Here is a 61,750-nt window from a genome sequence, read left to right as displayed (position 1 = left end):
AGGCCTAGGACGGCTCGAAGATGGGAGGAACCCACATCCCAATAGGTGGGAGCATGGGAAACTCTAGCGAGCCGAAGCGAGTCATATCGCTTGAGCCCGCCATGTCGAAGATGGTAGAAAGGTGGGCCATTCGATGACCAAAAGCCTGAACGTACGACGTCTTCCCCACAGACGGCGCCAACTGTCGGTGCGAAAAGTGACCAACATGTAAAAATTTGTAGTTTTGTTGTACGTTGTGATCGGATGTGGCCTAGCACTCAATGACACAGGGTTTATACTGGTTCAGGCAACATACCCTACGTCTAGTTTGAGTCAGTTGGTGAATTTATTCCTGAGCCCAGGTGCTCGAAGTTTGCTGTGGGGTTACAAATGAGAAGGAGTAAGAGGGGGTATCAGAGGTCCGGTCGGACTTCGGACCGAAGGGCCAAGAGTGATGGGAGTTCCGACGTGTGCTAAGTGTTGCTTTGTTTGGCTTTAGAGTTCTAGAGCCGAGCAGAGAGAATCGGAATGATCCGTATGTTGTTCGTTGGAATCGTTGGTTGTTTGACTCGATCCGAATCGATCGTCCAACTCATCGTCTATGTGAATCGATCATTCTATTTGGAGAGAGCGCATCCCCTTTTATAGATGAAGGGGACGACTTTACAAGAGAGTGTGAGAGAAAGAGAGTGTGTGTGCTACCTAGTCTTGTTGCCTACGCTGTTGGGTACAAGGTGGTTTGTCGGTGCCCACAACACTGTTGATGTCTGGATGCATGTGGTCGGTTCTACTACGTTCTTCTAGTATGGCCAATGTCGGCGCCTACCATACTGTAGGATAAATGTCGACGCCTACAACACTGTTTATGTTCTGACATGTCTGGAACGTTATAAAGTATCCTTCCGACATGACCTAACAGTACTGTCCTGCAGGTGTGTAGGGTATGGTTCTTGGTATTGCGGTTGACTGGAACTTCCCGCCTTACTTGCTCTATCTATTTCCTTGGTCTTCACCGAGCGGGTGTCCCCGGTCGGTCTTACCCCAGTCGGCTCTAGCCTCCTGGTCGAAGAAGAGCTGTAAGCAGAGGTTCAGTGTGTTCCCGATCGGAGAGGCGGGTCGGAGTCAAAAGCAAGCATCGTTCCTCCTCGGCCAGGCCTTCTAGTTGGAGAGGCGGGCCGGAGTCGGAGGTGAGCGTTGGTCCTCCTTGGCCCTTCCGGTCGGAGAGGCGGGCCAGAGTCGAAAGCGACGGAAGTGAGCACCATTCCTCCTTGGCCAGGCCTTCCAGTCACAGAGGCAGGCCAGAGTTAGAAGTGATGGAAGCGAGCACCGTTCCTTCTTGGCCAGGCCTTCCGGTCGGAGAGGTAGGCCGGAGTCAGAAGCGAGCGCCGCTGTCGATGTTTCACCACCGATAGCCCACCATGGGGGTACCCGGGGCAGTATGTTCGGGCTTCAGCATATGCAGAACTCGATGGTAAACGCAAGAGATAGTGGATTTATCCTGGTTCGGACCCTCGACCGTGATCGAGTAATAGCCCTACGTCCAATCGGCGTTTAACCTTTGCATTGGATTGATTGTAAAGTATTGTGTTTCATTTAACTCCCTTCTGCTCTCCGTCTATCTGTCTCTAGGAACTCCGCCCTCCTTTCTATAGTCAGGAGGCCAGAGTCCTAGTCGGTTTACAATGTAGAGTCCTAGTAGAATTACAGGGTAATATTACTACTAGGATTACATGGGAGGAATCCTAATCAAACTAGATCTTCTCTCTTCCTTGCGGTGTATCCCGTGGGTCCCGCATCAACAGTCGTTCCTCCTTGTCTAGGCCTTCTGGTCGGAGAGGCGGTGGGCTAGAGTCAGAAGCGACGGAAGCAAGCGTCGTTCCTCCTTGGCCAGGCCTTCCGGTCGAAGAGGCAGGCCAGAGTCAGAAGCGATAGAAGCGAGCGTCGTTCCTCCTTGGCCTGGCCTTCCGGTTGGAGAGGCGGGCCGGAGTCGGAAGCGATGGAAGCGAGCGTCGTTCCTCCTTGGCTAGGCCTTCTGGTCGGAGACTGGATCGCCCTTCTGGCCTATCGTTAGGTTTTTGGACCGGCCCAGGAGTTGCGCGTCGTTCGCAACATTGTCTGCTGGGCCGAGCTTTTGCTGGAAAGTAGATCCATGAGGGACTCCGGGTTTATGAACCCGACACTATCCAAAAATTCAAAAATATATTTTCAAGAAGTTACCCAAATACTTTTACATGGAAAACAATGCAACTAAAAATCCTAAAATCTAATTTAATCTTAGAAAATCAGTAGAAAATTTCCTTTGCCATAGAAAATTATGAAACTAGTTAAAGATATTTTCTAAAATCATGCTCTATCTTATGGTATCAACTAATTGTAATAGATAGTGAGAGTTTGAAACAATGAAATTAGTTGATACTCGCTCCCTATAAGAAAAAGGTCCAATTTATCTCTCTCAAGCTTGAAATTGTTTGAATATTTATGAAACTTATTTTGATGCTTATTTGCTAGTAGAAGCTCTCGTTATCTATTATATCTAATCAATGTTGACCATTCGGGCCACATAGAAGCGCCGATAGAGCGTCATCAAGACTGTATTGGACGCTGCTGATCGGTTCCTATAACACCCTTGGTGTTACACCGTAAATCATTTACTAAAATATGTCATGAGCATCATGTATATGTGTTAATGCGCGTGATAAAGTGTGTAGATCAATTTCTGTAACTCGAAACGATCAACTAGAATGCGAAACGAAAGTTGATTCGATAGACATGTTATATCACTTAGGGTTTAAGACCAATTTTTATTAAGCAAAAATGCTATAGAACATGTATGTGGTACTTAAATAAAGTTTGAAGTACAAACTTTATAGATGACAATGAAATACTTGCTGTCGAAAAATGCTATTACTAGCTAATATTTCCACTAGCTTAGAAATCGCAAATAGAAATCAAATTCAGCTCAAAACGTTAGGAATTTTCAAGTCTGCCAACAGTTAGACACCGCTATGTTTAGCAATTTATTGTGATAGATGGGGTTAAGGAGTGGGGTAGTGTTATAGTTCGATTTGGTAGTCTCATGTGCCATCTTGAGCATGGCGAAGATGGTTTAGGTCCTAAAGCAATCATTTGGTCGTGTTGAACGCTTTAAAATTCGTGAGTGTCATTATCTCGGGTTGGTTGGCGCCGGGTGCGCGGTCACCGCGTGGCCTTCTCACGCCACATACATGGCCTTGTCCTGCGCAGTCAACCGTGCCGCCGTGCTTGGCCGGTTGAGCCGCCTAGGCTTGGCCGAGGCCGGCCGCAGCGAGCCGCTGGCCCCGCGCCCTGCTGCTCTGCCTCACACTACCATCTTGGGTGCTGCCGTGGCCGCGCTGCGCTGCCATCGTGTCCACACTGCTGACACTACTCACGTCACGACGCTACCACTGCCGTCACATTGTCGTCGCGTCCACGCTGATCCACTAAACCTTTGTGTTGTTGTCGTCCCTGTGCGTGTCGCCTCTACCACGCGCACGTGGACGGGCCACCATCATCATGCCATTTATGGCACTACATCGTGCGGGCCATGCCGGTCGAACACGCACGCACATTGTCTGTAGCGCCAGTGCGTGGGTCTCCTGTTCTCGTCGCTCGCATCCCGCCAAGGCGTGGATGAGCTAAGCCCACCTGCCTCACCGTCTCCTGTTCTCGTCTGCTTTCGGCCACCGTCGTGTCGCGTCACGGTGAAGCTAGAGAGTGAGCACCTCTCATCAATTCCTCATGCTCGTGTCTCTGCCTTCACGCCCCCTCTCTAGCCGTCCCCACCCTGCCTTGACTCGTGTCACGCCAAGCTCCAATTTTCGAGCTTTGCCCGCCGCCGTGCCGTTAAGGCCCGTCACCGCCCGCGCCGTGGCCAGCCTCCATCACTTCATCCCGCGCCAATTCCTCTGCACCACTAGCTCGCCTTGGCTCCCTCTTCATCATACGCATGCTAGTCGCAGCTCTAGGGCCGCCTCCTCGCCGCTGATGTGGTCGTGCCTTTGCGGTCCGTCATTCGCCTCATAGCGCGCATGTGGATAGCCTCGCTCAGGTCGTCTCCGGCCAAGTTGGCTTCTCGGTAAGGTCACTGGTGATTTGTCATTGCTCACCCGCTACCCTACTGCCTTGTTGTTGCGGCGGCTCACCAAAACGCCGTCGTCATTGCCACAGGGTGCCCGCCATCGTGGAATCATTAGAATAGACTTAACATAAGGGTAGTTAAATGCTCTTTGTTTCAAATTTACATTAAATCATTAGTAGAAATAAAGATATATCCTTCATTTGTAAAGCTAGGTGTTTGTTAGTTGAACCCAACACTTTACTTGATGAAGATGATAGTTAGCTTAGTATCTTAGTCATTAGAGCTAGCTTAGTAGTTTACCATGTGTATTCTTATTTTAAGAGTTGTTGTTGCCGAAATGCTAAGTGTTGCATCATCATCGCATGCATGTAGAGAACGAGTTGGCGAAGATCGTGACCATCGGAGATCACGAGTTTGAGGAGGTGATCGAGGAGTACGAGGAGGAGATCCTCGTGTAGGAGGAGGTCTCGGAGCCGCCACTGACTGAGTGAGCTGACACCGCGCCTGCCCAAGACAAGCCCCGGTGCATAACCCTTATTTTGAATAATCTATAAATATATATATATATGTGATGTGCATTTATGTTACAAGCATTTTATGGAAACCACCTGCATAAAATATATATGTCCTATGAGTCCTACTAGTACAGGCGCGAGTAGCTGCTATGCTTAGGTTTTTCGGTAGCATGAGTAACTTGCCGTTACTCACAATAGGTGATCATTATTATTACTCTCATGATAAAATGGTGAAAGGAAATAGAGACCGGGTAGGGATATGGTACGGGTATTGGTGGGTGTAATAGGTTGTGTCCCATGGCAAACGGGGCATAGCTTGGTTACACTGTTTTTCCTGTCCGTGTCGGATAAGGACCGACCGTTGCATTGGATTCTAGTCAGACACATACTTCTTATCCTGAGCACATACTTGCTTATGGGAGCGGGAAGGCTCGTTGCTCTCTTGTTGTGGGTTCCGGCTCTTTCCGGACCGACTGATTGGAGGCGGAGATGGTGGAGGTCTAAGCACCACACTGAGTCCGGACTCAGGAGTGGGGGCTTAGAGTCCAAGTTTGAACGGGGACCTAGACCTCTTGATAGGAGAGTGGTGAGTTGGTCTTGCTTGTGTCTAGGGTATAAGCGGGGCGTGTGTTTTGGGGTATCCAGCTGAGCTACATTGATTCGTGAATCGCCGTAATACGGTACAACTTGTGTACGATCTAGCACCGTAGTAAGAACTGGAAGATAAAAGATGGTAGAATGAATCTGATTGCTCAACTCTTGCTTGAAAGTAGAATGGATGCGTACATAGACTGGTTAGCTAATGATCTAATCATGACTGCTAATAAAACACATACATAAGGATTCACTATTAGTAATGTTTTTTCGCAAAAAGGAAACACAGCAAACCATAAAGCTATTATATCCTTTGGAGTCGAGAAATTATTCTCACTAGTCAGGTAAGTCTTGCGAGTACACTGTGTACTCAGGGTTTATTTACCCCTGTTGCAGGTGCATTTTAAGGAGTAGCTGTTGTGTGGAGGATTTTTCTAGTAGGCATAGACGGATCCTCGTATCTTATTGATAGTTGTTTATTTTAAATTCCGCTGTATAAATTCTGCACTCTGAACTTGGTATTGTAATAATGTATTTCTGAGAACTCTTGATATATGAAATGGATTAAGTATCGTAAACTTGTTCTCATTATTGGATCCTGGAGGAAAAATGTGGATTGTTTGAGTTCTCCCTTAGAGTGTGCTCGACGGAACCGTCTGATGTAGCCAGCTTTCGGAGTGCTTAGTGTCTGGTGGAAGACAAGCACATCCAGAAGCGTGCTATTTTGGACGATTCTACCATAGTTCAATATCCTAGATAAAATTTTAAAGTAGATGTGCTAACCTACGTGGTTGCATGAACCCTGCCGCACAACTACTAAATAGTATTGAGTATGACGTGGTTACATCACTTGTTTGTCATCAAAGTTACTTGGTCATTAACGTAGACCAATTATAATAGACAAATGAGAGCATGCATATGTGCGACAAAGAGCTAGGGCAGGGGACCAACACCCACTATGGTCGTGACAATGCTCCACTAACTCTTCTATGTAGTTCGGATGATCAGTATCAATTTATTATAATAGATAACAAGAGCTTTCGCATGCAAATAAGCACCAAAATGAGTATATAAATATTCAAACAATTTTAAGGTAGGCACCATAAGATAGAACATGATTTAACTTTTGAGGTAAACAATTTTTCTTAGAATAAACCAAATTTTAGCATTTTTAATTGCATTATTTGTCCATCCAAAAATATTTAGGTAATTTTTTTAATGATTTTAAAAAATATTTCTAGTTTGGTTTACCTCCTTAAACTCTCAACTTAGTTTGATTTGTCTCCTCTGACGTGATAGCACATTAGCAAAACCACTCAAGGTGCAAAAACAAACGGTTTTAAAAGTTGAGGAGAGTAAAAAAACTGGTTTTGTAGTGCAGAAGCAAAATCGGACAACTACGATAGTTGATGGATGTAAATTAGATTTTTTCCTTGTTAAATTAGTCTGTTGGTATGGAACTATAGGTTATGACCAAAGGTGCACCGTAATGCTGGTATAGTGATATGGATCATGCATGATTCTTTGTGTTTTGTTATCTATTAGGGCGATTTAGTTTGTTAAATCGTTATTTCCGTACCGTTTCAAATGACCAAAATTATGAAAAATTCTACGGCTATCATAGGCATCCAGAAATTTAAGATGGAACATTGAGGACTTTTTATGCGCTGTTTTTTCCTTCTAATTTTTTTAATGCATACTGTGGATAAATCCAAAATCAGGAAAAAAATAGGTAACACTCCAGGTTAGTACTTGCCTTTTATGGAAATATATTAAGCTCGCATCTTGTTGTTGTGAAATGAAGAAAAAATAAACACAAAACAAAAACAAAAAAGCTTTAAGAGTTCTGAAATGCATTCAGCCCTCTCTCATAAGACAACCAAAAGGAAACTTTGCTCTGCTCTGCCTAGCCAGAGAGTACAACTAAACAATTTTTTCAGTTCCACCTTCCACGACTGTTTCCAATTAGATTAGATCGTGTGTATGATGCACCCACAAAAAGAAGAATGTGAATGCAACCAATCAGCCATGAGCCCGTGACGCCCTGCCCTCGCTGAACTAGCTCACATCTGCGGTGCGGACTGCGGAGAGATGGTCTCCTCTCGGGTAGCTTCTCCAACAGAACAACACTGGGTCAGAAGAGGTGGACAAATCGCCGTCAGACTTGAAGCCAACCGGCATGCACCGCCGCTGGATCGACTGAACCCAAACAATGTTCGGATCACGCATGCACGTGAGTACTCGCCTACTCCGCTCCTTCAAAAAAGTGTAAGGCGTTTTAACTTAAATTTTGTTTAACTTTAACTAAAAAATCCATCAACTTGGAGTCTTGGACACCACCAAATTAGTTTCATTAAATCACTACGAAATATACCTCAATAGTGCATTTATTTGACATAGTGCACGCCAGTATTTTTTTCATAGACTCCGTCAAAGTTAGAACAAATCTGTTATAAATACGATATATGATAAAACTAAAATACACTTAATATTTTTGCGATGGAGTGGGCGTACACTTCTCATTCATGCAGTCGCAAACTAGCAACAAAACTTTGGATCGATGTAGATTGATGCTGGATTGCTGGCTGGCGTTCAAGAGTGAAGTTGGAATTAAATGAGATGGTTTGGATTGCTTATGAGGTTCAACTGTTCAAGGAATTCCATAAATTAGAGATTTTATTATCGATGTATATCCGAATATATATATATATATATATAACAAACTAGAAGCATAGCCCGCTCGCTGCTGCATAAATTGTGGATAATTTAGAATAAAATTAGACTATATATAATTACTTATACGAAGGAATAAACTATTATAAATTAATGCTAGTGGATTGCGTGGCATGTTGACATGGACAACAAAATACTTTGTATGTCTTGCTGATGTGGATATCACAATTGCACGTGCTAGTGGATTTTAATTGCATGTGATAGTGCATTGCTAAAGTGGACAGTTTGCATGTTGAGACACATCGCTAGTGGATGTTGTTGCTTATGCTACTTCAGCAGGACTTTTCAGCGAACGAACAGTGTTTTTCTCTCACAATAAATCAGCATAAACAACAGCATAAGCCAAATTCAGCAAAACAAAGGGCTTCTAGAGATTTTGGCTATATGCACGTCTTAGAAGGAATGCGATACTGGCTGGTTGATCGCCTCGCCTCCTTAATCTTCTCCAATAAGCAAACATGCAAATGCATAATACAAAAGTTGAAGATTACATCACCGATCCCATTAACATATCTTGCAATCCGGTTCCATCCAATCGAAGATGTTTGATTTCTGAAAGCAAAAAGGCTTAAATTACTATTATATATGCTTTCATCATTTGGCCACCTTTTGTTTTTGCACAAAGTCAGCTCCTATATATATATAATCACAATTTTATGCAACTACGACAATGATGGTACTTCACTTATACAAAATGTAGCAGAAGCCGGGGTCAAAACAATTACGCTACGTCAAATTCCAGAAGAAGCAAAACAACATCATCCGCTTCTCAGTTATCCAGTTATATCTTCTATATAAACATTCTTTAAGTTTGACGTAGATCCCTGTCTTTTCTCTATTGCAACTAAAATTAAGAGTAAATTACACCGGTGGTCCCTAAAGTATTACACGATTCTCATCCAGGTCCTCAAACCATGAAATTGCATATTAGGTTCCTAAACTACTTAAGTATGTCATCTGGGTGCAAAATAGCCACGTCACAGTTCATTAGCCGACGTGGCGTTCCAGCGTGAAACCAACATGTGGGTCCATAGTTCATAATTATAGGAACCGTCTAAACTATCATGTGATTCTTATATAGGTGCCAAACTATAAAATTACTCATCTGGGCCATTTATTTAAAAAATGCATTTTTCGAATCTCATTCAAAACAACCAAAGAACTTTGCCCCCACCCCCACACTTCATTTGTACGCTCACACACACACACAACAGGGTGTCTTGGGTGACGTATGCGGGATGAAGCTAGACCACGGCATCACAGTATGGGCTATACTATAGCGAGAACAGCAAGGACTACTGGATCGTGAAGAACTCGTGGAGCGCTAGCTGGGGTGAGGCCGGCTACATCTGCATGAGGCGCAACGTGCCCATGGCCACGGGCAAGTGCGGCATCTCCATGGATACGTACTACCCGAGCAAGAATCGCCCCTGGGCGAATAGGACCGCACAGTCGATCTGTGCTGGAACTACATATGTGGTCCTAGCGTAGATATGCAGGCCATCCACGTCATATATGGATTCCCTCTTGCTATTGATAGCCTGATACACTAGTTGACGCTGGTGTTGACTGTGGAATATCAAGTTTAGACTTTGCACCTTTTATCCCACGTGTGATGTGTACGTAAATAAGATGTCCGTAAGGCTTTGTGTAAAACAGCCATGTCACAATCCGTTAGCTGACATGGCGCTCCAACATGGAATCTACGTACGTGTGGGTCCATAACTCATAATTATAGGGATGGTGTAAACAATCATGTGATTCTCACCTAGCTGCCAAACTATAAAATTACTCATTTTGGTCCCTCATAATCTATTAAACTAATGTAGTCCTTGTCTAAAGAAACCTCTTCACGCTTCATTCGTCGTCGTGTGAATTGCCAGACAGGTTTCGAGCCTTTGCTTGCCATTGAACTTCTTATTGTCTTCTTTTCATCTTATCTTGGAGAGAAATGTATTGATGCCATCTGCCAATATGGTTGGACCGGGCGACATACTGACACGCACTGTCGTCAAGTGTGTGGTAAGACACATACATCACTCGCTACGGTGACATGGAACAACTGGCCAACATACCCGCGAAGTTGTTGCTGACCGGTTGTTCCATGTCACCAATTCACAATGAGTGAGTGAGGTGTTTTAGCACACACTTGACAACAATGCCTGCCCTGGCGCGTCCCTTGATCCAACTATATTGGCAGATTAGGGACCGAGATGGGTAATTTTATAGTTTAGGACCTATGTGAGGATCCCATGATAGTTTAAGCACCGTCCCTGTAATTATAAGCTATAGCCCCACATGTCAATTTCATGTGAGCGTCACGTTAACTAATGGACCGTGTCGTGGCTGTTTTGGACCTGGATGACATATTTAAATAGTTCAGGACCTAGATATGCAATTTCATAGTTTGGGGATCTAGATAAGAATTATTTAATATTTAAAAAAATGATAGTGTAATTTATTTTTACTTAAAAAAACTAACCAGAAACCGTGCCAAAACAAGCATCGGCGTAGACTCGTAGCTCTAGTGGTGCTTATCTCTACAAATCTCGTCAACGGTTGTTGGTTGGCGCCGTGGGTGGGGCCGGATAGTCCACTTGGCGTCCCCCGGCCCCGTGGCTATAAATTGACCCTTTCGCTTCACAGGCTGAGGCACCGAGCCTACCCACGCGACCGTACGACAGCACTTGTCTTGAGACTTGAGAGTTGAGACCAGTCCGGCTCTCGAGCGCCCATGCATCCCTTGCACCCAGCACGCTCCCCTGCGCCCACGGCGATGGCGGCCACAATGCTCGCGGTGGCATTGGCCGTGGCACTGGCCGCCGTCGACGTCTCCGGCTGCGCCCCGCAGCATCCACTCGGCGGCGCCGTGGGAGCGGGTGGACGAGGAGGTGCGGCAGCTGTACGAGGCGTGGAAGTCAAAGAACCAGCCGTGGCCGCCGCGCGGCAACGACGACGACCTCCTGCGGCTGGAGGTGTTCCGCGACAACCTCCGCTACATCGACGCCCACAACGCCGAGGCCGACCTGGGTCTCCACGGCTTCCGCCTCGGCCTCACCCCCTTCGCCGACCTCACCCTGGAGGAGTTCCGCGGCCGCGTCCTCGGCTTCCAGCAGAGCCGCCGCAACGACACGACGGCAGACGCCGCCGCCGACGGGCGGAGCACCCGCTTCGACCTGCACAGCGCTGGCGAGCCGCAGGCCGTCCCAGCCGCCGTCGACTGGCGCAAGAGCGGCGCCGTCACCAGCGTCAGGAACCAAGGCGCATGCGGTCCGTAAACACGATCGTCGGCTCGTCGTTGCTCCATAGCTCGATCGAGCTATGACGAAGTTCTCATCTCCAGTAAGAATATGGGAGCTAGGTATGTATTTGACTGATGGATGATCTTTGCGCCCCTGAGAGATGCGCGCAGGTGGGTGCTGGGCATTCTCGGCAGTGGCGGCAATGGAGGGCATCAACAAGATCGTGACAGGTAAGCTCGTGGAGTTGTCGGAGCAGGAGCTGATCGACTGCGATCACAAGAGCCATGGCTGCAGCGGCGGACGCATGGATTACGCTTTCCAGTGGGTTATCAGCAATGGCGGGATCGACACCGAGGCCGACTACCCCTTCACCGGCCGTGACGGCACTTGTGATGCCAACAAGGTCGGTACGGTACTGTCATGATAAGTAATTAAGTTTCTGTTTCTGCAGTAAATTTGCATGAACACCTAACCTGCTCGCTGCGTCGATGGTGACGGATATTTGTACATGTTTTGTTATGTAGATAAAGAAGAAGGTTGTGTCCATAAGTTCGTACAAGAGGGTGTTGCCAGCCAACAATGAGAAGGCATTACAGGCGGCGGTGGCCAATCAGCCTGTTAGCGTCGCCATCGAGGCTGGCGGCCGTTCGTTCCAGCTCTATAAATCGGTAAAAATAAAAAACGTCGCTTATAATGCATGCCACGACTAGGGAAACAGCATGCATGCATATAGGCCATTTGTTTGTTTATTTAAAAAATGTATTTTGGGAAACTCATTCGAAACAGCCTAGCAACTTTGCCCCTTCCCCGGCCCTCAACTTTATTTCTACCCTCGCACTTTTACACAACAGGGTGTCTTCGATGGCGTTTCACTACAGGAAACTGACTCTTTGCCGACTGCAATTTTCTTTACCAACTGTTTTTTTTCGACACTCGGCAAAGAGGTCCCTTTGCCAACTGGAATTTCCTGCAGTCGGCAAAGCAGGATTTGCCGACTGCCTGGCTTTGCCGACTGCCAGGCAGTTGGCAAAGAATTGCAGTCGGCAAAGGCAGGCCATGGTTGACGCCATCCACCCCGTCACCTTTGCCGACTGCCACTCCGTCAGCAGTCGGCAAAGGCGCAGGCTTTGCCAACTGCCATCCTCCCTGGCAGTCGGCAAAGAATTTTTATTTTTTTTGATTTTCGATCTCAGTTTTTTGTGTTGCCTTGATACAGTAAGTACATGATATATTCCAAGTTTGGGATCATTTTGATTTATTTTGCTATATTCCGTAGATTTTTTCTATTTCTTTGATTTTTTCCGGCAGCTCCAGATTTGAACTGCAGGTACATGAAATAATGGAATCCGGCCATTAAGAAAATGATATTCATGATGTTTGGAGCATGTTGAGGCCGTGTGCGGGGCCTCGCGTGAAATTTCGACCGTGTTGGTGTCGGAACACGCCGAGCCACGCGCGTGAAAAGTGTTTTTAAATTTTATAAAATCGAAACGGAGTCCGAAAATGACGAAACTTGACGACGTGTCTTGTCATCGCATGCGGAGGCTGTGATAAAAATTTGAGAAAGTTTCGAGCAAGTGGCGACGTCGGGTGGCTAAAACCTGGACATCTCCACATGTGATGTCCAGGTTTTAGCCACCCGAGGTCGCCACTTGCTCGAAACTTTCTCAAATTTTTACCACAGCCTCCGCATGCGATGACAAGACACGTCGTCAAGTTTCGTCATTTTCGGAATCCGTTTCGATTTTATAAAATTTAAAAACACTTTTCACGCGCGTGGCTCGGCGTGTTCCGACACCAACACGGTCGAAATTTCACGCGAGGCCCCGCACACGGCCTCAACATGCTCCAAACATCATGAATATCATTTTCTGAATCGCCGGATTCCATTATTTCATGTACCTGCAGTTCAAATCTGGAGCTGCCGGAAAAAATCAAAGAAACAGAAAAAATCAATGGAATATAGCAAAATAAATCAAAATGACCCCAAACTTGGAATATATCATGTGCTTACTGTAGCAAGGCAACACAAAAAAACAGGGATCGAAAATCGAAAAAAAAAATTAATTCTTTGCCGACTGCCATCAGTGGCAGTTGGCAAAGAGCCTTTGCCGACTGCCAGGGAGGATGGCAGTCGGCAAAGAATTTCTGAGAAAAAAATAAAAAATAACCTTTGCCGACTGCCAGGGAGCAGAGCAGTCGGCAAAGTATTTTTAAAAAAAATTAAAAAAAATAATTTTTTGAAAAAAAAAAATAATAGACCTTTGCCGACTGCGTCACATGCTGGCAGTCGGCAAAGGGGAAAAAATAAAAAAAAAGAAAAACGTCGCCTTATCCGCTCGGCCCGCCCTCCCCTCCCCAAAATCCCGCCCGCCTGCCCCAAATAACCCGCTCGCCCGCCGCCGCCACCCAGGCCGCCCCCGCCGTCGACGCCGTCGCCCGGCCGGCCGCCGGCGCATCCCCCCCCCGCGCCCTCCCCCTCCCCCGCGCCCCTCCCCTCCCTCTCTCCCGCGCCGGCGGATCCCCTCCTCCTCCTCCCCCGGCCGCGCGCGCCCTCCCCGGCGGCCGCGCGCCCCCCTCCCAGGCGGCGCGGCGCCCTCCCCCGCGCGGCGCGGCCCTCCCCGGCGGTGCCCCCCCCCCCCCCCGCGCTGGTCCCTCCCCGGCGAGCGGCCATCCCCGGCGGCGCCCCCCCTCCCCCCGCGCTCCCCCCCCCCCGCGCTGGGCCACCCCCGCGGCGCGTCCCCCCCCCCCCCCCCGCGCTGGCCCCCCCGCGCTGGGCCCCTCCCGGCGCCGGCCGCCCCGCCCAGGCCCCTCACCGGCGTTGCCCCGCCCCGATCCGGCCCCGGCCAGGCGCGCCGCCGCGTGCAACTCCGGCGTCGGCCCCGCAGCGGCCGCGGCCTCGCCTCGACCCGCCCCAGCGCCGTCGCTGCCCCGCCCTGATCCGGCGTGCCCCACTCCGTCCGCCGTCCGCCGTCCGCGCGCCGTCCGCCGTCCGCGCGCCGTTCGCCGTCCGCTGGCCCTGCGTCGCCGTCCTCGCCTCGCCGCGCCATCCTCGCCTCGCCGCGCCATCCCTACCTCGCCGTCCTCGCGCGCGCCTCTGCTCCACGCGCCGGTGACGCCGTCCGTGACGACGAGGTAGTAGTACTACTAGTAGTAGTAGTTTACTTTGTTAATACCTGCTTATATTCTTCTGCATGGATTGGAAATACATTTGTGGTTGTCGGCCATCGTGCCTGACATGTATATGTGTTTGTCGGCCATCGTGCCGTCTTTTCTTGCAGGTTTGGTAACCTTCCTGTACAGGGGAGGTGCTGCCGAAATTTTTCGTTCTCACTAATTGTTTTTCTTTTTCAGGAGGGCTCCCATTGGAGGCTAGCCGGAGGAGCACGACTCGGCACTGCCCCGCTAGCCTTTCTTCACCGGCACCTGCGGTATGACCCCTCTTTCCACCACATGTAGTCATAGGTCGCGTTACCCAGTTAGGCGTCTCCCGTCCAAAACGGATACGGTTGGAAGTATGCGTTCTTCGCATATGTATAACCGTATCCGTTTCGGATTGTCCACGTTATTTGGACAGCCCGAGGATGCGCAGACGAGGTTAGCTCCCATGTTCCGCTCCCGTCCGAGTCGGAGTTTCGGCAGGACCTCCCCGTTGTTCTCTGGATACACACTCTCCTCGCCGGGACGTGTATCGGGAGAACAGCGGGGAGGTGCTGCCGAAATTCCGTCTCGGACGGGAGCGGAGCATGGAAGCTAACCTCGTCTGCGCATGCTCGGGTGGGATTAGGACCTATCCTTCACCTATTAGATGGTAGGAGCGCGTTGTAGATGCACTTGCTGGTTTTATCACATGTTAACATTGCCGCATGACAGAGCATGGGTGACCGTGAGTGGATGTACTCGGGCTTCGCAAGTAAGAGCCACGAATGGATCAGGGGGACGACTGAGTTCCTGGAGCATGCATTTGGCCCAGCTGCTAAAGGGTCGATTCGGATGCCGTGTCCCTGCAGCGAGTGCAGGAACAAGAAGAAGAAAGTAAAGGCTCAGGTGTTGAGAGATCTGTTCAAGCATGGGTTCGTTCCAAACTATACCCGTTGGCGCCACCATGGTGAATACCATCCTATTAGGGACGAGGTGGTGCGACCCGTCCTCGAGGAGTATGATGGCGATGCCGGGATGGCAGACATGATGGCAGACTTCCACGAAGCACGGTTTGGCGAAGGAATGGATGTGGAGGAAGATCCGGAGGAAACCGCGAAGGCCTTCTACGACATGATGGAGTCGGCACAGAAGCCCCTTCACGAGAAGACAAAGCTTACGCAACTGGATGCCATCTCACGCCTGATAGGGTTGAAGTCGCAGCTGGGCATTAGTCGAGACGGCTTCGATCTCGTGTTGAGCATTGTTGGGGGACTGATTCACGGGAAGTTCCCTTGCCCGACATGCAAGGCAGATGTGATGTTCACCTGGCTGGCCAAGGGCGGCAAGTTTTCTTCTTTCGACAAGCATCACCAATTCCTGCCTGAGAACCATGAATTCAGGCTAGATGTAAAGCACTTCACGAAAGGCGTTCAAGTCACCGGCCCCATTCCGTAGGTTAAGAGCCCTGCCGCCGTCCTTGCCGACATACAGGCTCTCGAACCTGAGGAAACAGGTGGGTTTAAGGGATATGCTCGGGACCACATGTGGACTCATATATCGGGCTTGACTAGGCTCCCCTACTTCAAGGACCTTCTTCTTCCACACAACATCGATGTAATGCACACAGAAAAGAATGTGGCCGAGGCACTCTGGGCAACACTCATGGACGTTGGCAAAAAGTCAAAGGACAACGTCAAGGCTAGACTGGACCTGGAGATGATCTGTGATAGACCAAACCTGGTGATGAAGACCCCTGCGCCCGGCAGGAAATGGAAAAAGGGGCCGACCGATTACATCCTGAAAAGGGCAGATAGGAAGGAAGTTCTGCAGTGGATCAAGACGTTAAAGTTCCCTGATGGGTATGCGGCGAATCTGAGCAGGGGTGTGAACTTGCAGACTATGAAAGTCTTAGGGATGAAGAGCCATGACTTCCACATATGGATTGAGCGGATCCTTCCTGCGATGACCCGGGGATACCTCCCAGAGCATGTGTGGCGCGTCCTGGCAGAGTTGAGCTTCTTCTTCCGCCAGCTTTGTGCCAAGGAGTTGTCTCGGGATGTTTGTGTTGAACTGGAGAAGGCTGCACCTCTGTTGCTCTGCAAGTTGGAGATGATATTTCCACCCGGCTTCTTTCTGTCCATGCAGCATCTGATCTTGCACCTACCGCGCGAGGCACGGTTGGGGGGTCCCGTGCAGGCCCGTTGGTGCTATCCAATCGAGAGGTGTCTAAAGCTTCTTCGGAAAAATTGTAGAAATAAAGCCAAGATTGAGGCTTCCGTGGGAGAGGCCTCCGTTCTAGAGGAGGTGTCGACCTTCACACAGGCGTACTATACTGAGAAGCTTCCCAGCATGCACAATCCAACCCCTCGTTACAACGCTGATGAGAACTCATCGATACTCAGCCTTTTCCAAGGGGATCTCGAGAGTGGAAGCGCAGGTACCAACAAGCAGTTGAACCATCAGGAGTGGCAGACTATCATGTTCACATTGTTGATCAACCTTGATGAAGTGATTCCTTATCAGAAGTAAGTTCTCAATGAGCTTGTTACCTACGCCGTCACTATCCTCCATCTATCATGGTCTGACCCTCTAGTTTCTTCCTTCTTTCAGGGAATTTATTAGTCAATACTGGAGAGGCAATAGGGCTCCTACCGAGCAAGAAGAAGACAATCTTCTTAGACACGGTGTGCCCGATTTCATCTCCTGGTTCTGTACAAAGGTACCAACCAACTAACCTCTTTCCGACTTTGTGATTCCACTTTGCTCCCCGGAGCGAGTTATGTAACGATCTCCTACCCTTGCAGGCCCGAACGGATGCAGAAATGAGCGATGAATTGAAACAGGTGGGCCGTGGCTTCTCCCGTAGGGTGAAGTCATTCACCGTTTATGATGTGAATGGCTATCGCTTTCGCACGAGAAGCTACGAGGAGAGTTGACCCAACCTAAAAACCATGTGCTGCGGAGTTCGTACGCCCGGCACGGATGGGAAGGACTACTACGGCATAGTCGAAGAGATATACGAGCTCAACTTTAAGGGTGCTGGGACTTTAGCGCCGGTGGTATTCAAATGACATTGGTTCGATCCTGATATCACGAGGAAAGACCTTACGATAGGTCAAGTCGAGATTCGACAGGACTCCAGCTATAAAGGAGACGATGTCTACATTGTGGCCAACCGAGACGCCACGCAAGTTTATTACCTCCCATGGGCGTGCCAAAAAGACGAGAAGCTTGCGGGGTGGAGCCTTGTGCATTTGGTGTCGCCGCGCGGCAAAGCGCCTCTCCTAAACGACAACGATTACAACTTTGACCCAAGCATCGATGAGTTCTATCAACCTAAGGGGCTAGAAGGTACCTTGGAGATCGACATTGGTTCGCTCATGGGCATGGAAGTAGACAACGAAATCGATGAGGACGAGGGTGAGGAGGTGCAGGATGCCAGGGACTTAAGAATGCTTGAGCGGTGGCAGATGCAGCGCGATGGAGTTGTCCAGGAGGAGGTACATGATGATGACTATGGAGACGATGAGGATGATGATGACAGTGATGACTTAAGGGAGCTCGACAATATTGATAGCGATGACGACGATAGTGATAGAGATGACGACTCCACGCCCGAGATATTGCCGTTCGCGGAGATAATTACGAGGCCATGTAATACTATATTGTTATTATTATGTTCCTTTACAAGTACTTGTCATTTATTTATGCTAACAGTTTTGTTCTTTGTCATTGTAGGCACTCGGCAAAATGCCAGGCGGACGGCGGCAGCGGCCGCATCGAGCAGTACGCTCGGCGTACCAGGTCCCCCCGCAGGAGACCGCCGACGACGACGAGGAGGAGGAGGAGGTGTTGGTGCGTCGGTCGTCCAGTAGGGGGTCCCAGCCCCCCAGCGGACATCGCCAGGCGACCAGGAGGCTGCTGTTCTCGTCCTCGCAAGGGGGGACGACGTCGCGTGACGACGAGCGCGGCGGCGACGACGACGACGACGATGACGACGACGACGGCGACGACGCGCCTACACCAGGTGAGACAGCTTCGACTTCGTCAGGCGTGGCCAAGGTGTACTCGCGCGGGCCCACGCAGCTTCCTAGGGTGCGGCCGCAATTCCACCAGCGCCCGGTGATCACACTCGTGGGCCAGACGTAAGTAACCATTATTGATTTCACTACTTGTTCATATGACATGTCAAAAATCGAACTGAAGACTAACAATTGTTCTTAATGACTCGTGCAGTTCCTGGAAGATTGTGAGTGGAGCAGGTCAAGCATGCCATATCAATGGCATCCAGGGCCTCCTGATTAAGGAGTACTACCCTGGCCTTGTCAACGTCAACGGCGAGATGAAGGTGCCCACCAAGTGGTCCCACTTCTACCTCGTCGAGGAGGGTGGCGAGACCATCGCGGCAAAGATAAAGAGAGAGTTTTGGGTGAGTCTTTCATCGCACCGCATTGCTAAATAGTACGCATTCGTCGGACTTCTTGCAAAAAGGAAATGCTACATGATGTGTCTGTGTGCAGGACTTCTTCACGTGCGAGGAGGGTAAAGCGGCCCAGGCGGCGCGAGTGCAGGAGGCGGTCTGCAAAGATCGTCTCAAGGACCTGTACCATGAGGCGCGCATACAGGCCATCCGCGACTTCCACGCCAACGTGCTTGGAGAGAACATCAAGAAGCCCCAAATCTGCCAGAGAATGAACTCGAGGGAGGCCGACCTCACCCAAGCGCAATACGAGCAGGTAATTAAGTATGACAACATTCGTTCAGATTCCTTCAGTGAAACATTACACTAATCTTCTCGCATGTCAAATACTTGATGTCATGCAGGTGTGTCCGTCGTGGTGCGACAACCACAGGGAATGCTGGACGGAGATTGTGCGCATGTGGCGCACGGATGAGGCGTACGCGAGGCGCGCCGACCGTCAGGGCCGCCGCGCGTAGATGCGAGGGGTGTCACACCACCAAGGGAATCAGCCCCTCCCTCAGTTCACGACAAGATGGGTATGCGTCCGTTCATGTCTTAATCCTTGCGCTCAATTGTCAATACTTGTAACCATGTTTGTGTTTTCAATGCAGACGCAGACGCACGGTGGGTAGGAAATCAACGAGTACACCGCGTACCTCCTCTCTCACAAGGGCAAGGCGACGGATCCGAACAACGTCTACAACCCGGAGGATGGGCCCGATGCGTACACCAACCCCACCGCCTACGAGAAGGCCACCGAGTACACCGTCGCGGCTCGCCAGCGCTACGGGGAGACGTTCGACCCCACCGCCGAGCCCCTGGACACAAACCTCCTGCAGAGGTTGGGACCAGGGAAGCAGCACGGCCGCTACTACATGGCCCACAGCGCCCTCGACCCGTCCCAGGTTCCTACGCTGACCCAGGTTCGATCCACGCCCACGAGCTCCAGCGACATCCCCGTAGCGCCCCGGCGGCAGTCAGCGTCACAGGTAAGTGCCGTTTCGTTCGTCGTTCACTCGTTTCGCACCTATACATACAATCAACACTGCGGATGTAATATTGCAGGCCCAGATGGAGGCCAAGATGGAGGAGAGGATCGCCACGTTGCACGCGCAGATGATGGCGCAACAGATGGCTTACCAGCAAAGCCTGCAGCAGCACTACAACACTCAGATGCAGAACATGGCCAGCTTCTTCCAGTCCATGCAGACGCCTGGGGCGTCTACACCGCCTCCTCTTCCAATGTTCGCTCCACCGCCTCCTCCTCCAGAGTTTTTTCCTGTGCCTGCTCTTGTCGCTCCTGGAGGGACCCCGGTGAGTATATTGACTCTTGCTTTAACTTGTGCGTCCATGCTGCAGATACTAATGACATCACTTGGCGTTTAACTTGTGCAGGTACAGTCGGCGGGTTCGAACCCATCTCCTGGAGGTCCCGGCCATCAGATGATGTCGTATCCACCACCTGCACCCTATCCACCGTATCCACCTCCGCGTGGCCCTCCTCCGACGTACTCGTGGCCGCCGGTGCGCGGAGGGTGGCAGTACGCGCAGGCACCTCAGTTTGGTCCAAGGGGGTTTCCGTGGGCAAACCCTGGGGGCTCTGGGGGCGGAGCGGACGACGAGACCGAGGACGGCGCGACGAGCTAGGTACTTGTCGATTCTGTTATCATGTATCCACCGTATCGTCGAAGTTGTTGTCATGTATTTCTTTTCTTCGTTATGGACCTAGACTTGTTATGTTGAACTTCGTGTGATGGACGTCGACTTGTGGTGTTCGACGTGTTGGACTTCATGTGATGGTTGTAATGCACTTGTGTGGTTGTTATTGTGACATATATGAGATATATGTGATGTTGTGCGTTATTGTGATATATGTGGTGATGTTGGCGACAAATGTGATGAAATTGTGATATAAATGGTGCTACCGGTGCTTCTGGTGAAATTGGATTATAATTTGTGATTTTGCAGGGTTTTGATGCGAGAAAACAGAAAACAAAAGCAAAAAAAAAAAATTCCAGCTTTGCCGAAAAAACCCCAGGACAGAGTCTTTGCCGACTGCAATTGGAGGCAGTCGGCAAAGAGGTCAAATCTTTGCCGACTGCAACTCCGAAAGCAGTCGGCAAAGAACATTTCAAAAAAAAAATTTTCTTTCTTTGCCGACTGCCGAGAAAATTGTTTGCCGACTGCCGAGGAACCAGCAGTCGGCAAAGCCTGCCGTCAGGGCTGACGGCGCCACGTGGCTATGCCGACTGCTGGCATGGCAGTTGGCAAAGGATTTGCCGACTGTGTGCCACGTGGCAGTCGGCAAATCCGCCTTTGCCGACCCAGGCTTTGCCGACTGCTTTTTGCCGACTGCCACATGGCTTTGCGGTCGGCAAAGCCTTTGCCGACTGGGTTTATGCCTTTGCCGACCGGGGCAAGCAGTTGGCAAAGAGGCGTTTTCCTGTAGTGTTTGCGGGACGAAGCTAGACCACGGCGTCACAGCGGTGGGCTATGGCAGTGAGAATGACAAGGATTACTGGATCGTGAAGAACTCGTGGGGCACCAGATGGGGCGAGGCCGGCTACATCCGCATGAGGCGCAACGTGGCCGCGCCCACGGGCAAGTGCGGCATTGCCATGGATACCTACTACCCGGTCAAGAATCGCCCCAGGGCGTACAGGACTGCACAGTCTGTGCTGGAGCTAGAGATGGTTCTGGCGTAAACATGCAGGTCATCCACGTCATATGTGAAATGCCCCCTTACTATTAATTGCCTGATACACTAGTTGACGCTGGTGTTGAATGGTTGATCGTGGAATATCAAATCTACGCTTGGCATCTTTTGCCCCGCGTGTACATGGTGTGTACGTATACGAAACATAAAAAAGATATCAATAAGGCTTTGTGTAGTAAATACACTTATATATACTCTATTTTGTGAGTGAGATAATACCATATGTAACATAAATTAAATAAATAAACTTAGCTCATTTGCGAGGGGTAATGCAAGGAACGGTTATGTACTAAGTAGTTGTTTGAGCTTTGACTATACATCAATCGTCTGTGGGTTCTCTCTCTTTTTTTAACGTGAGTACGTGTTAGTCCATCTTCATCATTTTCCCACTCATTTTTTATTTATACTTTGATTCATCACCATCGTATTCCTAACAAGCTAATAATTAATATTAGTATAAGGAATGGAGTACGTAAGTTCACCAAATTCAAGGCTCATCACAAGCTAGCATACATATTCCCTCCATCCAAAAAATACAAATCTTGTTTTTCGAGTAGTAAATCAATCTCAAGTTATACTAAGTTTATTGAAACCAATTTCAACATATGTATCCCCAAAATAGGTTTATTAAAGAAATATACATTTCATGATTAATCTAATAATACTTATTACACATCGTAAATATTAGTGTTCTGTATATATTTGATGGAACATAAGATTGATTAAATCCTCGACTGTATTTATGTTTTGTCCATCCATGACTACAAATCATCATCAATTACATATGTTCTTTTGTTGGGAGCGCTACATCTACGTCTTTATGTCTTGTCCTTGTTTTTTTAGGGAAATTATGTCTTGTCCTTGTTATTGTGATGCTTTAGCTTCTAATCTATTTTATGTGCGATGCAGTTGTAAGCTCTCAATGAATATTCTTTTTATACCTTTAATCTTTATTTTTTTAAAAATAAAGAAAATTTTATGTGCGATGCACTTGTAAGCTCTCAATGAATATCCTTTTGTACCTCTAATCTTTATTTTTTTAAAAATAAAGCAAACGAGCTAGACGTTGAATCAGAAGTAGGGAGGTAAGTGGGATAGCCTACAAATCCGTATATAGGTTTAATTTTGTGGGTTGCTGTGCAAAATTATATATCCATTCTTGATCGTGATTGAGTTGAGTGAGGATGATGGTGACTCTTGTAATAATTTTTGTCTGATTCTGTGATGAAAAACAATATTTTTTCCATTTTCTTAAAAAGTACAAGCCTCTACGTGGTGTGGGTCTACTTGGCATTGGCATGCTAGGATATTTATCACCTCCAGCGAGGCGGCGAACCAACCCAACCCGCTCGAGTCAAACAAGTTAAGACTTCAGAGATCGTCGACAACCTCACCAGTCCACAACCGCCAATTGCATAAGTGTGGCTAATTCGGGAGACGAATCGATAAGCCTAATTAACCCATGATTAACTCATGTGATGCTACAGTAATTATGTGTTAATCGATGCTTGATTAGGCTTAATAGATTCGTCTTGTGAATTAGCCACAACTTATGTAATTGGTTTTATAATTAGCTCATTTTTAATTCTCCTAATTAATATCTAAACATGTGATGTGACAGAGGCTAAAGTTTAGTCCTGAGATCAAGCACCCCCGGGAACAATCTTAAAGCTTCTTTCTGATCGAGGAACCCTGATAAGTAGTTGTTCATGGGCCTGAACATCATGTGGCGTTCCATAATTATCAGTTCATCACACTGCACGGAGTTCCAAAGAAAAACCGTTAAGCTCACATCGCCTTTCCGACCAAATAGACTGTCTCGTTCCATTACGTGATGGGCCGGTTTGGTCCGGACCGCTGTTCGCCCGGCCCATAATTAAGCAAATCGGGTCAGGGATCACGGGCAATTATCCGTAACCCGTCCAGGATCCGCGAGGCGGAACCGCCCCCGAGCCCCGACGCGGCGTTTCACTGGCCGCGGATAAACTTTGCGTCCCCTTCCACACGCGCTCCCCCTCTCACTCGCTCCGACAAAAAACCCTAGACCTCCCGCCACGCCGCCGCCAGCCGCCGCCTCCCTCCTCACAGACAGACGGTGGGTGTCCCCGATCGCCTCCTCTCGAATTTCTTCCACTCCTTCCCCGGATTCGTCTTGATTCGGTCTGTGTTTTCTGTAGGTTCCATCGCTGAGATTCTTCCTGTGAGGAGGTGTTGGGGGTAGCTGGCGATGGGGGCGGAACAGGGCTACGACGATATGGAGGTGACCAGCGACTCTGAGGCGTTCAACTATGTCGGGGGGGTGCTGCAGTCCGTGCGGAAGGTGCGGACCTTCCATCCTTAGCTCGTCGCCGTGCAATATGACTTATTTGCTTTTGGACGATTAGTATTCTCGTTGGGCTTGGAAGTTGGGAGTACTTAAGACTCTGTAGCTTCAATCTTTCAATACTTTACTTCATTGCTTCAATTATTGAGCATTCATTTTGGAGCTTGGCAAGTAAATTGGTGCACCTGCACCCCCTGAACTTGGACTATAAATTCAAATGCAATATGCTAGCTCTGCTTGTGCTCCCACCAAGGTTTCTTAGGATTTAGGACGTTAGAATGTGATATAGAAAAGTGCAGTATCCAAACCTTGTATTGAGAAAGCACCCCCAAAAAAACTACTGATGCAGTTTCTGACTCCATTGTATCTCCTGCAAATTTGAAAGGAGGGCATGATCTTCAGAATTTCTAAGCATCCCCTGGATAACCACACTAAAGCAGAACCAAGTGAGGATTTGGTATGTTTGTTATCAAGTCCAGAAATTCACCAATTGTTGCCCTCTGGCTCTGCTTTTGTTTCGTATCAGCAGTGGCGGAGGGTGACCAAAAGCAAGGAGGGGCAATTACAAAAGCTACTACTGTATTACCTATCAAATTTCTCAAATCTTGACTATAGGTGCAGTCCTACAAAGCATCCATGAGGATTATAGGATGTCATAGTTAATGTCAGAGTTACTGCCCTCCCAGAGGAGGGAGGGGAGGCCCAGTTTCCCCTTCATGAGCCTCCGCCCCTGTGTATCAGTTCTGTAGATCTCTGGTCTAAATTGCTCCTATCTGCTAGAAGTTAACAACTAATTAAATGACATACATCTTTTGCCAGTTTCTGTTAGATTTGTTAAACATTAAAGTTTTGCGGTCTGAATAACAAGAGCAATAATGCATTCACTTATCGTGTTATGGAAAACATATTCTCCAGAACAAAGCCGAGACTTGCAGTGAACTTTATATTCCTGCTTTCAAGTTCGAAACTAAAGCTTGCTGGTGAAGGCATGGCCAAATTCGCCAGATGCATGTGAGGTGTGGAGTTAGGGAAATTGAAAGGTGATCATTTTCAAATTGCGAGTGTTTAATTAGCTAATGCAGGATTCTTCTGCTTTTTACACCTCAAAACCACTATATTAAGGAAGCTTGTACACAATACACGTTTTAACAGGTGGACAAATGAAAGTATCTGCAGTGTTTATTTGCCTTTCTTAGAGAGTAGGTAATAGTCGTGTTCTTTTTGCTTCTTGTAGCTATGTACTTCTTGGAGACTGGAGTAATGCCTTGTCATTTAAAAAAATAGAACCCAAAATACATAAATTATTTAGCAACAGTGTATGTCGTGTAAAATTTTCCTTTCTTGTCTGAGCTCAGTCTGCTGATTTGAGTACACTGCCTTTACTCAGTCCCCTACATTAAGGAATTCATTCCATTTCTCATTTTGCTATTGATGTCATCCAAACAAGGATTTATGAGAACTTCAGAGCAAACTTCTATTGTCTACTTTAATGAATTCCCGAGTTACTTATAGAATAGTACAATGTAAATGTATTAACATGTCGATCTATCATTTAGGATCCATTTTTAATTGACCTAAGGGACAAAGATCGATATGATTTCCTGCTAGGCCTTGTAGACCCTACCAAGAAACGGAGTAGTGATGAGGAGGCTATGTTTGTTGTAAGTTCTTAACTCTTAACCCTATTTTAGCTTGTCCACCTTTCCGCACTTGATTCGTTAGTTCTGTTTCATGCTTATGCCCTACTTTTTTCCAGACTACTTTGAAGGCACTATCTGAAGGAGTATCCAAGATAGACACCATGTATCATCACGCACTTCTACACAATGTAATGTAATCCATAGTGCTCATTCCTTTATTTTTGTCGAGTGAATGAAATGTTACTAAAATTATTCTTTTTCAGATATTTACCATGTGCGTCTGGTACTTAAACAGCTACACAAGGGCTGCACTTTTGGATTTAATAACCAGATTGGTATACTTCCTCAGTTGTATATCCAGAGTTTTCTGCATTTGTGTGTGTGTGTGTGTGTTTCTAATTGATCTGTGTTTGTGTAGGCTGCTGTGGCAGACCAGTACCTCAGAGAATGTTTGCAGATGCTTGTGAATAATTTCACTCCACCTGGACCACTTATTCGTTACATTGAGGAGCCAAGGTGGCTTGCAAAGAAGGAAGAAATCTACTCTCAGTTGCAAGCGAGTTTGAAAAGGATTTCTGACACTGTGCCCTTAGCACCAAGGATGTTAAAGGATATAATAGATAGGAGTATGCCAAAGTTGTTTGATAACAAAGCTGTAAGTGTTATTTCTGTAGGCTATTCTATTTTTTCATTTGCTGCTATGTCTGTTTACAGATAGTCCCAACTTACTTGAATTCTTGATAGACAATTGACATGCGTATGGTTCACAAAAACTATAACCTCTCTCCATGTCTCTGTTTTTGTCCTTGGCTCCATTCTTTCCTCTGATTCTTTATTGGGTTGGGAGGGGGGTAACTAAAAAATTGGATGCAAACTAGAGTCGCCCGGTTTGAACATAGTGTAAAGTTATGTGCTGTTATAGCTATTTGATTTGATGCCTTTATGCAGTTTTTAGTACTTAACATGTTTTCTTCAGTCTGCTATCTTACAAACTTGTTTTCTTGCTGAGGGCCTGTTTGTTTAATAATACCATGTCCATACACTCCTGATGTGCAGTTTTTACACATACACCACTTACACTGCTCATGAGCAATCAATCTTACCTTCTGGGATTGTCTTTGCAGAAGATGGTATCATTTGTCGAGTGCATGTTGGGTCTTGATGCTGACGTTTGGGACATCATTGGACCATCATTGTTGGAGAAAGTTGTTTATCTACTTACGGAATTGGATGTATGCTCCTTTCCTTTTGTATGGTGAGGTAATCTATCTTGGAACTGGTTTTTTCTCTTATTGATTGATTGGAATTATGCAGGTTAATATAACATGGGAAGATATTCTTCAAGATGAACACAACAAAGGTATATTTGACATGGAGCTTGAGGATTTGGATGAGGATGAAGATAACCTTGGTCAAGAAGGAACAAAGGTTTGTCATATTTAGAATGTTCTTTGCGTTACTAATTGAGTACTTCTAATAGGAAATGTATGCACTTTATTACATAATTAACTGTGAGTAAATTAAGGCCTACTTTGATTGGTTAGGTCTTTTTTGGAGGAAATGTGTGTGCCGAGAAACTTGATGGTTTAATGGTGGTTGTGTGCGAGCACCTCAAGTCATGCGCAGAAGAACCTGATCACCTAATTAAGGTGAGCACATGGCTGGAATCTTAACTCAAAAACTGAACCTTCATTTGTCATCTTTTTTTGTATAACTTACGCTATTTGGGAATATGAAAACATAATTATAGTACTGATAGATACATCGCCACAAAAAGTTAATAAGGACTACAGTCATTTATTAATGGCAATTTTAGTTAAATATATGAATATGCCCATGTAGGTATGCATGGTTTCTTTGTTTCCCCCCTTGTAAATTTGCCACAAAATATTTTGTATGACTGTTCATGGTTGATGGTTCAGGACCTCAGGGTTAACCTGGCTACCCTCACCAAACCCAAACCAAAATTAACATGCGTATGCAGTTACGACACAGGGCTGATCCAATTTGAGAAAGATGCTATAATTTATTTAGATGTGGTTATAAACCGCCGAACCCATCTGAGGAGTCCAGTGGAACTCAGAGACCCTCAATCCCATATAAAGTGTTATTGGAGAAAGAAAGTGGGACATCAGCTACTTTGTGGCATGGACTGCATTGGCAGCAGCTTCTTCAGTTTTGTTTGGTGTCGCCCTCAACCCCCTTCAATCCCCTCCAATCCCCACCAAACCAAACAAGGCCTCAAGGGTATGGCTGGTAGCTTCTCCTTCAGGGGTATTAGATGTTGGCTTCCTGGATGGTTGTCTTCTTCGACAATGGCCAGTAGCTTCATGACATCTCAGGATGTGCTTCTCTGACAGCTTGAAGCTTAACACAGTGGCTATCATGTGACCGGCAACAGCCATCACCTTGTTGACGAGATGTATTTCATAACCGTTCAAAGTTTTGTTTAGCTTTCTCTCCTTTTCTAGCTTATTGATGCATCGTGTTTTGTGCTCAAGCTTCTCTTCCCTTTGCTGCCTTTGTTTGTTGACCCAAAGCTTCTTTCACTAAGGATTATTAGTCTTAATATGGTGTGATCCAAGGTCTTTAAGCTTTGGATTCTTAAAAGTTGGCTGTAGATGTGGGTTGTTAAAAGTTGTAAGCTGGTGGGATGCACTTGTGGATTGTGGTGTAAATGTGGTTGGATTCTAACATCTGCATTTAGAAAGCACCCATTTATTTAGCTTCAGCTTTTTGAACCAGAATCCTCAATATAAAGCAGAAACAAACAGGCCCTGAGGAATTTGATCTTTGTCTTGGTCCTGTATTTGACTTAACCTGGCTAGTAGAAACTGTCAGGACCACCAGACCAACCCAACCCCACAAGATAATCCAAGAGGCACCATCCTGAGTGGAACCAAGGCCCTAACCAGGTAAAGGTATGCAGATTGGGATGCAAAACAAAGGCACGCTGTAGAGCTGAGCTGTGTACAGCCATTTAACTTTGTGCTCTATCCTTAGGGTTGATTCTTTCGAGATTGTGTTTTTATAATTGTCAATTGCAACTCATCTAATGCTGTCTGAGAAATGTTCTATTTTGTGGTAGTTCATGACTTACGAGTGAATGATAAGTAAACACATATAAGCACTTCTGTCTTGATATTGCTCATGTTTTATCTTGACTTGGACAGGAATTTAACACTTTGAAGGCTATATTTAAATCACATGTGCTAAGGGTGCACAAATCCAAATTTGCACAGGTTAAGGATTAACCTTCTGTAAAGTAGATTCACAATGTTTAGTACCCAACTTGTATTTTCAGCTGCTTTCTGCCTTGCCCTCTTGGATTGACACATTTATTTTGACTTTTGCAGTTTATCATGTTTTATGCTTGTTCCCTGTATCCAGAGATCTGCGGTGATGGGTTTGCTGTTTTTCTTGCCGATATTTTTATTGACAAGGACAAAAAGGAGGATGCAATAACTAGGTAAGCCTCTTGTTTGCTATGCAAGGAGTACGTCCAGTAAGGAAACTTTCTGTCGTGTATCTAGGTGATTGGAGGCACCAGTGTTTGAACCTTACCTCTATAATGACCATTGCATGTTGTAAACTTGTAATCATGCCTTGACTATTTGCTCTGTTTTGACACTTTGCCTTACAGAGTTAGGAGATTTTGGCATCGTAGCTGTGTGAATAATTTATTATAGACATACTCATAGTTTTTACGGCGGCGTGGCGAGGCGCGGCGACCCACCACCTTCACACCTTTACAGCGTCTATGGCGCGCGGCGTGGCGACGCCATACACACATCGGCGTGGCGAATACATACATTATAGTCTAGGATATTAGGAAATTATATTGACAAATGGTAATGCAAATGTAGCTTAAAAGGTATAGTCTACAATATTAGCAAATCAAAATAGCAATGTAAATGTAGCACAAAAGACATAGAACTCTCTCATCTCTCAAACTTCCAAATCTCTCATCTCTCAAAAGTCGTCCAATGCAAACTCATCGAGATCGTTAGAAGCATCCATGTTCTCTCCACCATCTTCAGTAGCATCCATTGGTTGTTCACCAAAATCATCTATATCATCATCATCCAAAATGATCTCTTCTTCCTCTCCCTCTTCCTCATCTTCTTCAACCACTCTTGATATATGCCTTGCACGACGAGCGTAGGTCCTAGGAAGATTACGACCTCGAAGCTCACGTGATGCACCAATGGCTTCATCAACTTGATCCCATGTGAGGTCCGAACCACGTGCACCTTCAGGTTGGGCCATTGGGTCTACCCATTCATTGTTCCAATCAAAATCTTCTATAACCAAAGGGTCATAGCTTTTACCCGCTTCCTCGCGGCGCTTTCGGAACCTACTAGTCATTTTCCGATTATAGGAAACATAAACCAAATCATTCAATCTTTTATGCTCCAGCCGGTTTCTCTTCTTAGTATGAATCTACAATTGATCATAAAGCAAGCAAAGTTAATAAAATATGCTTTAACCGGTTTCATTCAATTGAATCAGAATTATGGAACTTGAGTACTTTACTTACAAATTCAAAAGTGCTCCAATTACGCTCACAACCGGATGATGAAGCACAAAGACTAACAATACGCTTTGCAAATCTTTGTAGGTCAATGGATCGGCCACCATACGTACGCCACCAATCAACTAAATTAACAATACACATTCATATATTAGGATTTAAGCCTTAAATAACATGCAGCAATTAAATTTTTAAATCACTTACGAGGGTTCTTTGACTTCATGGTTTGGAGGGCCATACAATTCTTGAAGATATCTCCACGTTGATCTTCATAGAGCATGGATTGTTGATCAATTTTGTTTCGAATGCTCTCATCTTCCACCATTCGTGCAAGCACATCATTGAAACAACCCCTTAGATGACCAACATATTCATCATTCTCCTTTTGGATGGTATAGAATTTTCCTGGGTTCAAAAAGAGGGCAGCGCCATAGAGTGGGGTATCCATTTGCCTATCCCAACGACTCTCAATAATTTGTATGATCTTGTTGAGCAAGCTTCTCTTGTTTTCAGTAGAGAAGCTAGCCTTGATCTTCTCTTTTGCATGATTCATGAGAGCAGCAACCTCTGGCATGGCAGGCCTCTCATCACCATCAACCACCCTCAACACAATGATAAGTGGTAGAGAAGCTCTAAGGCAATCCTCAACGGAGTTCCAAAACTCCCTAGAAAGCACAATATCATACACTTTTTTCCCGGCCTCTGTCTTTGCTAGTTTGCAACCAGTCCAATCCTCGGTGGTAAACAGAAATCTTAATGCATCTTTGTGCTTGTACAAACTCTGCAAGGTGAGGAATGTGGTAGCAAACCGAGTGGCTGCGGGTCTCACAAGATCCCTCCCATTTGTCTTCTCCCTCATTGCACTAAGAAGTCTTCCATGTCTATAGATGAAAGTAGTGACATGCCGGGCACGTGAGATAGGCTTCTTAAATTCCTTCAACTTCCCTACGTCTTCCAACATAAGGTCTAAGCAATGTGCAGCACAAGGAGTCCAATAAAGTGTAGGAAACCTCTCCATGAGAAGCTTGCCCGCTGCTTTATAGTTAGCTCCATTATCAGTGACAACTTGCACAACTTTATCTACTCCAATGTCCATGATTTTCTTCTCTAACAAATCAGCTAACATCACCTGATCATGAACTTCACTTGATGCATCAATTGACTCCAAGAAGAAAGTCCCCTCCGGACTATTGACTAGAAAGTTGATCAAATGATGCCCCCTCCTATCTGTCCATCCATCTGACATCAATGTGCAGCCATATTGTTTCCATGCTTCCTCATGTTTCTTCCTCAAATCATCTGTCTCCTTAACAACCTTTTGGAGCAATGGCTCCCTAAGCTCATGGTAGGTAGGAGGCTTATACCCAGAACCGTACTGTGCAGTGGCCTCTATAGCAATCTCAAACTGCCTAGAATTTACGGCATTGAATGGTATGCCACACTCATAAAAGAACCTGGCCCACTCTAAGTTGACAGCTTCTCTTTCTTCCTTTGTCCTCATGCTAGCTTGAATACTGATTTGAGAAGGACCCTTCGAGTGTCTTTCTTCCACAACCTCTGTTGGAGTTCTCCGAAGCATTGAACCAACTGACTTGCTGGGCTCTTTTGGAGCACAGAACTTCAATGTGGATTGTTTCCTTTTGGCAGCTGTCCCTGAACTAGGATGCACAATGCTTCTAGCAACATCTTGGGACTCCTCTATCAAAACAATCACATCATCTTCCCCTTGTTGCTCTCCTTCTTCATCATCAAGGACAAGTGGTCTCTTCTTCTTCTTCATAGCATCTTGCATCTCTCGTGCAATAGTTGTTGTGGTATTGACACATTTCTGAACATCTCCATAACCACCCACAAGATGCTCCTTGAGCCTTGTAATTCCTCCAGTTATTCTTCTATCACATAAGCAACACTGCACAACATCTCTATTGCCAATGGTTGGCCAAAATCCATATTTCCACCCAGGATCATTTGACTTTGCCGGCTTCCGCTTTGGATCAGTCTTTGGATCAATATTTGATGCCGCGTCCGAGGCCTCCGCGCTTCCAGTCCCTTGAGTAGCCATGTTCTGTACTTCTGTCAAAAAAAAGAAAGGCGTTGAAGAACAGAGGCACAGAGAGAACAGAGAAGCAGAGGCAGTGAGGCACTTCAACTCACCACTTCGTGTCTTCACTCGGGCTCGGATCACAGAGGCACAGAGAGAACAGAGGAACGGAGGAACAGGCGGCGGCGGCTCGGGCTCAGATAGGAGGCGCCTCCAGGCAGGGGAACAGAGGAACAGAGGCCTCTCTTCTTGGTGCGCAGCCGCCCGGCCTCTCTCTTCCCCGGCGCCCTCCCCCTCCCCACCACCCTCCCTTCCCCTATGCGCCTCCCCCTCCCTTCCTCCTCGCCCGCACGGGAGTCGCGTGCAGGGGAGCTCAGATCGGAGGCGGCTCCAGGCGGGGGACAGAGGAACAGAGGCCGGCGGATCGGGAGGGCGGGGGAGGCCGACGGACGGCGGCCGACGGAGGGCGGGCGAGGCCGACTCCAGGCGGCGGCGGCTTGGGCTCGGATCGGAGGCGGCTCCAGGCGGGAACAGAGGAACAGAGGATGGGCGGATCGGGAGGGCGGGGGAGGCCTACGGACGGCGGCCGACGGAGGACGGGCGAGGCCGACTCCAGGCGGCAGCGGCTCGGGCCGGCGGAGGGCGGGCGAGGAGATTGCGGCGGCGGGGCGGGGAGATTGCGGCGGCAGGGCGTTTCCAGGCGCGGGGGGGTTCCTCTATTTGTGCCTGGGCCCGGCTGTACCCTACACTCGGCGTGTAGGGCGCCCGCCACAGCGCACTACGGCGCCACAGGACGCCATATCGGCGCCACGGGGACGCCACGGCGCTATGGCGGACGCCATACACGCCGGAGCCGTGGCGTCGCCGTGGCGAGAGCCATAAAACCGCCACGGCGATATGGCGACGATATGGCGACGCCACAATAACTATGGACATACTATCTTCACTAAAGTTTACTGCACTGTGGTAAAAAGGTCTGGGCTTACAAATATAATCATTGGAGGAGATTCAGTGATCGAAATAACTAGCATATTTTGTTCTGAGATCGATTTGTTGCTAACCTAATACACAACCTGTGTGAATTGACGATTAAAGAAATGCCAATGACCACATTTGTTTCTCTATGTGCAGAATGTCTGCAGTTTCATATGTTGGAAGCTATCTGTCCCGGGCAAGGTTCATTTCCGTAAATAAAGTTGTTGCTGTACTCAAAAGGTGGCTACACTCTGAACTTGCAAAATTTTTGTTTTGAACACCTCACACAGTATCTACATTTTATGCATTTGTACATCTGAGATTTATGTTACGTTATGTGCTTAGGTTAGTGGAGTGGTGTGGGGACTATTGTGGCTGTCAGCTGGACAAAGGGGTGACAGCCAATCCTATAAAACATCAACTATTTTATGCTAGCTGCCAGGTTTGTTATGCCATATTCTTTATGTATATTTAACTAAGCAAGAGAAGAAGTTGGTCAAATGCATGTTATTACTCAATCACCCATGTTCCTGTTCTAGCATCATATGCTTTCTGAATGTTTTATCTGCCATGTTTCTTAACCTGCAGGCTGTGATGTATGTCCTATGCTTTCGGTTAAGATCTATTATGGACTACCCAAATCTTAAACTACAACTTTTTCAAATGCGAATCCAGAATATCTTGGCCCACCCATTGGAGCCATTAAAGGTCTGGATCACACTCCCTACCACTTTCACTGTATCTTTTAGCAGCCACGCACTTGTGTTTTGCCTTTATATAAATACATAGTGGTAACTGGTATGCCTTTTGATGCTATAGGTGTGCTTGCCTTCAATAGTGATTGAGTTCTTGAGACAGGCTAGGGCTGCAAGTCTGTTCCATGCATCTGTGAATTCAACACATGAAGATGCAGTTGAATCTGATCTATCGAAGGCATTTGGAGGACTTAATAGGCTTGACATGTTCTTCCCATTTGACCCATATCTGCTTAAAGAGTCTGACAGGTTTGAATATCAATAAGAGTGCCTTTTTAGCCAGTTGTAGTGTCATTATGTTCTACTTCTAGTGCGTGCTCTTGGAGGATGGTTATTTGCATATCATTCAATCCTGAACTTTATAAAACTGTTGTCATACCATTGCTATAACATCTATACCAGAAATTGCTAGAAATTTTAATTCCTATTGCTGGGTCCTCTTTTTTCTCCTTATTATGAGCTCAACCAGCATCGGCAGAATGGTGTTTTAATTCAGAAGCTAATTGTCCTTGTAATTAGTGTACTACCTCTGTCCTGAAAAGAATGCAACTATGGGTTGCGTGCCACAAAAAATGGTTCACGTTTGACCAAGTTTTTAGTAAATAATATTCATAGTTATGTCTTTAAATTCATTTATTATAAAAAATACATTTCATAATTAATCTGATGGTATTTATTTGGTATCATAAACATGGATATTTTTTTATCTATAATTGATCAAACTTAAGGTACTAAAACGTGACACTGTGCTAGAATTGCATTCTTTTGGGGGACGGAGGTAGTATATTAGTGTTTCCTGCCTGATGATCCATTGTATCCTTGCAGATATATACGCCCAAATTTTGAGTTCTGGTCCTTGGTCAAGACGACATACAGTAACAACAACAGCGACGTGGACGACGACGAGCTTGCCGACATTGACGCACCCGGAATGAATGTGGGCAGCTTGGATGATCACTTTGAAATAGATTTTAACGATGACGATGACATTGAGTATTCGATGAATAAGATGTCCATAACACCGCACCGCACTTTCTACCATCCACTGGCTACAAACAGTGAGTTCAGCAGCATGCCTGCGAGGATCAGACCTTCAGTGAGCCCTCCATCATAGCTGGCCATCACAAGATCATTCTGTTCTACTCAGCTCTTTACTTGACTGATGATGACAAAGCCAGATGCTATGAAGTTGCACGTGCCAAGAAGGATCCAGGGGATGACGATCAAACAGATACCGGAGCTTTCGATTGTAGTTGTTAGTAGGGTCAAAACCCATTATTCTGCAGTTTGTAGGGTACCATTTGGGGTGAAATGCAGAATGTATGTGTGTTTCAGGGCACATTGTGGAAAATGGTTTTGTGATTGTATACTTGGTAGGCACCCCTCAGGGATGTGTATTAAAGACAATGTGTTACGACGTGAAATGGTTCGCCGAAAGTATTCGACATCAATGGTCTAATGTTAGAATGTGGAAACAGTTGCCTGTTTGATGGGCAGCCGGTAACGTAGTCGGTTTACAACTGCGCGGAATCTGTGTCAACCACGCTCTGCCTATAAGCCTCTCGTTGACTCGTCAGGAGCAAATCCCTGTTGAGCTCTTGTTGAGGGATTTGATCCAGACGAGTCGGGTGGGGAGGTTCATCTCGCACTGTGTTGCTTGAGACTTTCAACCTGGACTCTATCGACCGCCTCCTTGGTGATGTCAAGTTTGGCTTGAACATACAAAAATTGCTCAAAAACCGATAGATGTCGGCCGGTGATTTGGTGAAATCGGGTCTAAATTAAATGGCACCAACCTCATATAGCAGATTCTCTAGGTGTTTTGTGGATCTCACAAATGAAGGAATACCATAAAATTAGACTGTCGTATGAAGATTCTTAAAAGAATAATCTTGAAACTCTTTATCAGGATGGACTCTTTGAAGCAGGACAGTTTCTCTGTCGACAACCCAGGGTTGTTTTTTTGCCCCGACATGGCATTCTACGCAGGTTCTTAAACTGGGCAAGAAAAAGATTAGGCGGATCTCAAAAAAAAAAAAAAAAAGGTTAGGCTGCACCTGGCTTATCTTGTGGTGGCTCCAAGCCGGCGCATATCGGGCTGCACGGCCGTGTGGGGAATGTTCCTGACTATGTCCTCAGGGCCAGCCACCTTCAAGGATAAAGAACTCCATGTGGTGGGGAAGCTATCCGCGGAGAAACCAGGCCATGCAAACGGCATTGCTCAGACTTTGGGGAAGATTTGGTGCCCGATCAAAGGTATTAGATGCACAGACCTTGGCTGCAATTTATTTGTGATAACTTTCCTACAGCCCGGAGGGGAAGAGAAGGGCTATTGAATAGGGTCCATGGGCTTCTTTTTGATAACTTTTTGTTGACATATAGAGAGTTCTACTACTACTTATTATCACACAAGTTATAAAACCTGTGTCACGTAGAGTTGGAATTTTGATTAGACTGCGCCAAGGTTGAGTCGTAGAGTCGGTCGCCAGCCAAGGCTCCGGAATGACAACAAGGAGAACGAAACTAAGGAAACACCTCAAGAAGAGCCTAAAACGAACTTGACCCAGATCGAACAGGGAGAACTAGTAGGTGGTGATCATGGCAACGATCGACATCAGCCATTCAGCCTCAACAGTGCAAGCGCTCAAGACAACAACAGCCTGTTAATTACATCCAAAACTAAACAGATCCTTGCCAATTCCCTGAACACAAGTTACTAGCTAGTTGATTTCATGCACGAAAGTCTGCAAGATCGATGGATGTATACGTCTGCCAGCAAGATATAGATTTTGCTTCGTTGTCGAGTGTACGTTCTTGTAGTGCATGGGGATGTTGGGGCCATAGAGCAGAGGTAGGGGCTGCTCGCAACGCCGACGAAACAAGCCTCCCCGCAGGTCATCCAGAGTGCTCACCGCTTCACTAGGCTCAACGACAAGCCCACCGGGAGTGTTGCATATATATTTCAAGAGGAAACTGACAGCTTCTGTTCGGCTGGTACACAAAACTACTGTGTATCGGCTGGTTCTGGCTGGTTTCAGCTGATTCAATAGTGTTCTGTGAGAGAGAATAAACTGAAACAAGCGAGACAAGTCGAACCGAACAAGCTTTGTACACTTAATTTGGCGGAAACGTATATGTATATAAAAATGATTAGAGAGAGAGAGAGAGAGAGAGAGAGAGAGTAGGAAGGGATCCTTAGGTACATAGTGTAAACACTGGAATCTTAATATGACACGGCCCAAAGGCATGTTGTCTTCTACTCCGATCCTGTGCCCCTTGCTCCCAACCTATGGCTACTCCAAGAGAACCATTCTAACTGATTTTTTTCCCCTTCTCCACCGTACTGCAGTGGATTTGCTTTCTTGATGACCGCCTCTTATTTTTGTTTTCTTTTTTCTTTTATGCAAAACCGCTAGCTGGGTCGCTTTCGGGCTGGATTTTTCTTACATCCCGTTCAACATTGGAGTTCACTGCAGGCAAGGTCATCAGAATTAGTACAGTGATACTTTGAAGCCAAATGGACCGATTGATAGTACCACATTTATTGGCCTTTTTTTTACAAACTTATACTCCATCTGTCCTGAAATACAAGGGATTCAAGTCTGTCCTAAGTCAAATTGTGTTAAGTTTGACCAAAATAAGAAAAAAGAATAATAGTTATGACATTAAATTGGTATTATTGACACATTACAAATTATTTTTTTCATAATTTACATCTTTGATATGATAGATATTAATACTTTTCTCTATAAATTTGATCAAATTTTACATAGTTTAACTTAGGACAGACTTAAATTCTTTATATTTTAGGACAGAGAGCTTCTGCAAAAGAATATCCAACAAAGCAACATTCATGCAATCAATCATTCTGATTCCAACTGAATCGAGCAATTCAACACTACTTGAATCCTCATAGAATACTGCCAAAACTTCAAACCCCAGTGTACTAGTCTTAAGTTCTCTACTTATGAAATTCAAAATTTTAAAATTCTCAGTGGGATGGAGACACGCTCTATACAAAATTTTTAGTGCTTAAAGAGCTCTAAAAATTTCTAGTTGATTTTTTTTTCATTTGGAATTATTTAGGAACCTAAATATTTAATAAAAGATAGCATGACTAAAAAATTGAAGATATGTGGGTCCCACATGCCACATCAGCCAAAACCACCATCGAAATCACTCTAAACTATTTAAGTAGAATAATTTATCTTAATTTTAAAATTAAGGGCGGGGGTATAAATTGTCCGATATTCGAGTTCAAAGATGTCTTTTAAATTCAGCGATAAGTTCAGAGGCCAAATTGAATTGGACTTTACTCTATCTCAGATATGCCACTAAATTCAATCAGGATATAATCATATAAGAATTCTGATGGGTATCATGTCTCTGTTAACAAGTATAGCGAGACTGTGAGAGTTATACTAGTATGAACTATATAGCTGACAATGGACCACAGAATCTCTAACGGCCACTGCACAACCAACTAGTATACTCCTCGAAGTTAATTGACATCTTTTTTGGAGAAGCTACACTATGATGGCACAAAACCATTGCAATTGAGTAGTGGCATAACGCTATTAAACAAACTACCTGGAGAAACCGCGGGATTCCTTAGAGACGACGCGACGACGCTGCCATGGCAAAAAAAAAAAAAAAAAAAGACACCACCTAGCTCCCTTCGAGTGCCAAACTGAGACACATCTTGCAGCTTTCACTGTGTTCGGCTGGTACACTCGGGCACTGTAGCTCGGCTGATTTTGGATGATTTAATAGTGTTCTGTGAGGGAGAATAAGTTGAAACAAGCTGGGACATGACCAGCCGAAGCGTCTGTTCCCCAACAGTAGAGAGAGGCGACGTGCCGGCGATTTCTCGACTCTCCGCCGGATTCACTGCTTTTCCTCGCCGTCGGTGGCCTTTTTGGCGCCGATGTGCTTGGGGAACGGCGGATCAGAGTAGTTTTACCTTTGGATTTTTTACCGGTGGAGATGTCGTCGGTAAACTTTTGTCCCTTCCAGAGTTTCTCTACTATTGCCTGTGTTCGTGATGGGCGAGTCCTGGTGCTGTCTGAGGTGCATGTGGTGATTGATGGTGATATCTTTTGCGAGGATCTCAACATCGATGGGTATGTCATCGATTTTATCTTCTGCATTGGTGTTTGGTTTCTGTGATTTTCTTGGTGCCCATGGTGCCAATGATAGTGCTGTACCTGTAATCCAGAATATGGCAATGGATATATGGAGAAATTTTGGAAGGTTTGTCTACCAACTTGTAGAGAAACCGGGTTGGGTTTGGATCCCACCTTCTTTGGTGGTTTTGCTTCCCTTCGGGTTGTATCTTTCTCCGGTGAGTCAGGGCTACTGGTGGCCTTTGAGGTGCCAGATTCCTTGTTTTACCGGCCTGACGTTCAATGAGCTTACAGCATGTCGATGCTCTCGATATGCGACTCATGGTGGCATCCAAAAAATTGTGAAGAGCTATCGTCCGGAAGGGGGTCGGCTTCAAGCTGCAGATTGCTCCGACCACCGGCGACGAGGTCAACCGGGGGACCATGATCTTGCAAGGACTGGATTGTAGTTTCATTTTTCTTGAGAAGGTCTTTGTAAGATTTGGTGTAAACATTAAGAAATTTATGTAATATAGTTTTCCCGGTTTCTCAAAAAAAAGAACTTTATGGACAACCACCACGAAACCGGGCAGCAGAAAAAAATCAGATTCAACCGTCTGGCAGGACACCACATATATATACCACACTCCACGTGCAAGACGAAACATCTGTTGCTGTGGAAGATTACAGGTGCAAGGAACGAGTGAGAGAGACGAAACCAAGACAGATTGACAACACCGATAGCGCTGGTCCTCAGTTTATACACATCAAGGATGCAGGGTTCATCATGCTTCATCAGAATCCTAGGTGCGTTGGAAGGAAGCCTCCATGGACTGCAGGATGCTTGCCGTGTCAAACCTGAAGTTTCTGAAGCTGCGACCGGGGCGGTTGTCAACATGATGCGCCTGCACGTCAGATCCTGCTTTAGCAACAGGGTTCTCCACTGGGGTACTGCCACTTGACGAATTCTTCGCCTTCCACACAGTACCTGTCGGACACCACATAATAACCAAATGAATGCCACGACTTTAGGGAGAAAACCTAGGCTAGTCTGAAGTAAGACGTCAACTGACTGACATCTGACATCAAAACTAGGCGAATTTGTAGCAAGAACTATTACGAATAATTCAAAGTTTTTTTTTCCATTTTTGTAATCTTGGCCAGAATGGGTAAGGGCCCGTTCGGTTGAGGCCATTCCTGGCCGGAACGTATCCTGGTGATGCTGATGCATGGCCGTATAAAATTCAATAGTATTCCTGGCCGGATCCGTTCCAGGCCTTGAATACCTGGAAACCGAACGTGCCCTAAAGGGGAGCAGAAGAAACCTCTAGCAGATGTCTCTGGTTTCTGATGCAGTGGTGGAGGATGCGTGGCAATCCAAGCCTTAAGACCCCTGGAAAGAGAACAAGGCAGGAGACAACAATGTTTAAGCAACAATTTTACGCTTTGGATAATTAGAAGTAGATCAAGCCACATAATAAAAAAAGCACATTTTTGGTTTCCTTCTTTTTTGAGAGCATCTATAATAATGGCAATGCCCCCATAACAGCATCTTCCCCCAACAAATAAAGTAGAACGTGGATCACAAGGTACTTACGTCAAAAATGGAGCAACCATGTACAGCTTCATTCCATTCACTGCCCGAGATACTGCGTCATCACTAGCTGGTAAGAGTTCATCAATTCTGTGCCATGAGATTTCCTAACAAATTTGCAGAGGAAGATAGCTCAGTGGATCATTTCATACCTTTTTAAAAGGGAAAAGAAAACAACAGAAACAGAAAAGGTACAATGAAGGACAATCGGCCAAGGAGAGCAGCAATAAGCCTTGCAAAGTAAAGGTGCATCACTGCCAATAAAAGCGATGCGAACAAGATTCAGAACTACGCATACACTGATTTCCTTCTTGGTTTGAGGTGCAAACACAGTATCTCTTTTAACCCCTGTTATGATGTAGAGACGAACCCTTTGTTGTCCAATTGAAACTTCAATGTAATCATCCAAATTTAAAAATGTAGAAACATCACACCCAGTTTCCTCTAGAACCTGCATTGTTATTCAAGTAGATGTTAGTTAGCAAAAAACTACTATATGCTGAACAGGAGGAACTAACGAATATAAGCATTAGAAGTGCTCCAGATTGGAGAAAGGATGAAATATTATCAACACGGATCTTCGAGTACCTCATGCAAAGTATTGGCTTTATCGTATGAAAACCCACTCTACTATTCAAGAGGAAATGCCTTTAACAAACTAAATATTTTAATCAACTTTTTTCCTTCATGTGGAAAAAAATGTTAGACAGGTGATTCACTTGTTATCTTTAACATTGATACATTTTGCTGATAGCATAAAGGACAAAGATTGCTCCTGCAGACCACAAGGATGCCCTCTGCGAATGAAATGTATACATGTTTAACCAAACAGACATTTGCCGCGAAGAAGAGATGAAAGTATTCAAAGATCTAGCGATATGAAAATTGCAATTTGTAAACTCAAACCAAGCAGGGAATACTATCGTATAAAAGCAGCAAATGGTGTTGAATGGTATCTAATATATATTTCATTGCTGCAAGTACAATATGCTTCAAAGAAATTGCAGGGTGCACTCAGAAAGGAAATTAAACTGCAGGCAGGAAGATGATACAGGCAGAAGTTTACTTCTCTAACGGCACATGTGTGATCTTCCTCATCTTTATTCCTCTTTCCACGAGGAAAGCTCCAGCTGGCCCCAGCCTTCCATCCCTTAACAAGCAAGCACTGTACAGAAGGGGAAGAAGTTAATTGGTCTTGAGAAGCAACACAATCCCACCCCACCCCCACCCAAACAAAATTGAGCTCCAAAGGGTCAGAAAAAAAATCTAGAATTCATGTATGTTTATAATTTTATTGCAGAATATCGTGTGAAATTGTATGTGTAAGAAAATATATAGGAGATTTGCAGTGAAAACACCACATCCTAGCATCAGAAGTCACAGTTTTTCCTTCAAAATATAAGGCCAACTATAACTCAGAGGATACTGTATGCCTACCGATTTCAAATGTAAGGAAAATGCTATTGGTGCAACCTACATTCAGACTCCTAATTCACAAATCCCAATCAGGGAACTCCTAAAATGCAATAGTTGGGGCAAAAAAAACAGTAAATTACCCTCTCATAAGTGTCATCTAGGATGATGGCGCCGGACACGGGGACACGGAACTTGTAGTTGTTGAAGTCCTTGTAGATATCATCCAAGTGCGCGATGTAGGGCCTGAGAGCAGTGCAGCTCTTGAACACTGCACACACCACCAATCCAATCCACCATATCAACGCAACGGAACTGGCGTCAGCGACCAATCCAACCATAATCTCCTATGCATCCATGCACAGGCGGGCTTACTGAGGGAGGTGAAGTCCTTGAAGGAGAGGGACTTGAGGTTGGGGTTGTGCTCGACGGAGTTGTCCTCGTAGAACCAGTGCGCCTGCTCCAGCAGGAACAGGATCCGCTCGAATGACTCCAGCTCCTCCTTGGGCACATTCAGAATGAACCGGCTGCAGAGGTGATCCAGCTCAGATTGATTTACTCTAGATTGATCTAAGCAAATCCAAAAAGAACTTGAGAGATGGGGTTTGGGGGTTAGGGAAATACCTGCAGAGATCGTCAAGCAGCTCTTGAGGCGGCAGCTGCCCCCTCGATGAAGACCGGTTCAGTCCCCCGCCGCCTGCCATCGTCAGCCACCGGCCAGCGCGCCCTATCAGCGTCTGTTTGTTTAAGATAAGATTTTGATTGTGAGCAGCTTGTAGATTGCAAAAGGCTGGATTGTGACAAATTTTTGGATCACAAAGAGATAGGGCTGTTTGGCATCAAGCAGGGGTGGATCTAGTTAGAAGTTAGTAAGCATCAAATGGCCAAATAGCTTCAGGTGAATTTGGGAACTCGGTTTCGCACAGCAAACAGGGAAAAATAAGAAGGATGGGAATACCTGGTGGGCGCTCTTCGCCGGAGAAGAGATCGGAGAAGGCCTGGGCACCTTGCGTAGGGCGGCGGCGGCGGTAGCCAGCCCAGTCGTCGCAGACAGAGAGGGTGAGAGAGAGAGAGAGCGCACGCGGAGTGAAGGTGACGGATGCGGCGGAGGCGGCGGCGACTGTAGGACCCGATCTGGGAAGAGGGAGGCTCGATCTGACAGAGGAACAGAGGCCGGCGGATCGGGAGGGCGGGGGAGGCCGCCGGACGGCGGCCGACGGAGGGCGGGCGAGGCCGACTCCAGGCGGCGGCGGCTTGGGCTCGGATCGGAGGCGGCTCCAGGCGGGAACAGAGGAACAGAGGATGGGCGGATCGGGAGGGCGGGGGAGGCCTACGGACGGCGGCCGACGGAGGACGGGCGAGGCCGACTCCGAGGCGGCAGCGGCTCGGGCCGGCGGAGGGCGGGGCGAGGAGATTTGCGGCGGCGGGGCGGGGAGATTGCGGCGGCAGGGCGTTTCCAGGCGCGGGGGGGGTTCCTCTATTTGTGCCTGGGCCCGGCTGTACCCTACACTCGGCGTGTAGGGCGCCCGCCACAGCCGCACTACGGCGCCACAGGACGCCATATCGGCGCCACGGGGACGCCACGGCGCTATGGCGGACGCCATACACGCCGGAGCCGTGGCGTCGCCGTGGCGAGAGCCATAAAACCGCCACGGCGATTATGGCGACGATATGGCGACGCCACAATAACTATGGACATACTATCTTCACTAAAGTTTACTGCACTGTGGTAAAAAGGTCTGGGCTTACAAATATAATCATTGGAGGAGATTCAGTGATCGAAATAACTAGCATATTTTGTTCTGAGATCGATTTGTTGCTAACCTAATACACAACCTGTGTGAATTGACGATTAAAGAAATGCCAATGACCACATTTGTTTCTCTATGTGCAGAATGTCTGCAGTTTCATATGTTGGAAGCTATCTGTCCCGGGCAAGGTTCATTTCCGTAAATAAAGTTGTTGCTGTACTCAAAAGGTGGCTACACTCTGAACTTGCAAAATTTTTGTTTTGAACACCTCACACAGTATCTACATTTTATGCATTTGTACATCTGAGATTTATGTTACGTTATGTGCTTAGGTTAGTGGAGTGGTGTGGGGACTATTGTGGCTGTCAGCTGGACAAAGGGGTGACAGCCAATCCTATAAAACATCAACTATTTTATGCTAGCTGCCAGGTTTGTTATGCCATATTCTTTATGTATATTTAACTAAGCAAGAGAAGAAGTTGGTCAAATGCATGTTATTACTCAATCACCCCTGTTCCTGTTCTAGCATCATATGCTTTCTGAATGTTTTATCTGCCATGTTTCTTAACCTGCAGGCTGTGATGTATGTCCTATGCTTTCGGTTAAGATCTATTATGGACTACCCAAATCTTAAACTACAACTTTTTCAAATGCGAATCCAAGAATATCTTGGCCCACCCATTGGAGCCATTAAAGGTCTGGATCACACTCCCTACCACTTTCACTGTATCTTTTAGCAGCCACGCACTTGTGTTTTGCCTTTATATAAATACATAGTGGTAACTGGTATGCCTTTTGATGCTATAGGTGTGCTTGCCTTCAATAGTGATTGAGTTCTTGAGACAGGCTAGGGCTGCAAGTCTGTTCCATGCATCTGTGAATTCAACACATGAAGATGCAGTTGAATCTGATCTATCGAAGGCATTTGGAGGACTTAATAGGCTTGACATGTTCTTCCCATTTGACCCATATCTGCTTAAAGAGTCTGACAGGTTTGAATATCAATAAGAGTGCCTTTTTAGCCAGTTGTAGTGTCATTATGTTCTACTTCTAGTGCGTGCTCTTGGAGGATAGGTTATTTGCATATCATTCAATCCTGAACTTTATAAAACTGTTGTCATACCATTGCTATAACATCTATACCAGAAATTGCTAGAAATTTTAATTCCTATTGCTGGGTCCTCTTTTTTCTCCTTATTATGAGCTCAACCAGCATCGGCAGAATGGTGTTTTAATTCAGAAGCTAATTGTCCTTGTAATTAGTGTACTACCTCCTGTCCTGAAAAGAATGCAACTATGGGTTGCGTGCCACAAAAAATGGTTCACGTTTGACCAAGTTTTTAGTAAATAATATTCATAGTTATGTCTTTAAATTCATTTATTATAAAAAATACATTTCATAATTAATCTGATGGTATTTATTTGGTATCATAAACATGGATATTTTTTTATCTATAATTGATCAAACTTAAGGTACTAAAACGTGACACTTGTGCTAGAATTGCATTCTTTTGGGGGACGGAGGTAGTATATTAGTGTTTCCTGCCTGATGATCCATTGTATCCTTGCAGATATATACGCCCAAATTTTGAGTTCTGGTCCTTGGTCAAGACGACATACAGTAACAACAACAGCGACGTGGACGACGACGAGCTTGCCGACATTGACGCACCCGGAATGAATGTGGGCAGCTTGGATGATCACTTTGAAATAGATTTTAACGATGACGATGACATTGAGTATTCGATGAATAAGATGTCCATAACACCGCACCGCACTTTCTACCATCCACTGGCTACAAACAGTGAGTTCAGCAGCATGCCTGCGAGGATCAGACCTTCAGTGAGCCCTCCATCATAGCTGGCCATCACAAGATCATTCTGTTCTACTCAGCTCTTTACTTGACTGATGATGACAAAGCCAGATGCTATGAAGTTGCACGTGCCAAGAAGGATCCAGGGGATGACGATCAAACAGATACCGGAGCTTTCGATTGTAGTTGTTAGTAGGGTCAAAACCCATTATTCTGCAGTTTGTAGGGTACCATTTGGGGTGAAATGCAGAATGTATGTGTGTTTCAGGGCACATTGTGGAAAATGGTTTTGTGATTGTATACTTGGTAGGCACCCCTCAGGGATGTGTATTAAAGACAATGTGTTACGACGTGAAATGGTTCGCCGAAAGTATTCGACATCAATGGTCTAATGTTAGAATGTGGAAACAGTTGCCTGTTTGATGGGCAGCCGGTAACGTAGTCGGTTTACAACTGCGCGGAATCTGTGTCAACCACGCTCTGCCTATAAGCCTCTCGTTGACTCGTCAGGAGCAAATCCCTGTTGAGCTCTTGTTGAGGGATTTGATCCAGACGAGTCGGGTGGGGAGGTTCATCTCGCACTGTGTTGCTTGAGACTTTCAACCTGGACTCTATCGACCGCCTCCTTGGTGATGTCAAGTTTGGCTTGAACATACAAAAATTGCTCAAAAACCCGATAGATGTCGGCCGGTGATTTGGTGAAATCGGGTCTAAATTAAATGGCACCAACCTCATATAGCAGATTCTCTAGGTGTTTTGTGGATCTCACAAATGAAGGAATACCATAAAATTAGACTGTCGTATGAAGATTCTTAAAAGAATAATCTTGAAACTCTTTATCAGGATGGACTCTTTGAAGCAGGACAGTTTCTCTGTCGACAACCCAGGGTTGTTTTTTTGCCCCGACATGGCATTCTACGCAGGTTCTTAAACTGGGCAAGAAAAAGATTAGGCGGATCTCAAAAAAAAAAAAAAAAAGGTTAGGCTGCACCTGGCTTATCTTGTGGTGGCTCCAAGCCGGCGCATATCGGGCTGCACGGCCGTGTGGGGAATGTTCCTGACTATGTCCTCAGGGCCAGCCACCTTCAAGGATAAAGAACTCCATGTGGTGGGGAAGCTATCCGCGGAGAAACCAGGCCATGCAAACGGCATTGCTCAGACTTTGGGGAAGATTTGGTGCCCGATCAAAGGTATTAGATGCACAGACCTTGGCTGCAATTTATTTGTGATAACTTTCCTACAGCCCGGAGGGGAAGAGAAGGGCTATTGAATAGGGTCCATGGGCTTCTTTTGATAACTTTTTGTTGACATATAGAGAGTTCTACTACTACTTATTATCACACAAGTTATAAAACCTGTGTCACGTAGAGTTGGAATTTTGATTAGACTGCGCCAAGGTTGAGTCGTAGAGTCGGTCGCCAGCCAAGGCTCCGGAATGACAACAAGGAGAACGAAACTAAGGAAACACCTCAAGAAGAGCCTAAAACGAACTTGACCCAGATCGAACAGGGAGAACTAGTAGGTGGTGATCATGGCAACGATCGACATCAGCCATTCAGCCTCAACAGTGCAAGCGCTCAAGACAACAACAGCCTGTTAATTACATCCAAAACTAAACAGATCCTTGCCAATTCCCTGAACACAAGTTACTAGCTAGTTGATTTCATGCACGAAAGTCTGCAAGATCGATGGATGTATACGTCTGCCAGCAAGATATAGATTTTGCTTCGTTGTCGAGTGTACGTTCTTGTAGTGCATGGGGATGTTGGGGCCATAGAGCAGAGGTAGGGGCTGCTCGCAACGCCGACGAAACAAGCCTCCCCGCAGGTCATCCAGAGTGCTCACCGCTTCACTAGGCTCAACGACAAGCCCACCGGGAGTGTTGCATATATATTTCAAGAGGAAACTGACAGCTTCTGTTCGGCTGGTACACAAAACTACTGTGTATCGGCTGGTTCTGGCTGGTTTCAGCTGATTCAATAGTGTTCTGTGAGAGAGAATAAACTGAAACAAGCGAGACAAGTCGAACCGAACAAGCTTTGTACACTTAATTTGGCGGAAACGTATATGTATATAAAAATGATTAGAGAGAGAGAGAGAGAGAGAGAGAGAGAGTAGGAAGGGATCCTTAGGTACATAGTGTAAACACTGGAATCTTAATATGACACGGCCCAAAGGCATGTTGTCTTCTACTCCGATCCTGTGCCCCTTGCTCCCAACCTATGGCTACTCCAAGAGAACCATTCTAACTGATTTTTTTTCCCCTTCTCCACCGTACTGCAGTGGATTTGCTTTCTTGATGACCGCCTCTTATTTTTGTTTTCTTTTTTCTTTTATGCAAAACCGCTAGCTGGGTCGCTTTCGGGCTGGATTTTTCTTACATCCCGTTCAACATTGGAGTTCACTGCAGGCAAGGTCATCAGAATTAGTACAGTGATACTTTGAAGCCAAATGGACCGATTGATAGTACCACATTTATTGGCCTTTTTTTTTACAAACTTATACTCCATCTGTCCTGAAATACAAGGGATTCAAGTCTGTCCTAAGTCAAATTGTGTTAAGTTTGACCAAAATAAGAAAAAAGAATAATAGTTATGACATTAAATTGGTATTATTGACACATTACAAATTATTTTTTTCATAATTTACATCTTTGATATGATAGATATTAATACTTTTCTCTATAAATTTGATCAAATTTTACATAGTTTAACTTAGGACAGACTTAAATTCTTTATATTTTAGGACAGAGAGCTTCTGCAAAAGAATATCCAACAAAGCAACATTCATGCAATCAATCATTCTGATTCCAACTGAATCGAGCAATTCAACACTACTTGAATCCTCATAGAATACTGCCAAAACTTCAAACCCCAGTGTACTAGTCTTAAGTTCTCTACTTATGAAATTCAAAATTTTAAAATTCTCAGTGGGATGGAGACACGCTCTATACAAAATTTTTAGTGCTTAAAGAGCTCTAAAAATTTCTAGTTGATTTTTTTTTCATTTGGAATTATTTAGGAACCTAAATATTTAATAAAAGATAGCATGACTAAAAAATTGAAGATATGTGGGTCCCACATGCCACATCAGCCAAAACCACCATCGAAATCACTCTAAACTATTTAAGTAGAATAATTTATCTTAATTTTAAAATTAAGGGCGGGGGTAATAAATTGTCCGATATTCGAGTTCAAAGATGTCTTTTAAATTCAGCGATAAGTTCAGAGGCCAAATTGAATTGGACTTTACTCTATCTCAGATATGCCACTAAATTCAATCAGGATATAATCATATAAGAATTCTGATGGGTATCATGTCTCTGTTAACAAGTATAGCGAGACTGTGAGAGTTATACTAGTATGAACTATATAGCTGACAATGGACCACAGAATCTCTAACGGCCACTGCACAACCAACTAGTATACTCCTCGAAGTTAATTGACATCTTTTTTGGAGAAGCTACACTATGATGGCACAAAACCATTGCAATTGAGTAGTGGCATAACGCTATTAAACAAACTACCTGGAGAAACCGCGGGATTCCTTAGAGACGACGCGACGACGCTGCCATGGCAAAAAAAAAAAAAAAAAAGACACCACCTAGCTCCCTTCGAGTGCCAAACTGAGACACATCTTGCAGCTTTCACTGTGTTCGGCTGGTACACTCGGGCACTGTAGCTCGGCTGATTTTGGATGATTTAATAGTGTTCTGTGAGGGAGAATAAGTTGAAACAAGCTGGGACATGACCAGCCGAAGCGTCTGTTCCCCAACAGTAGAGAGAGGCGACGTGCCGGCGATTTCTCGACTCTCCGCCGGATTCACTGCTTTTCCTCGCCGTCGGTGGCCTTTTTGGCGCCGATGTGCTTGGGGAACGGCGGATCAGAGTAGTTTTACCTTTGGATTTTTTACCGGTGGAGATGTCGTCGGTAAACTTTTGTCCCTTCCAGAGTTTCTCTACTATTGCCTGTGTTCGTGATGGGCGAGTCCTGGTGCTGTCTGAGGTGCATGTGGTGATTGATGGTGATATCTTTTGCGAGGATCTCAACATCGATGGGTATGTCATCGATTTTATCTTCTGCATTGGTGTTTGGTTTCTGTGATTTTCTTGGTGCCCATGGTGCCAATGATAGTGCTGTACCTGTAATCCAGAATATGGCAATGGATATATGGAGAAATTTTGGAAGGTTTGTCTACCAACTTGTAGAGAAACCGGGTTGGGTTTGGATCCCACCTTCTTTGGTGGTTTTGCTTCCCTTCGGGTTGTATCTTTCTCCGGTGAGTCAGGGCTACTGGTGGCCTTTGAGGTGCCAGATTCCTTGTTTTACCGGCCTGACGTTCAATGAGCTTACAGCATGTCGATGCTCTCGATATGCGACTCATGGTGGCATCCAAAAAATTGTGAAGAGCTATCGTCCGGAAGGGGGTCGGCTTCAAGCTGCAGATTGCTCCGACCACCGGCGACGAGGTCAACCGGGGGACCATGATCTTGCAAGGACTGGATTGTAGTTTCATTTTTCTTGAGAAGGTCTTTGTAAGATTTGGTGTAAACATTAAGAAATTTATGTAATATAGTTTTCCCGGTTTCTCAAAAAAAAGAACTTTATGGACAACCACCACGAAACCGGGCAGCAGAAAAAAATCAGATTCAACCGTCTGGCAGGACACCACATATATATACCACACTCCACGTGCAAGACGAAACATCTGTTGCTGTGGAAGATTACAGGTGCAAGGAACGAGTGAGAGAGACGAAACCAAGACAGATTGACAACACCGATAGCGCTGGTCCTCAGTTTATACACATCAAGGATGCAGGGTTCATCATGCTTCATCAGAATCCTAGGTGCGTTGGAAGGAAGCCTCCATGGACTGCAGGATGCTTGCCGTGTCAAACCTGAAGTTTCTGAAGCTGCGACCGGGGCGGTTGTCAACATGATGCGCCTGCACGTCAGATCCTGCTTTAGCAACAGGGTTCTCCACTGGGGTACTGCCACTTGACGAATTCTTCGCCTTCCACACAGTACCTGTCGGACACCACATAATAACCAAATGAATGCCACGACTTTAGGGAGAAAACCTAGGCTAGTCTGAAGTAAGACGTCAACTGACTGACATCTGACATCAAAACTAGGCGAATTTGTAGCAAGAACTATTACGAATAATTCAAAGTTTTTTTTTCCATTTTTGTAATCTTGGCCAGAATGGGTAAGGGCCCGTTCGGTTGAGGCCATTCCTGGCCGGAACGTATCCTGGTGATGCTGATGCATGGCCGTATAAAATTCAATAGTATTCCTGGCCGGATCCGTTCCAGGCCTTGAATACCTGGAAACCGAACGTGCCCTAAAGGGGAGCAGAAGAAACCTCTAGCAGATGTCTCTGGTTTCTGATGCAGTGGTGGAGGATGCGTGGCAATCCAAGCCTTAAGACCCCTGGAAAGAGAACAAGGCAGGAGACAACAATGTTTAAGCAACAATTTTACGCTTTGGATAATTAGAAGTAGATCAAGCCACATAATAAAAAAAGCACATTTTTGGTTTCCTTCTTTTTTGAGAGCATCTATAATAATGGCAATGCCCCCATAACAGCATCTTCCCCCAACAAATAAAGTAGAACGTGGATCACAAGGTACTTACGTCAAAAATGGAGCAACCATGTACAGCTTCATTCCATTCACTGCCCGAGATACTGCGTCATCACTAGCTGGTAAGAGTTCATCAATTCTGTGCCATGAGATTTCCTAACAAATTTGCAGAGGAAGATAGCTCAGTGGATCATTTCATACCTTTTTAAAAGGGAAAAGAAAACAACAGAAACAGAAAAGGTACAATGAAGGACAATCGGCCAAGGAGAGCAGCAATAAGCCTTGCAAAGTAAAGGTGCATCACTGCCAATAAAAGCGATGCGAACAAGATTCAGAACTACGCATACACTGATTTCCTTCTTGGTTTGAGGTGCAAACACAGTATCTCTTTTAACCCCTGTTATGATGTAGAGACGAACCCTTTGTTGTCCAATTGAAACTTCAATGTAATCATCCAAATTTAAAAATGTAGAAACATCACACCCAGTTTCCTCTAGAACCTGCATTGTTATTCAAGTAGATGTTAGTTAGCAAAAAACTACTATATGCTGAACAGGAGGAACTAACGAATATAAGCATTAGAAGTGCTCCAGATTGGAGAAAGGATGAAATATTATCAACACGGATCTTCGAGTACCTCATGCAAAGTATTGGCTTTATCGTATGAAAACCCACTCTACTATTCAAGAGGAAATGCCTTTAACAAACTAAATATTTTAATCAACTTTTTTCCTTCATGTGGAAAAAAATGTTAGACAGGTGATTCACTTGTTATCTTTAACATTGATACATTTTGCTGATAGCATAAAGGACAAAGATTGCTCCTGCAGACCACAAGGATGCCCTCTGCGAATGAAATGTATACATGTTTAACCAAACAGACATTTGCCGCGAAGAAGAGATGAAAGTATTCAAAGATCTAGCGATATGAAAATTGCAATTTGTAAACTCAAACCAAGCAGGGAATACTATCGTATAAAAGCAGCAAATGGTGTTGAATGGTATCTAATATATATTTCATTGCTGCAAGTACAATATGCTTCAAAGAAATTGCAGGGTGCACTCAGAAAGGAAATTAAACTGCAGGCAGGAAGATGATACAGGCAGAAGTTTACTTCTCTAACGGCACATGTGTGATCTTCCTCATCTTTATTCCTCTTTCCACGAGGAAAGCTCCAGCTGGCCCCAGCCTTCCATCCCTTAACAAGCAAGCACTGTACAGAAGGGGAAGAAGTTAATTGGTCTTGAGAAGCAACACAATCCCACCCCACCCCCACCCAAACAAAATTGAGCTCCAAAGGGTCAGAAAAAAAATCTAGAATTCATGTATGTTTATAATTTTATTGCAGAATATCGTGTGAAATTGTATGTGTAAGAAAATATATAGGAGATTTGCAGTGAAAACACCACATCCTAGCATCAGAAGTCACAGTTTTTCCTTCAAAATATAAGGCCAACTATAACTCAGAGGATACTGTATGCCTACCGATTTCAAATGTAAGGAAAATGCTATTGGTGCAACCTACATTCAGACTCCTAATTCACAAATCCCAATCAGGGAACTCCTAAAATGCAATAGTTGGGGCAAAAAAAACAGTAAATTACCCTCTCATAAGTGTCATCTAGGATGATGGCGCCGGACACGGGGACACGGAACTTGTAGTTGTTGAAGTCCTTGTAGATATCATCCAAGTGCGCGATGTAGGGCCTGAGAGCAGTGCAGCTCTTGAACACTGCACACACCACCAATCCAATCCACCATATCAACGCAACGGAACTGGCGTCAGCGACCAATCCAACCATAATCTCCTATGCATCCATGCACAGGCGGGCTTACTGAGGGAGGTGAAGTCCTTGAAGGAGAGGGACTTGAGGTTGGGGTTGTGCTCGACGGAGTTGTCCTCGTAGAACCAGTGCGCCTGCTCCAGCAGGAACAGGATCCGCTCGAATGACTCCAGCTCCTCCTTGGGCACATTCAGAATGAACCGGCTGCAGAGGTGATCCAGCTCAGATTGATTTACTCTAGATTGATCTAAGCAAATCCAAAAAGAACTTGAGAGATGGGGTTTGGGGGTTAGGGAAATACCTGCAGAGATCGTCAAGCAGCTCTTGAGGCGGCAGCTGCCCCCTCGATGAAGACCGGTTCAGTCCCCCGCCGCCTGCCATCGTCAGCCACCGGCCAGCGCGCCCTATCAGCGTCTGTTTGTTTAAGATAAGATTTTGATTGTGAGCAGCTTGTAGATTGCAAAAGGCTGGATTGTGACAAATTTTTGGATCACAAAGAGATAGGGCTGTTTGGCATCAAGCAGGGGTGGATCTAGTTAGAAGTTAGTAAGCATCAAATGGCCAAATAGCTTCAGGTGAATTTGGGAACTCGGTTTCGCACAGCAAACAGGGAAAAATAAGAAGGATGGGAATACCTGGTGGGCGCTCTTCGCCGGAGAAGAGATCGGAGAAGGCCTGGGCACCTTGCGTAGGGCGGCGGCGGCGGTAGCCAGCCCAGTCGTCGCAGACAGAGAGGGTGAGAGAGAGAGAGAGCGCACGCGGAGTGAAGGTGACGGATGCGGCGGAGGCGGCGGCGACTGTAGGACCCGATCTGGGAAGAGGGAGGCTCGATCTGGACTGAGGCACTGTCGGCGGTGGAAGGCAGGCGGCGGCGGCGGCGGCGTACGGACGAAAGGAACGCGAGGAAGGAGACGGCTACGGGAAGGAACGAGATCCTCCGCAGTCACTCTAATTGACTTGTCTCTGCAGTCGTGATCTGAACGGTCTACTCAGATCTAACCGTGACTCTACAACTCTGAAGCTAACCTATACTAACGGGCTGCTAGCAAGGACGCCGCGCGAGGCATCCACTAAGCCGCCGCCGCGACGCTTGGCAGCGTCGCCACGAACGATGCGGCTCTGTGGCTGCGCGTGTCGGTGTTCCCCACCTCGCCGACGCTCCCCTCCCCGCCACCATGCTTTGTGCAGGATGCCGGCAACGGTCGTGCAATCGAGAGCAGAGCCGCGGCCGCCTGTGTGCGCCGAGCTGGAGGGCCGCGTGGCCGCCAGCGCTCGATGGAGCAGGGCCGCGGCCGCTTGCGCGTGCCAAGCTGGAGGGCCGCGTGGCCGTCGGCGCTTGACGGAGCAGGGCCATGGCTGCCGCGGCAGAGTAAGATTGCGTCAGTGAGTCTCTAGCCACAACGGCGAGCTTGGTGTTGCAGGAGAGAGAGGAGAGGGATGGCAGCACCAAAAAAAAAGCATCTGTCGACCCTGCAGCACCAAGAGCAGGCCACGGCACTGGCAACGGCAACAGCGATGAGCTGCGGTGATGAGGAAGACAGAGGCGCAGGGGAAGGGACCGACTCGCAGATGATGATCTCGTGTACATGTTTCAGTGTCTTGGGCTTAGATGGGCCTTGGTAACCCAACCGTGTGGGCCTGCTGGATTAGTTTTTGCAAGCTTTGCCTTTGGATTCTAACGAATAGCTGAGATGCGGTGACTGCAGAGAAGAGTCGCTGTGCACAACTGTAGAGGATCTTGTTCCGGTGGACGGTTGGGCTAGAGATGGATTTTTTATTTAAAATAAAAAAATTGCTAGTTAAAGCCCAACCATTCTCAACATTGTGACAACGAAAATAGTTAAAGCCCACTCATATGAGTCCATCTATAAAGACTAGAACCTAAGAGTAACTCCAAATATATTTATGTAAATTGGCTCTCCAAAAGAATTTAGGCTCTCGAAATTAAAGAGTTCCGCATCAATTTTCTAAAGTCGATTCTTTTTTGTTTTTAAATCTATCGCTACATCATTAGGCATGCATTGAACTGGAGCAACATTGGTTTAGAGCATATCACGGAACACCCTCGTATCCTCTTAAGGCAAAATCTTGATGCTCATCAATGTTTAGTACTATTGGTCACCGTGTTTGTTTCCTTTGACAAAAGTTTAGCACTGTCACATCGAATATTTAGATACTCCCTCCATCCAGGAAATAATGTAATTATGGGATCCGTGCCAGTCAAAGTAACATAAGTTTGACCGAATTTATAGTAAATAATATTAGCATTTATGTCTCCAAACAAAATTTAGTATGAAAATATATTATATAACTAATCTAACGGTAATTATTTTATATCATGAATGATAATATTTTTTTATATAAATTTAGTCAAAGTTCAAACTGTTTAACTCCTCGAAAAACGAGAATTGCATTCTTTCATGGATGGAGAGAGTGCCAATTAGGAGTATTAAACATAGGTTAATTACAAAAGTAATTACAAAGATTGAGGCTAATTTGCGAGACGAATCTATTAAGTCTAATTAGTCCATGATTTGACAACGTGGTGCAACAGTAAACATTTGTTAATTATGGATTGATTAGGCTTAATAGATTCGTCTCGCTAATTAGTCTACTCATGTGCAATTAGTCTTATAATTAGCTCATGTTTAGTCCTCCTAGTTAGCATCCGAACGTCCGATGTAACACGACTAAACTTTAACCCCTGAATCCAAACGCAACCTATAGCTAGAATCATCTAGAGTAATGGCATATCCCTGCCTTACCTACGAATCTATGTTGCCCTATCTCCAACTCTTTCTTTATCTTATCATCTCGCTCGGTCAACTGGGCCTCACCGTCTGTCTCTCTTTTTCTCCTACTTTGTGAATGGCGGCAAATGTTGAGGGCAAGGCAAGCGATGTGAGTTGTGCAAAGCTATCAACGTTGTTCAAGCGTGGTAGGTGGCGGGGCAGTATCCTGCTGCGGATTGCAAGTAGCAGCATCGAGCGTGATAAGCAACGGTGAGCGCCACATGCTACGATGTTGTAGTGCATCACGACGTATGACAGATGGCGAGCTCAATGAGCTATACGCGTTTGCCAACGGTGAGCGTGAAGGGTTTGCATCATTACACTTGGCGACCACGAGCACGGTATTGTGGCCTAAAAAGAAATAAAAGAGAAAAGATTTAGCTATAGCTATCTCTCCAAAGAATGAGGGGACCTTGTCTAGATTCCTTGGCTTTACACACCAAACCAAGTTCCTCTCTGAACTGAGTCTTCCATGCATTGAAGTTAATGTGGCCATTGTCGAAGATCACTTTGTTTCTTGTAGTCCAAATGACCTATCATGCAGTAACGATGATCCTTCCAAAAAGGGGGGCCGCCAAAGTTTGTTCTAGCTTCAATAATCATGTCTAAGGCATTCAAATTCTAGGCGATGGGGATTGTGTTCCAACATGATTGATTGAAAGAGTATTCGAAGAAGACGTGAAATCTGGTTTCCTCACAACATAATTGTATATCACGCAGCTATATCATCGAGGACCTTATTTTTCCTTATGAGAAGATTCTTTGTATTGAGTCTATCTCTCATGAGGAGCCAGAAGAAAACTTATACTTACCTAGGTTGCTTGAGGACCATAACCAGGGAAAAAAGGGAGTCTTGAATGGTTCTAGTTAGCACAGAGTAGGGCTTTTATGCTATTATAATGAGTTGAGCCCTAGGAATAGTGCCAAGCATTAGACACCTCTTCATCCCATTGTCTCTCTCGAACGATGTATTGGACTTCCTCTAATTGATTGGGAGCTCGAGGAGAAAGTGGAAGACAGAAAATCCTACCGATTTCCTAATTTAGGTAAAACCTGATAGAACAATTTACCTTTTTTAGCAAAGGATAAGAGCCGGGGAAAAAGAGGCTTTTAAAGTTAATTAACTTAGCCCATTGTTCTGACCAAAATAGAACAGTGTTGCCTTTTATTGCAGTGCAAGCTGGGGAAAGAAGCTTTTAAAGTTGACCCAGCCCATTGTTTTTATAATGGTAATGGTGGATAATCTAGATACAAATTTAGGGGTATTTTGAATTGTTTTTTATAATGACATATGTAGATAATTTATATACAATTTTAGGGTGTTATTTTTAATTATCTTTGGTAATGGCAAATATAGGTAATTTATATGCAAAATTAGGAGGTAATTTTATGTATTTTTCAAAATAGTGCGGTGGGTAATTTTTTCCATAAATTGCAATAGATCCAATGGTTATTATTGATAATTATGATTAAAGTCTACTAAATGAAAGACCATATGTTTCTAATTGTGTGAATTTTTAAAATTTATCTTTTTTTTAGCATTTCTACTGAAAATTAACATAGTGCCTCTATAGGGCTTGGGGACAGCCTCACAACATGCTTGAGCCTTAGATATGTGACCAGCAGCGTTATTCCATACATTATCCTATGGGTCTTCTTCATCATATCCGATCGCTATCATCTGTATATTATCCTTCCAACAACGAAGCTTTACTGATAATCTGTGGAGGTTCGTTCGTCTATCATTCTCATGAACAACTCAAAAGCAAAAAGCAAAAATAAAAGTAAATAAAACACGGATCAACGATAGGTCATTGGGCGGCATCCGATCTGTGTTTTATTTTTCTTTTGTTTTCGAGTTGTTCATGAAAATGATATACGACGAATGGAATAATCATTTCGATTTGGGCTTCCCAGCCGGCGAATAATCAGTACTCGTTAGTGGCGGAGCTCACCACAAAACATAGGGGATACGACATTTTGCCTCATATGACATGTACATAAGTCAAGTCAAAATCATAATATAATAATTTAATGGAAGGATTGTATATTTGCATACATATGATTGATAATAATTATTGGATCACAGTTCACAATATACACTAAAAAAACTAGTCATCATCTGAAAAAAATAGATAAAACGAGCATGAAAGTTAGGGATAAGAATTAAAATAGCAAAACATCATAATTTATCATTGAAAACAATCTTAATAGACAATAATTAGCCTTCAAATCCCTAGAAATCATATATCTACTCCATTTCATCGAGACTGATTGCAAGTTGCCCGCAATGCAACTCAGATCATGATGTTTGGGAATGCTACAAACAGGATGTCCGACGTTAGCAACTTCTCTCTAGACACGTGACGTGACGTGCACTATAACTTTACCTCACTGCCGCGCGCCTAAATAAATAAAAAACCAAAATCAACTCCTGGCCGCCTCGCCTTGCTCCGGTTCGCTCCACACGCGCCGCCTGCCCAATGCTTCCTTGCTGCTCCGCTCTCTATCTCTCTCGCTTGCCTACCCCAGCGTGCGCCCTCCCCCACCTCGGCATCCTCCTCCCCCACACTGGTGGCTCTTTCCCCCTACCCCCGCGGCGCCCCTCCCCACTCTGGCGTCCTCACCCACCGGGAGTCCCCAACGCCGTAGATTCGGTGGCCCTCTCCCACACCCCGACGAGATTCATGGAGCACGAGCGAGATCCATGGAGGTGGTGCGACGTTGTTGCAATGGAGTGGGCGGCTCTCCCACACCCCGACGCGGCGCCGTCTCTTACCCCGGCGACTGAGCTCCCCCCACCCCGGCGGCCATGGCGCTCCTCGCCCCCCATCCCCCACTGTCGCCGCCGAGACAAACCCGATACTGGTGGCACCTGGTGCTCGCGCGCAGCCGCTCGCCGCCATCTCCGACCCCGACAACTGGAATCGACTGGCCTAGTCTTCCCCTCCCCTATGTGTGTATATGTATGTTTCAAGTGTTTCAGGCGTTTCAGATGTATGTTGCAATTGTTCCATATGGATGTTGCAAAAATAGATCGGAGGATGTTGCACATGTTGCATATGTTGCAAGCGTTTCAGAGGCATGTTGCAAGCGTTTATTCAAAATGTTTCATCTATTTCCAGACGTATGTTGCAATCATTTTGATCTGGATGTTGCATATGTTTTCACACATATGTTACAATAGTATGTTCCAAAATGTTTCATCTGTTTCCGTCTTCTGTTCCAGCAAGTGTTTTCATGTTGCAAGTGTTTTATATGGACGTTGCATATGTTTTCATACATATGTTGCAAGTGTATGTTCCACATATTTCATCTGTTTCAGACGTATGTCGCATTCAAGTGTTTCATGTTTCACGTGTTTCATGCTATTCGGAGAGTGAGGGGGCGCCAGGGAATGGGCCGCAGCGAGCCGATGGCCGGTAGATGTGGCGCGCGGCGCGTTGAGGGCCGGCGGTCGAGGGCACGACGGGACGTGGGTGCGCCTACGGGGGCGGGGCGAACAGATGGGGATGGGGGCGTGTCAGGCATCGGGGCGGGCACGTCAGGCGTAGTTATTGTGGCGTCGCCATATCGTCGCCATATCGTCGCCATATCGCCGTGGCAGTTTTATGGCTCTCGCCACGGCTCCGGCGTGTATGGCGTCCGCCATAGCGCCGTGGCGTCCCCGTGGCGCCGATATGGCGTCCTGTGGCGCCGTAGTGCGCTGTGGCGGGCGCCCTACACGCCGAGTGTAGGGTACAGCCGGGCCCAGGCACAAATAGAGGAACCCCCCCGCGCCTGGAAACGCCCTGCCGCCGCAATCTCCCCGCCCCGCCGCCGCAATCTCCTCGCCCGCCCTCCGCCGGCCCGAGCCGCTGCCGCCTGGAGTCGGCCTCGCCCGTCCTCCGTCGGCCGCCGTCCGTAGGCCTCCCCCGCCCTCCCGATCCGCCCATCCTCTGTTCCTCTGTTCCCGCCTGGAGCCGCCTCCGATCCGAGCCCAAGCCGCCGCCGCCTGGAGTCGGCCTCGCCCGCCCTCCGTCGGCCGCCGTCCGTCGGCCTCCCCCACCCTCCCGATCCGCCGGCCTCTGTTCCTCTATCCCCCACCTGGAGCCGCCTCCGATCTGAGCTCCCCTGCACGCGACTCCCGTGCGGGCGAGGAGGAAGGGAGGGGGAGGCGCATAGGGGAAGGGAGGGTGGTGGGGAGGGGGAGGGCGCCGGGGAAGAGAGAGGCCGGGCGGCTGCGCACCAAGAAGAGAGGCCTCTGTTCCTCTGTTCCCCTGCCTGGAGGCGCCTCCTATCTGAGCCCGAGCCGCCGCCGCCTGTTCCTCCGTTCCTCTGTTCTCTCTGTGCCTCTGTGATCCGAGCCCGAGTGAAGACACGAAGTGGTGAGTTGAAGTGCCTCACTGCCTCTGCTTCTCTGTTCTCTCTGTGCCTCTGTTCTTCAACGCCTTTCTTTTTTTTGACAGAAGTACAGAACATGGCTACTCAAGGGACTGGAAGCGCGGAGGCCTCGGACGCGGCATCAAATATTGATCCAAAGACTGATCCAAAGCGGAAGCCGGCAAAGTCAAATGATCCTGGGTGGAAATATGGATTTTGGCCAACCATTGGCAATAGAGATGTTGTGCAGTGTTGCTTATGTGATAGAAGAATAACTGGAGGAATTACAAGGCTCAAGGAGCATCTTGTGGGTGGTTATGGAGATGTTCAGAAATGTGTCAATACCACAACAACTATTGCACGAGAGATGCAAGATGCTATGAAGAAGAAGAAGAGACCACTTGTCCTTGATGATGAAGAAGGAGAGCAACAAGGGGAAGATGATGTGATTGTTTTGATAGAGGAGTCCCAAGATGTTGCTAGAAGCATTGTGCATCCTAGTTCAGGGACAGCTGCCAAAAGGAAACAATCCACATTGAAGTTCTGTGCTCCAAAAGAGCCCAGCAAGTCAGTTGGTTCAATGCTTCGGAGAACTCCAACAGAGGTTGTGGAAGAAAGACACTCGAAGGGTCCTTCTCAAATCAGTATTCAAGCTAGCATGAGGACAAAGGAAGAAAGAGAAGCTGTCAACTTAGAGTGGGCCAGGTTCTTTTATGAGTGTGGCATACCATTCAATGCCGTAAATTCTAGGCAGTTTGAGATTGCTATAGAGGCCACTGCACAGTACGGTTCTGGGTATAAGCCTCCTACCTACCATGAGCTTAGGGAGCCATTGCTCCAAAAGGTTGTTAAGGAGACAGATGATTTGAGGAAGAAACATGAGGAAGCATGGAAACAATATGGCTGCACATTGATGTCAGATGGATGGACAGATAGGAGGGGGCATCATTTGATCAACTTTCTAGTCAATAGTCCGGAGGGGACTTTCTTCTTGGAGTCAATTGATGCATCAAGTGAAGTTCATGATCAGGTGATGTTAGCTGATTTGTTAGAGAAGAAAATCATGGACATTGGAGTAGATAAAGTTGTGCAAGTTGTCACTGATAATGGAGCTAACTATAAAGCAGCGGGCAAGCTTCTCATGGAGAGGTTTCCTACACTTTATTGGACTCCTTGTGCTGCACATTGCTTAGACCTTATGTTGGAAGACGTAGGGAAGTTGAAGGAATTTAAGAAGCCTATCTCACGTGCCCGGCATGTCACTACTTTCATCTATAGACATGGAAGACTTCTTAGTGCAATGAGGGAGAAGACAAATGGGAGGGATCTTGTGAGACCCGCAGCCACTCGGTTTGCTACCACATTCCTCACCTTGCAGAGTTTGTACAAGCACAAAGATGCATTAAGATTTCTGTTTACCACCGAGGATTGGACTGGTTGCAAACTAGCAAAGACAGAGGCCGGGAAAAAAGTGTATGATATTGTGCTTTCTAGGGAGTTTTGGAACTCCGTTGAGGATTGCCTTAGAGCTTCTCTACCACTTATCATTGTGTTGAGGGTGGTTGATGGTGATGAGAGGCCTGCCATGCCAGAGGTTGCTGCTCTCATGAATCATGCAAAAGAGAAGATCAAGGCTAGCTTCTCTACTGAAAACAAGAGAAGCTTGCTCAACAAGATCATACAAATTATTGAGAGTCGTTGGGATAGGCAAATGGATACCCCACTCTATGGCGCTGCCCTCTTTTTGAACCCAGGAAAATTCTATACCATCCAAAAGGAGAATGATGAATATGTTGGTCAT

At 46.1% G+C, this 61,750-nt stretch overlaps 3 protein-coding genes and 4 pseudogenes across 5 annotated transcripts in view; 4 read left to right on the top strand and 3 right to left on the bottom strand.

Annotated features, from left to right (window-relative positions):
* Positions 1 to 10,696: 10,696 nt before the first annotated feature.
* Positions 10,697 to 21,470, top strand: LOC136524554 (oryzain alpha chain-like; annotated as a pseudogene).
* Positions 21,471 to 23,442: 1,972 nt separating this feature from the next.
* LOC136520192 (uncharacterized) lies at positions 23,443 to 35,196 on the top strand. Of its 2 annotated transcripts, none has more exons than XM_066513639.1 (16): positions 23,443 to 23,576; positions 23,659 to 23,801; positions 25,361 to 25,465; positions 25,561 to 25,632; positions 25,708 to 25,779; positions 25,863 to 26,099; positions 26,569 to 26,676; positions 26,759 to 26,872; positions 26,989 to 27,093; positions 28,618 to 28,686; positions 28,801 to 28,913; positions 33,151 to 33,234; positions 33,340 to 33,436; positions 33,583 to 33,702; positions 33,814 to 33,998; positions 34,575 to 35,196. In XM_066513639.1, exons 2-16 carry the CDS (start codon positions 23,709 to 23,711, stop codon positions 34,861 to 34,863), a joined length of 1,863 nt encoding a protein of 620 aa, XP_066369736.1. In that variant the 5' UTR covers positions 23,443 to 23,576; positions 23,659 to 23,708; the 3' UTR covers positions 34,864 to 35,196. The 2 variants fall into 2 exon arrangements, with proteins under 2 accessions (XP_066369736.1, XP_066369737.1); XM_066513640.1 differs by lacking the exon at positions 23,443 to 23,576 and adding an exon at positions 24,720 to 24,844 and having other exon boundaries at positions 23,662 to 23,801.
* Positions 28,938 to 33,132, bottom strand: LOC136520191 (uncharacterized). 2 transcript variants are annotated; one of them, XM_066513638.1, is made up of 4 exons: positions 30,183 to 33,132; positions 29,985 to 30,103; positions 29,495 to 29,887; positions 28,938 to 29,464 (listed from the first exon to the last, which is right to left on the bottom strand). In XM_066513638.1, exons 1-4 carry the CDS (start codon positions 32,038 to 32,040, stop codon positions 29,417 to 29,419), a joined length of 2,418 nt encoding a protein of 805 aa, XP_066369735.1. In that variant the 5' UTR covers positions 32,041 to 33,132; the 3' UTR covers positions 28,938 to 29,416. The 2 variants fall into 2 exon arrangements, with proteins under 2 accessions (XP_066369735.1, XP_066369734.1); XM_066513637.1 differs by having other exon boundaries at positions 28,938 to 29,887.
* Positions 35,197 to 39,446: 4,250 nt separating the features above from the next.
* On the bottom strand, positions 39,447 to 43,013 carry LOC136521870 (mRNA-decapping enzyme subunit 2-like; annotated as a pseudogene).
* Positions 43,014 to 43,692: 679 nt separating this feature from the next.
* Positions 43,693 to 45,805, top strand: LOC136521637 (uncharacterized; annotated as a pseudogene).
* A 4,252-nt stretch (positions 45,806 to 50,057) lies between these two features.
* Positions 50,058 to 53,565, bottom strand: LOC136521213 (mRNA-decapping enzyme subunit 2-like; annotated as a pseudogene).
* Positions 53,566 to 59,702: 6,137 nt separating this feature from the next.
* The window catches only part of LOC136522028 (uncharacterized), a 3,240-nt gene continuing 1,192 nt past the window's right edge, over positions 59,703 to 61,750 (top strand). Inside the window, exon 1 of the mRNA XM_066515810.1 lies at positions 59,703 to 61,750. This exon is cut by the window's right edge and continues 154 nt beyond it. Within this exon, the coding sequence (XP_066371907.1) occupies positions 60,047 to 61,750 (1,704 nt within the window). The 5' untranslated portion in view covers positions 59,703 to 60,046.

Source organism: Miscanthus floridulus, chromosome 18, assembly GCF_019320115.1.
Source record: "Miscanthus floridulus cultivar M001 chromosome 18, ASM1932011v1, whole genome shotgun sequence".
Classification (NCBI taxonomy): Eukaryota; Viridiplantae; Streptophyta; class Magnoliopsida; order Poales; family Poaceae; genus Miscanthus; species Miscanthus floridulus.
The sequence above is the reverse complement of the archived record's forward strand: the minus strand, read 5'-3'. Positions and strand labels throughout refer to the sequence as shown.

What these genes read in the sequence shown, in the direction of transcription:
- LOC136520192 (XM_066513639.1), top strand. Translation starts at nt 23,709, where the DNA reads ATGGGGGCGGAACAGGGCTACGACGATATGGAGGTGACCAGCGACTCT. An exon ending in TTGGTCAAGAAGGAACAAAG is followed by an intron (nt 26,873 to 26,988) that starts GTTTGTCATATT and finishes TTGATTGGTTAG; the next exon opens with GTCTTTTTTGGAGGAAATGT. An exon ending in CTGCTTAAAGAGTCTGACAG is followed by an intron (nt 33,999 to 34,574) that starts GTTTGAATATCA and finishes GTATCCTTGCAG; the next exon opens with ATATATACGCCCAAATTTTG.
- LOC136520191 (XM_066513637.1), bottom strand. Translation starts at nt 32,040, where the DNA reads ATGGCTACTCAAGGGACTGGAAGCGCGGAGGCCTCGGACGCGGCATCA. An exon ending in CATGAAGTCAAAGAACCCTC is followed by an intron (nt 30,104 to 30,182) that starts GTAAGTGATTTA and finishes TTGTTAATTTAG; the next exon opens with TTGATTGGTGGCGTACGTAT. An exon ending in ATTGGAGCACTTTTGAATTT is followed by an intron (nt 29,888 to 29,984) that starts GTAAGTAAAGTA and finishes GATCAATTGTAG; the next exon opens with ATTCATACTAAGAAGAGAAA.